At 46.3% G+C, this 64,415-nt stretch overlaps 2 protein-coding genes across 3 annotated transcripts; one reads left to right on the forward strand and one right to left on the reverse strand.

Annotated features, from left to right (window-relative positions):
- Window positions 1-11,330: 11,330 nt before the first annotated feature.
- Window positions 11,331-27,027, reverse strand: STRA8 (stimulated by retinoic acid 8). The gene is made up of 9 exons (XM_066589187.1): window positions 26,947-27,027; window positions 23,596-23,794; window positions 22,042-22,117; window positions 21,868-21,952; window positions 18,363-18,521; window positions 14,372-14,660; window positions 13,594-13,670; window positions 11,650-11,755; window positions 11,331-11,393 (listed from the first exon to the last, which is right to left on the reverse strand). The coding sequence occupies exons 2-9, from the start codon at window positions 23,764-23,766 to the stop codon at window positions 11,331-11,333; spliced, it is 1,026 nt and encodes a 341-aa protein (XP_066445284.1). The 5' UTR covers window positions 23,767-23,794; window positions 26,947-27,027.
- A 7,315-nt stretch (window positions 27,028-34,342) lies between these two features.
- On the forward strand, window positions 34,343-53,037 carry WDR91 (WD repeat domain 91). Of its 2 annotated transcripts, none has more exons than XM_066590355.1 (16): window positions 34,343-34,409; window positions 36,085-36,217; window positions 38,150-38,329; window positions 38,520-38,726; window positions 40,686-40,769; window positions 41,591-41,709; window positions 44,392-44,572; window positions 45,247-45,402; window positions 47,448-47,644; window positions 47,722-47,872; window positions 48,013-48,107; window positions 48,186-48,348; window positions 48,951-49,059; window positions 49,380-49,492; window positions 50,169-50,366; window positions 50,980-53,037. In XM_066590355.1, exons 2-16 carry the CDS (start codon window positions 36,095-36,097, stop codon window positions 51,139-51,141), a joined length of 2,238 nt encoding a protein of 745 aa, XP_066446452.1. In that variant the 5' UTR covers window positions 34,343-34,409; window positions 36,085-36,094; the 3' UTR covers window positions 51,142-53,037. The 2 variants fall into 2 exon arrangements, with proteins under 2 accessions (XP_066446452.1, XP_066446453.1); XM_066590356.1 differs by having other exon boundaries at window positions 47,451-47,644.
- Window positions 53,038-64,415: the final 11,378 nt, after the last annotated feature.

Below are 64,415 nucleotides of genomic sequence, written 5' to 3' on the forward strand. Positions count from 1 at the left end.
CTGGCTAAATTTGATGATCGGACTCCCTACCAATCATCTGCAACCCACACCTCAGATTTCCCTTCAACCATCCGTGTCCTACAAGCTAGACTTGTATCCAACCATCTATACCCCAGTCTTTCCTCCAACCCTCCATGTCCCACACCACAGTCTTCCCGCCAACCCTCCATGTCCCACACCGCAGTCTTCCCGCCAACCCTCCATGTCCCACACCGCAGTCTTCCCGCCAACCCTCCATGTCCCACACCGCAGTCTTCCCGCCAACCCTCCATGTCCCACACCGCAGGCTTCCCGCCAACCCTCCATGTCCCACACCGCAGGCTTCCCGCCAACCCTCCATGTCCCACACCGCAGGCTTCCCGCCAACCCTCCATGTCCCACACTGCAGGCTTCCCGCCAACCCTCCATGTCCCACACCGCAGTCTTCCCGCCAACCCTCCCTGCCCCACACCTGCAGTCTTCCCGCCAACCCTCCCTGCCCCACACCTCCATTCTTCCCGCCAACCCTCCCTGCCCCACACCTCCATTCTTCCCTCAACCATCCATGTCCCACACGCCCAGTCTTCCCTCAACCATCCATGTCCCACACGCCCAGTCTTCCCTCAACCATCCATGTCCCACACGCCCAGTCTTCCCTCAACCATCCATGTCCCACACGCCCAGTCTTCCCTCAACCATCCATGTCCCACACCCCCAGTCTTCCCTCAACCATCCATGTCCCACACCTCCAGTCTTCCCTCAACCATCTATGTCCCACACCTCCAGTCTTCCCTCAACCATCTATGTCCCACACCTCCAGTCTTCCCTCAACCATCTATGTCCCACACCAGTCTTCCCTCTAACCATCCATGTCCCACACCTCAGTCTTCCCTAAAATCATCCATACCCCTCATCTAAAACTCCCCTCTAACCATCTGTATTCCACCTAATCGGTCTCCACACTTCAGACCCCACTCTGACCATCCATACCCCTACCCCAAACTCTGCTAACCATCTGTACCCCTGAGTCCTCTCTGACCTTCTGTACCTCATACTGCACTTCAATCTATGGATCTACGCTGAATTTTCACTTATTAGAGGCAGTAGCACATTGCCCTCCTTTTCTTGGCTTCCAGAAGCGCAGCAGCTTGTTTTGACATAGATTCCATTAGGTGATAAAATGGTTCTGCAGGAATATCGGCCCCTGAAGACAGGAAGCTTCTTGTATGTTCTGAGCAGCTGACAGGAAGGGGTCATCAATTCATGCTGCTTGCACCAAATACTGACCTTCCATCAGCAATAGAAATCTAGACTCCTCAGATGAGACAATGCATTTCCATTGCACAGTGATATACTTTTGCCCACTGGAGTTTCACCATTGTTTCTCTTTAGCAATGGCTCTGGAACTTGTCTTTGGCTCTTATAGCCAATCCGTGTTAAGAAACGATGAGCTGTGCATTTAGATACGTTACTTGGAGCACTAGCGTTGTATTTGGCTGCTCCTGACTGTGCAGCACTTGATCGTTTAATCAATTCTTTTACATCCTCCTCTGTCCCCTTTCACAGCTTTCCCATCATCCCAATAATGAAGTTTGGAGGAGGTGCTGTTATGGTGTGGGCGTGTTTGTGCTGGGACGGACTAGGGCCATTGGTTATGGTGAAGTCCACTCTCCACCAATGGGTACAGAGTCATTCCGGATAATGTGGCATTCTGTGGCAATACTTTGGTACAGCTCCTTGTCTCTACCAATATGACCGAGCGCCATGTCAAACAGCAAGCAATGTTGAGGCTTGGTTTGAGAAGAACATCTGCAAACTTCATTGGCCAGTCCAAAGTCCAGATCTCAATCCCATCAAAGTATCTTTGGGAGAACCTAAAACGCCGTATCCGTGCACGCCGAATACACTCATCTTCTTTCGCATCACTATCTAATGCTCTCATCGAGGAATGGAGGCAAATCCTTCCACATATCTATGGGAAATTGGTGTAAGGCAACCTAGGGGGGTTACTAGAGTCAATGGGGCCAAAGGTGGCCCAACGCCCTATTGAAAAGTGTGAATAAAATTAAATTTCATCAACTTCTATTTTTGTCAACAAAGTGTACTAGTGCTATACAAAGACGAGGGATCCATCTAAATTGTTTTATATACATTATTGAATATTGCTTAAGACTTGTAGAAGGACGGCCCCTCCACAGAACTATAATTGACCTATCTGAAAGTCTAAACAATCTCCAGGGTTAGGGCATCACTACATATGGTTACAGATATTGGCTTGCCCACAAGATTATTAACTTCATGCATCATATATTATCCTTTTCAATGAGTCGCTGACAAAAATGTTACACGTTGTCAATCAGTGATATGATAGTTATCGAGTGTTTTCAGACACTGATTGGTTATGGTTATTCCTTATTAGTCTATAAATAATAAAAAAGGAAAGACCTTAAAGGGGTTGTCCGGCCATAAACATTAGGTCTCATTACTTCTGTTTGCCCAATACAATGCACTTTGTAATATACATTGTGCATTGTAAATTAGGCAAACAGAAGTTATTCACTTACCTTTTGGAATGCCCCCCCTGTGTTGCTCCTCGGTTGCCATGGGTTCCGACAAGTCTCTTGTCCTCTTCTTGTCGGGACGACGGGGACGCGCTTCTCCAGCACAGCTCTGCGCATGTGCAGAAGAACTTCAGCCGCTGGGAAGCTCAGTTCTGCCTGCAGGGGAGGCGTGGCTGCTGGCTCTTCATCTCCAAGGTAAGAATGAGTGGAGGGGCGGGCTCTCGGGGGTGGGGGGGGGGGGTGGAGAGGGAGAGATGGATGGATGGATGTGTGCAAGGGGGGGGGGTGCAGTGATGTGTGTGTGTGTTCCTGGTGTCTGGAGACCCGGCTGTCAGAAGTCCCGGGGGAAGGGGGGTGGGGGGGTGGAGAGGGAGAGATGGATGGATGTGTGCAGTGATGTGTGTGTGTGCAGGGACCCGGCTGACAGAAGTCGGGGGGGGGTCGCTGTGGGAGGGGCACTATGAGGGCACGTGTGTGGGGAAATGTTTTGTTTTACTTTACTTTAGCAGGGTGGGGGGGGGGGGGGGCAGTAGGTAGCCTTGCAGTGGGGGGCTGCAGGAGAGCGCTCTCTCGGCTCTCCCCAGCCCCTCTCCATTCACTATACACTCATGCCAGGATTTTATCCTGAACCATGAGTGTATAAGTGTCCCCTGGCTACAACCCCTCTGAGTATAGTATGCAGCAGGGGGCGGGGCCTGGGCGGGGAGAGACTGTAGAGCAGTTCAATAGAGGTGGGCGTGTCGTGGGCGGGGCTAGGACGTGAGCTGAGGGAGGCCATGAAATCCTGCTTTTTCATGCCTCTTACTGCCATCGGGAGCGCGCACACAGAAGAGGGAGAGCGCAGAGCATTGTGGGAAGGCAGCACAGAGGCGCCATCTTTGAAAGCTGCAGTGAACATCAGATTCTAAGGTAATAAACTGACATTGCAGCTGATCTGCCTGCCGGTTTGAGCCCCTGTATGCTGGGTGTTACTATCCTTACTGAAAGGGAAGCAGCAGCATTATAAAAATTTTTACCCTGTGTGGCCGGACAACCCCTTTAACCCCTTAATGACGCGGCCCTTCTTTTCCATTTTCGTTTTTTCTTCCCCCCCCCCCCCCCCCCCTTTAAAAAAAATCGTAACTCCTTTATTTATCCATCAATGTAGCTGTATGAGGGCTTGTTTTTTGCAGGACAAGTTGTACTTTTCAATGGTGCTATGTAAGGTACCATATAATGTACTGAAAAACGTAACAAAAATTCTAAGTGGAGTAAATGGAGAAAAAAAAACCAAAAACGCCTTTTCACCATCTTTCAGTGCGTCTTGTTTCTAACGGAGCACAAACTGCAACAAAAAAAATGACATGATAACTTTATCCTACGGGTCAGTACGATTACTGCGATACGAAAAACGTATATGGTTCTTTTTTTGCTGTACTGCTTTTATTTCTTTTCAAAGATATTTAAATTTTTTTACATTTTCTACCGCCATCTTCTAACGCGCAATAACTTTTTTATTTTTCCTTTCACAGAAGACTCTCTAAAATTGATTTTTTTATTGAAAAAACTCTTAAAAACTTAAACACTACGGGCACAAAGCAATACTCTGGGATTGAATATTGATGTAATATCAATCCATGTTCAACAAACAACGAACAATTTTTAATAAAAAGAGAACCGTAATTAGATCCTTCCCTGGTTCAGATAACACCCTAATTCTTAGTTTTGCCACAATGATTCCCTTATAATGAATATTTATGAGGTGGGGAGAAAATGTGGTGTATAAATACAAAAGTAAAAGGTCAGGGATCTGGGTTAAGAAACGTACCAGAACCCGAACCCTAAAATATAAGCTCTGAATTGGACTGTTTTCTATCTCTACGCGTTTCACCACAAATTTTGTGGATCCTTAGGAGATGAAGAAGAAGAGCTATATATTGATCACTTTCCATTGCATTTTCTCTTGGAGATTAGATGATCAAAAAAAATGCTTTCTGCCGTTCTTTATTTTTTGTCCTGGACGACGTTCACAGTGCGGGGTAAATAATGCGCTACTTTGATAGATTGGACTTTTACGGACACAGCGATACCGAATATATATATATATGTATTTTTGTTTTATTATTTAGATTCTTTTATTGTAAGTATGGCAAAAAGTTTTTTTAACTTTTTATTATTTTAATATTTAGTCAAAACTTTATTGTTCTGATTTTTAATTCCTTTTTTCAGTCCCCACAGGGGACAACAACGGCATGGAGATGGCTTAATAGGCAGTATACTAAGACAGCCCTGGGGCTTTCAAAAGGCCCCTAGCTCCCAGCTATCTCATCATGAGGGAGGCCATACAGGACCCCCGGGGATTTAAATGCCGCTGTCAGAATTGACAGTGGCATTTAAAAAGTTAATGGCGCTGATCAGTCGTGCAGCTGATTGCAGCTGCCTCTACATACATACCCCGACCCGGCAGGGCGTAACTGTACATCCTAGAGCAGGAAGGGGGTTAAAAGAACTTTGTACTGCGATTCAACAGACTTTTGCGTGGTGTCCAAGTTCTTCTCTGGTGCACTGTAGATAATTAGGCATACCTGATTGATAGCACTACCATTCCCATTGAGTGTTATCCAAATTGAACCAAATACGCTAACATTTATTGGTGGAGAATGCGGGCAAACGGAATGTTGTAAGGACTGTCGGAATCTCTGGACGGCAGACACTGGACAGCGAAAAACCACGATAAGACTTTTCTTACAAGTGTTTTCTCCTGTCTGCTGTCTTGAGAGAGGTACAATCCTTTGTTTCTATTCCACTTGCAAAATTATCCATCAGGGTATTCTGTGTTAATGAATAGACCATGGGCGTAACTATAGAGGGTGCAGGGGATGCGGTTGCACTCGGGCCCAGGAGCCTTAGGGGGGCCCATAAGGCCTCTCTTCTCCATACAGGGAGCCCAGTACTATGAATAAAGCATTATAGTTGGGGGCCCTGTTACAGGTTTTGCATTGAGGCCCAGAAGCTATGTCTCTGTCGGGCATGGTTTAGGTATGGGTACAGATAGAGGGGGGGCCCCAGCTCAGGTTTTGTATCAGGGCCCCTGAGCCTTTAGTTACGCCCCTGGAATAGACTGTGTGTTCGTTTATTACACAGGCTTGATCTAATGATTTAGAAAAAAAATTGTTTTTCGTTGATTCTCTGCCAGCTTAATATTGAATTTTCCTTAACTTATTAAAGTCAAATGGATTTTTCCCAGCGGACACAGTGCTGTTCACTTAGTCTCGATATCCATGGGTGGATTTGATTTGCGGTACACGTGCAGCAGATTTCGCAGATCAAGCTGGCCCTAAGGAGACATGGGCGCCCGCAGAGCAGCTAAAAGCATCCGTATGCGGGTTTTTTTTTTCCCCCAGCATGCAGATCGCACACGCGGAAAGAAATTGCAACATGCTCCATCTTCCTGGAGATCCCGCAGGGACGGCTTCCATTGAACTCAATGGAAGCTGTCCGATCTGCGGCACAGACACAGCTGTCATTGTGGATGTGCTGCGGATCCGCGGCAAAGCAGGGGATTCAAAAACAAAAAGACCCCACTGCACATGCACTGCCCGGAACTCCCAGATGCATCCACCGTTCTGAAGAAAGAAGATCCAGCCAGCACGGAGGGGACCCGCACTGGATCCAGAAACTGTTTTTTAATGTCCATAGCCGCAGAAACACAGATTCTGCTGCGGGATTCAGCCGTGGAATCCGTGCATGCATATGGACATGAGGCCTTTGGGGTTTTTGGAGAGTGGACAATTGTTAAAAAAGAAAGGCATACAATTTGTATTCAGATATTTATTGAAAAGACACAAAATGCAAGTAAATATTAGAGATTACTTGTAGAACCTAGTAAACTTCTTACATAAAATTACTCCACAAATAATGCGCTTAGTGGGCGGGACGAGCCGGACGCTCTGATAGCAGTTGTTCAATATTTGGCTTCAGATTAGTGAGGTTTAGTCTCAAATCTCCAAGTCCAGTGATTTGCTATCGATTTCTTTCTTTCGTAAGAAGATTGGTGACCACGCTAAAACCCCTTTCCATAAGGTATGAAGATGGAAAAGCTATCAAGAACTTTCTTGAGTAGTCCCATAATGCAGGATAAGCAGCATGCACGGCGCGATGCATCGCTGCTGGTATGAGAACTTGTAAGAACTTGCACATGAACATAGCGCAGCACAAAGCAGATGGGTATAGTTTGGGCAAACCTTCTTGGGCTTCAGCGGATCACGTGAAAACGATGCGCAGCAAAAACATTATGGGTAAATCAGCTCCTGCGCAGGTCTGTTTGTCTATCGCCAGAGCCAAGAAGTTTTGAGCAAACTCTACATAAACAATTTTATGAAATATCAAAGAGGTAAGTAACTTCTAAGTCTATTATAAGTACTATGTACACAATTAGTGCAAGGTGTATTATGTCATTTACAGAACACCTAAATTTTTATGATGACCTGCCTGAATGACAACGATGAGCCTTATCAGAAATTCACAGCGGGATACAGCTGATACTATTGACCGACTGGGTATAAAGAACTGAGCTGTCTAGCTCTGTTCTCCATACCCCGCACGGAGCGCTCAGCTGTATAACAGCCGGGTGCTCCGTGCAGAGAACAGCTGGATGCATAAGACAAACCGAAACACCCCGCTTGTCTTCTGCATCCTCCACTCGGAGCGCTTGGCTGCATGACAGCCGGGCGCTTCCAGTGGGGAACAGCTGGATGCAGAGAACAAGCGGCTCCCCGCTTGCCTTCTTCAGCCTCCGGAGCGCAAGGTGATGGCTCAATGTTTGAGCGATCATCTTGCGATGTAAATGACGCAACAATTATCGCTCAAAAGACATGTTTTTTAAACAATAATCGTTGTGTCTATAGGGGCCTTAACTTTTGGACGAGCTAACTTCATATATTGGTGAAACGTGTACCAAAATGGCCTGTATCTATGTGATTTCAATGTATTGTTTGCAGCAATGTCTTACGATCTGGGGATGATCCCAAGAAGAAAAACAATATCTTAAAAACAGATGTACGTAGGACCAAATACCAAGAAAATAATCGAAAATGGGTCAACGAAATGAAAGCCCTGAGAAATGCAATAGCCGAACACAGGCCAATTCAGGACCAAAGAGATTTAGCTTTTCCTCACCAGCATCCTTTATGACCAGGCGAAAACTGTGATCAGACATCCCGTTACATAAGTAATCAAACTGTAATCAGAATACTGTGATACTTCTGGTAGGACCTTTATCTTCCATGCTGATAAATGTAACAGATTTGTATCAGGTTCTTCCAGCAGAGGTGCTTTAATAAAGGCGTCATGGCCACACTCACTGGTTACATCCAAAAGTATGTCATTTCCATGTGAACTCGTCTTTGATCCACCAGCTCCCCTTATGCTACCTACACACGGGCGACTGCGATATTGTTCTAATATACTCGGCCCAATATCGCTCTCAGCAACCTGCGATTTACCCGCGAATGCAAAGGAATTTTCAGTGAAAAACTGTGTAATTCCCGTTCCTCTCACTGGTGTTTCACGCACGATAAAAAACTGGAAGTGTTTCTCGTTCATTTAAATGGCTAACCTCACATCGCTAAGGTCCTATCGAAATCAATGGGCAATACATTCAGAGGAACGCAAAAAAAGAAATAGGACATGCAGCGATTATTTTCCCGCACGCATCCTCGCACAATATTTGTGCATCTCGCAAGGCGGCCTTAGAGCATCTTCACATGGAATGACTGGCATCCCGTCGATTATAGCTATTGCGCTTTTACACGGGAGCGATAATTGCTCATTGAACGGAGGAGCAGAGCAGCAGATGTTTTTACATCAGCTGAAGACCAAATGACTAATAGCCCTGTTGGGTGCCGCGTTTACACAGGGCGAAAGTCGCCCATGATCGCTCTTATACTGATGACTGTCAGCCTGTGTAAAAGTACCCTTCGTGCCCCCTGAAGTCTGCCAGTAAGCGCACCAAACAGGTCATGGTAAAGAAGGGATCCAAGATGACCCCAATTCTTGCTTTCTTTAGTATGCAGAATCTGCCTTTGTGGACAACTGGGTCAGAGCGTCTCCAGAATGGCCGGTCTTGTGGGATGTTCCGGCATATAGTGGTTAAAACTTATCAAAACTGGTCCAAGGAAGAACAACCGGAGAAGCGGAGAAAGGGTCATGGGCGTGCGAGGATCACTGCTGCTCTGGGAGAGTGATGATGGCCAAGCAGGTCGGATCCCATAGAAATTTCTGATAGCAATGAAAGAACGGAGTCGGATCACACCAGGCATTATGGATTGCTGTGTCTGGAGCGGTGCAGCTCAGATCTGTCAGAGTGCCCATGTGACCCCTTTTCACCACCAAAAGACTTTGAAATTGGCATGAGAGAATCAAAACTGGACCATGGATCAATGGAAGAAGGGGGCCTGGTTTAAAGAATCATGTTTTACATCATGCGAACGTCCCTTTGCATTTATCCCAAGACGACATGGCACCTGGATGCACTATGGGAAGAAGACAAGCCGAAGGAGGCTGTGGACAATAGTCTGCTTGGATATCTTGGGTCCTGGCAGTGATGAGGATGTTACTTTGACACGCAGGACTGATCGGTGTATGTCCAAGTCTGGTCCTCCCACATGACCCATTAACGCTGCAGCATAAGGTCTGCCTCCAATCCATCTAAGGGATTTCCAATATTCTGGCACCTTCATTGATAATTAGAATGCTACTATTTTTCCTGCCTTGTTTTTGGGGCAAATGCGCAAATTTACCAAATCTACCGAAGTTTTCATTCCATTCATCCTCGATCGCATGCAATACTGAAAAATACCAAATCTCACCACATTTCATAAATAAATAAATTTTAATTTATTCAATGTTTAACAAACAGATCTGCTCAACAGTGCGAACAATCCAACATCCGATATTACAAATCTTAAAGATCGTCACCCTCAGACATCAAGGATAAAAAACCCAATAGACAGAAGACTCGACGTCTACCCACTGCTTTCTTAGTTATGGTTTTTTGGAAAAGTGAGGTGACTGAGGGCCCTTTTACATGGGACGACTTGTTGGGTGCAGATGCGAAACAAGTCGTCCCAGCGATAAGTGTTCCTTCTCGTACACAGGAACGATCATGGCTGGTGAATGGAGGTGGAACGGGCTGGGGATCCTCCCGGACCGCCTGCCTCCATTCACTGTAAGCAGGCAATGCTTTATAAGTGATACTGGCTGTTAATAAATCGTTCTGCTTTCTGCATGCAGAAACCAAATGACGAACTATAAGCATATGAGTTCTCGTTCGTCGTTTAGTCGTGGCATGCATTTACACCACTGGATGCGGGAATCTGAACAACTTATCGCCCCGTGTAAACGGTCCTAATACTACTTCTTACCAGCATTCCCAGAAGCCTGAAAAGGAAATCTTTTTAGCTGTGCACTGAAAAAGGAATGCAGTATGTGTCACAACATAGTAATTTGGAAAAGTCGAGTATCAACTCTTGTAGGTCTTGAAAAAATGACGGCCATATTGGCTGCCACTAGAGATGAGCGAACGTACTCGGTTCGGGCGTTTTTGCACTCAAGCACCGCATTTTCCGAGTAACTGACTACTCGGGCAAAAAGATTCAGGGGGCGGGGGAGAGAGATTGAGCTCCCCCCTGTTCCCCACTGCTACCCCCCGCTCCACCACGCTGCCCCCCGAATCTTTTCGTCCGAGTAGTCAGTAGTCAGTTACTCGGAAAATGCGGTGCACGAGTGCAAAAACACCCGAACCGAGTACGCTCGCTCATCTCTAGCTGCCACCCAACTTTCTCAGAAACTGATAGAACCAAGGAAGGAGTGAATAAAATTTGTGGGGTTTTTTTGGATGGTGGTGGTGGTGGAGGAGTGGGTAGGAAATACAACAATCAGTGAACACATAAAACGTATCAAAGTATCAAACAAATATAAACTTTTAGATATTTCTCTGCTTTATAAATATTTTCTTAAAACTTTTAGAACTTTTGCACATAAATATGAAAATTTAAATTTTCAATAAATAAAACTCTGCTTTATATAAATAGGTATAAATTAGAAAACACGCGATCTCGGGGACAAACGTAATATCCTAATCCAAGACACTTTAATATACAATATTGTAGACATTACCTTTTCGTTCCACTGCCCAAAATAAGCATAAAAGTGCTGTTTTGCGAACACACAGCGGTGGCCAAAAACTTTAATGGAGGGGGAAATTTGTTCAATGTCAAAACGGCCGCCTCTTGTGTACCACGTCTATATAGAGTGAACAGAGCCAACAGGGAAGGGGCAGTGACCATGACCTATAGCTGCCCACCCTATGAAAAATCTGCAGATGCAACGATACCCAAGGGACAAATCAGATGGATGATTGTCTGCGGTCATGTGACCAAAATACGCCCTATTTTGTGACACAGATGGTAATGTGACCTCCTGCGGTCTTACGTTTCAGTTAGCAATCCATCTTTTCCAAAATCCTGAGCATCAAAACTGCCTTGTAATTCAGCAATATGGAAACAAGGAGGATGTGTCACTCAGCAGTGTCCATTCAGGGCTCTGGAAAAGCTGGGCGAGAACCCCATGCGTGCTGTATTGGCGGCCATATTGGTTGTAACCCAGCTTTCCCAGATATAGCTGTAATCTTGTAGAAGGGAGGACACTTAATACGGGTCCATTAGAGAAACTCTTGAGGCGCCTACCACTGATGATTCAGAAAACCTGGTGATTGCGGCCATAATACATCTTGTGTCAGAGCTCCACTCCTCAGAGGTCGTCTTCATCGTCGAAGGTTTCTGTACATCTCAGAAACGCTGCATCATAGTCGCACTGCGGGACAGACGCCTTAATAATAAATGTATAATAAATTCCTGCAATATTTGTATTTTGTGTATATTTGTACAAGTGTTTGATGCAAAGACACAACTTGATTCACTTGTGGTCTCTGGTGCCGCCGTATTATCATGTACTTTTTAATGCACCAGTGAACCAATGCAAACTCCTGTGAGCCCGCTGCCGTCTTTACCCTCCGCTATGCCTGAGCTAAACCGGACTTACAAGTGATTCTATGATTTGCCTTACTTACTTGTGTGCAGGACAAGAATTTGGCTCTCAAGAAATCAGAGATGTTTTGGTGAAGCCGTTGCTCTCTTTCAGGACTCTCCCATGGGGAACTTTTGTGTGTGGGACTTCTGCAAAGCAAGATATTAAAGTACAGTGAGATACAACATGTATTAAGACTCCAGAGCTGCACTCACTATTCTACTGGTAGACAAGAAGAATGACGTTGTACCAGCAGCACCAGCAATATTCCTCACTGGGTCAGGCCCTCAGATACAACAGCCATACAAGGAGTTCAAACCAAAAGACTCCTATAGAAAGTCCATACAGAAGGAATAGGACTGGCAGCATACGGGGGTGCAATAGAAAATATGATTTATTGCCCCATGACAAACATGAATAACAACGTTTCAGCCTTGTGGCCTTTTCCAAGTTTGTGATGGGGCAAAAAATCATATTTTCTATTGCACCCTCGTATGCTGCCAGTCCTATTTCTTCTATTCTGCTGGTAGTGTCCCTGTTTACATACATTACTTGGGTGCCCCCCCCCCCCATGGGGGGCACCCTCGCAGACAAGCTGCAACTCAAGCCACCCATAAAGAAACATGGGCGTCCGCAGCTGAATTAAGGAATGCAACTTTTTTTTGCGGACCCTTTGATCCGAAAAAAAAATTAAAAATTGCAGCATGCTCCATTTATACTCTACAGCTGCACTCACTATTCTGCTGGTGGAGTCACGGTGTATATACATTACTTATCCTGTACTGACCCCGAGTTACATCCTGTATTATACTCCAGAGCTGCACTCACTATTCTTCTGGTGGAGTCACTGTGTACTTACATTACTTATCCTGTATGATCCAGAGTTACATCCAGTATTATACTCCAGAGCTGCACTCACTATTCTGCTGGTGGAGTCACTGTGTACATACATTATTTATCCTGTACTGATCCTGAGTTACATCCTGTATTATACTCCAGAGCTGCACTCACTATTCTGCTGGTGGAGTCACGGTGTATATACATTACTTATCCTGTACTGACCCTGAGTTACATCCTGTATTATACTCCAGAGCTGCACTCACTATTCTGCTGATGGAGTCACTGTATACATACATTACTTATCCTGTACTGACCCTGAGTTACATCCTGTATTATACTCCAGAGCTGCACTCACTATTCTGCTGGTGGAGTCACTGTGTATATACATTACTTATCGTGTACTGATCCTGAGTTATATCCTGTATTATACTCCAGAGCTGCACTCACTATTCTGCTGATGGAGTCACTGTATACATACATTACTTATCCTGTACTGACCCTGAGTTACATCCTGTATTATACTCCAGAGCTGCACTCACTATTCTGCTGGTGGAGTCACTGTGTACATACATTACTTATCCTGTACTGCTACTGAGTTACATCTTGTATTATACTCCAGAGCTGCACTCACTATTCTGCTGGTGGAGTCACTGTGTATATACATTACTTATCCTGTACTGCTCCTGAGTTACATCCTGTATTATACTGCAGAGCTGTACTCACTATTCTGCTGGTGAAGTCCCTGTGTACATACATTACTTATCCTGTACTGCTCCTGAGTTACATCCTGTATTATACCCCAGAGCTGCACTCACTATTCTGCTGGTGGAGTCATTACTTATCCTGTACTGATCCTGCAATACATCCTGTATTATACTCCAGAGCTGCACTCACTATTATCTCTATACATCGAGACAAGACAGGGGATGTCCATAGTGAAGACCCACATAAGTGAAACAGAACAGCTCATACACTTATAAGGAAGCAGCCCTCTTGCAGCTTCGGTTGTGACTGGAGTTTAAGGTAAAGCTCCAGACCCTCACAAAATAGTCACTTAACATTCTATGTGGATACAAACTAGTTTACGCTTCATGCACCAATCTGCAAACTAATCTGCCCCCATATCTACAGAGATGTGGCGTCTTACCCTGGATTAGATAACTTCTGGTTTGAGTTGCAATCTAGAAATCCAGCAGCCAATTCAAACGCATCATCTATGAGAACCTGAAGACACAAAAACAAAGCGTCACAAGATAGTACGGTCTGGTAAGATACGGCTGCTCCTTATTATAGGTCTTCCTAAATAATTATGTTGGTCTCCATATGTCATGCAACGCTTCCTGGAAGATATATAAATATGAGGTGTAACATATTTGGGGATCCAGGTGACAACCAATAAAGTTGTATTACGGACCTTTCCCACGGGACAGAATTGTCCTCAGAACGCCGTGAAGATCGTCAGTTAGTGGCGGATTTTATGGCGTTCTATGGAACGTCTTGCAGTTTTTTCAGTCTTTGGTTTTTTTAATCATCAGGGAATGTGGGTGATGGAAGTTTCAGGATACATGCCCCCTGTGCCCTCCTTATAGAGCTGACTAACAATGCCTCTAGATGCTGGAACAGCAGCCATGTTGGTCGCTACTCAGAGGATCAATCAGAGGATGGTTACAGTATATTCCATCTGTGTTCCAGAACATTCCATCTGTGTTCCAGAACATTCCATCTCTCTTATAATATCAGGATGGGTTTTCAACCTCTGGATGTAAGCAAAGAAAGTTCCCAATCTCTGACAGCAAGCAGAGATATCGCTAAGGAGAAACTGGAACATGACATTTATTAAAAAGTTGCAGAACTTAGAAACAATGTATAAAAAAAAACAACAACTTTCCAACAAAGTTGCTACTACTTATGGCTTCACCACTTACATCCTCAGGAGTAGACAGAAAAGAGCTGGAAGCCTCCTGGCTCTCCGCCTCACTACCTCTTCTGCCTCCATCGGTATAGCCTGCGTCTGAGTGGTAGGTTAAGGGGCAGGCAGCAGTGTTTCTGGCTTCAGACAAGCGCCTCTGATAAATGTTGGTTTTGCCATCCCGGAGAAGCTCTTCCCACAGGTTGGAGATGGCTTTGGACACCACGGGATGAGTGACCTGCCCGGGTGGCACCACTTTGTTCTCGAGTAACATATCCACCGTCTCCTTATAGAAGTGCATGTACCTGGATGGGAATATGAGCAAGCAATTATCCTTAATCCCTTAGTAATCGAACCGGCCTATATTGTGCCTTAAATCTACCCTCCGTGCCTAAAAAGAAACAAAGATGGCCGAACCGCTTCTCAGACTACATGATGCTCGCTGTGCCTAGTATGCTTCCATGGTCTAAGACACTACATGCCGCTCTGACTGCTCAGTGGGCAGCACTTGTCAATCAAGACAGGTGTAATGTCTTAGACCAAGGCCTCATGTCCACGGAGAAAATCAGGCCCGCCGCGGATTCTCCATGCAGAATCCGCAGCAGGTCCCCCCTTCCCGGGGACATGAGGCCTGAAAATAAGAATAAACTCACCTGTCCTTGATGCTGCGTGTCTCCCCTCCGTCGCGGGCGGATCTTTCTTCGGTCCGGCGGATGTGCTCAGCACGCCGGCAGCATGCCCCGCACGTGCGCGGGGCACATCCGCCAGGCCGAAGAAAGAAGATCCGGCCATGACGGAAGGGAGCGTCCAGGACAGGTGAGTTTTGATTATGGTACGTGTGTTCCGCTGATCCGGACGGCTTCCATAGGCTTCAATAGAAGCCTGCGGGAGACCCACACTAAAATGGAGCATGTCCATTTTTTTTCCTGCACGCGGATCCGCATCTGAAGGGAAAAATGACATCCGCAGGTACTTAACTACCTGCGGGTGTCCAATGCATCCCAATGGGCGCGCGGATCCGCATGCGGGAAAAACGCTGCGGATTTTAACCCCGTGGACATGAGGCCTAATGATGCATGCTAATGTACAGTGTGCATCTGGTAGTCAGAGAAGCTGATGTGGCCATCTTTGTTTCTCCAGACCTGGAGGTTCGCTTAAGGCCTGTTTCACACGCATGACGCGATATCGCCATGAAAAAAAACAAAATCGCAGCTATATATCGCATCAGTGGTCTGTGCGATATCGCTACATTTTCTAGCGGCGATACTGCAATTTTGTGGCGCTACAAAGTCGTGTGACTTTTGTAGGACCACGTGCAAGGATTTTCAATGAATGGCTGTGATTGGTTCATCAAGCGCCGGCTCTGACTGGTTCACGAGCGCTGTGGCTCAGCCAATCACAGCCAACCATTCCTGGAGGTGGGGATTTTGATCCTCCAATCCAGGAAGGGCTGGCAGAAGACTTTAAGCAAATGCCGAGGAGCTTCAGGGAAGAAGACGCACCGGGGAGGACAACGCCTCTTAGGTGATGTACTAGTAATTATTAGGAAATTATAGTAGCATTGCTTCTGGTGCTCTGCTACTTGCACATCACACACACAGCTCTGATACATGCACGTCACACACACACACAGCTCTGCTACATGCATGTCAAACACATAGCTCTGCTATGTTGCTTTCACATATGAGCTGCTTGAGATTTACGAACTTCAGCTGGTGGCTGAGGTGACATCATGGCTTGTCGCTGTGTCATGTAAGCTGCATTAGCTTCACGGCGAAGTTGATCCCTCTGTGGTGACATGTTTGTTCCAACACTGGAGGGCGGTTGACGATTAGATGAAGGCTGGACTGGTGTTGGTGGCATTAGCACTGGAGATGACATGATATCACGTTCAGGAGATGTGAAGATAGCATTAAGGACAATGCTTCAATGTTGTTGGTCAATATGCACTGCCAGCTATGTATGTATAAAGGACCTGGGGTGACATCACTGTCATGTGATCAGGGAGCGAAGCTAAGAGCCGATATGTGTAAATTTGTGAGGTGCTATTTATTGGAGGTGTGCAGCATTCTGACAACCAGGTACAAACTGGCAGACTGAGTACTGCTGTATCTATAGCAACTGAGGCTGCAGGTGTTCGTGGGGGATGTAGTTTGCCCATAATTCCTCACTGCAGAAAGAAGATAAAGGACACGTGATGACGTCACCGTCATGTGATCAGGGGCGGAGAAGAGACATAATAACTGACATAATCACAGGTGCTGCCAGGCTCTGCATGTAACTCACACGTCACACACACACAAATTGGACGGACAACTGGTCGTTAGTAGTTTTGATCATTTATTTATTTTTTCTGTAGCTAAGGCTAAGTTTTGGCTTTGACAGTAGGATTTTCTACTGTCAACATTGCATCGCACCACACAAAAAAAAGCCATTTTGTGCAATGCAACAGAGAGGTAGGCTCCAGAGGGAAACATGGGCTACAAAACCTTGTGGGACGCGGGCATATCGCAAAACCCACACGGTTTTTGACTTGCAATGTCGCAGGCTGCAAAACATCGCAAATGTGAAGGAACCCATAGTAAGGCATTGGCTTCACATACACGCCACTTGTAGCATTGTCGCAATGTGAGAAAATTGCACGACTGTGTGAAACAAGCCTTAAGGACCAAGCGTTTTTCATAGTCGTATTGCAAGAGCCATAACTCCTTAACATTGCTGCATGAGAGTTCGTTTTTGCACAGGTTGTACACCTCCGTGAAGTCAGCACCCCATCTTTCAAAAAAAAGTTACTTTTTTCATAAGTTCTGGATGCACCCCAAAGAGTTCTAGAGTTCCCAATTAATTTTAAAAATAGTTTTAGCGAATTAAGCAAAAAAAAAAAAAAATCAACAAATGTATCTCTGCAGTGCTAACTTCCAAAAATGATATTACTAAATCAGGGAGAACGTTGTAAATATGGGTTCTAGAGCTTCGAGCATTAAGAGTTTTCTTCAGAACTCTTGAAGTGCTACCCAGAACTCTTATAAAATCGCAGGATTTCCTAAAAAATTATTTACACATAACTAATTTTATTATAAATGCGCCGATAAATGCGCAGACCTCACCAGGCCATCTCCCATTTCCCCTCCCTCCCCATCGCAGGCTTACCCTTTCTTCCTCCCCACTCAGTCTGTGCAATGGGAGGGGGCAGGATTGGGGGCAGAGCTAAGTGCTGGTTTGCCCCCCCCCCTCCTATTGATGGCTATGGACATGGGGCGGGGAGAGGGCGGGCGCTTAGCTCTGCCCACACCCCGCCCCTTCTCCATAGCCATCAATGGGAGGTGGTGAGGCGCATTGGCGCTTAGCTCTGCCACGCCCCCTCCCATTGCAGAGACCGAGCAGGGAGGAGAGGTAAGCCTGCACGGGGAAGGGGAGGAGAACAGAGGGAGGTAATTTAGCAGCCACGCTGCTAAACTCCCTCCCACTTACGGCCGCTGCCATGGGCTCCCATAGGAGCCCATGCAGCGGCCCGACGTATTCCGGATCAAACATCGTTCCAGAACTATGTTTTGGGCTCGACGTATAAACGCCCGGCGCTATATTGGCTGGCCAGGTGCTTTTACCTCTGGCAAATACGCCCATGTGATCTGATGCATTGGAATCCAATGCATCAGATCACAGCACATATCATATATGCGCTCATGGGAAAGAAGCCTTAAAAAGATGCATGTGCAGGTTAACTCCCAATCGTGACCGCAGAAAAAAGGCGTATTGTTGGTCACTAAGGGGTTCAATGTACTATTGTTGTCATTGGAAACAGCAGCGCACTTGGTGCACACATGACACATGCAATTTGTCAGACAAGCTATAGTCAAAGACTGAACAAGCAGGGAATGCTGGGAGATTTAAACTCAGAAGCCTTTAAAATTATGACTGCAGTTCTGAGACAGAAGACAGGTTCTGTACAATATCCGGCTGCTGACATGCGGACGTCCATCATTCAGGTGACAAAATATTATATTTACCGTTCAAACTCTATAAGATCCGGAGAGTATGACGCTTTGTTAGCTTGTTCTATCCTTAATTCTTCCACCGACTCTTCGAGGTCTTTCTGTATCACCGGATGCAGGTACAAGAGCACAGGGTCTATCAGCTCCTGACCCGCAGGGCCTGCAGGCGGGCCGCTGACATGGAAAAAACAAGCAAAAAAATAAAGCTGTACATTGTATGGTCCAACCTGCGCACCTCCTTCCCGCCGCAGTCTTTTTTCGTTTTTTCATTTTCCTCACCACTTTCAAAAACTTACACATTTTTATTCTTCCAGTTACATTGCTGCAGGAGGGCTTGTTTTTTTGTAGACAATTTGAATTTTTCAATGACACCACATAATGTACTAGAAAACTTTAAAACATTTCCAAGTGAGGAAAGATGGGGAAAAAAATGGAACTGTATAATTTCTGATGGACGTTTGCTGTTACAACGTTCAAGACGTAGAAAAGATGACGTGTTCTCTTTATTCTACTGATTAGTACGATTATGGCTATACCAAATTTAGGGCTTATTCACACAACCGTATATTGGCTCGGTTTTCACGCTGAGCCGATACACGGTGTCCTCATCTGCAGGGGGGGGAAGAGGATGGAAGAGCCAGGAGCAGGAACTGAGCTCCCGCCCCCTCGCCACAGGAGGGGGCGAGATGGGGGCGGAGCTAAGTACTGACGCTTCGCTCCACCCCCGTCCCGCTGCTCCCATTGCAAATAGTGGTGAGGGGCGGAGAGGGGGCGGGAGCTCAGTTCCTGCTCCTGGCTCTTTCATTCTCCTCCCCCTGCAGACAAGCACACCGTATATCGGCTCGGCGTGAAAACCGAGTCGATATACGGTTGTCTAAATAAGCCCTTATATAGTTTTTTTTTTAATGTAGAACGTAGAACTTAAAAAAAAAACAACAAAAAAAAAAACAAACAGACCAAAATCGTTCTGCTAGAAGTTGTTGGAATTTAAGAAAACTTTCTCTGTGTGATTGTAACGTTGATGTAAGTAAGTGATTACAATATCAGAGCAAACGGAGTACCTGATGTCACTTAGGATGTTCCGTAAATTGAGGAGGCCGGAAGAGTGCCTGAGCTGTTCACTACTACATTTATAGTTTTGGGTTTTTTTCTTTGTATTTTTGTTGGATGTTTTTGTAGAAAAAAAAAAAATTATTTTTCTGCCATGACATTCCAAAACCCGGAAAAATGTTTACTTTCCCATTGGTGTAGCGGATTGTTTTTTATTTTTTGCGGTTATATTTTTCTCTCTGCTGCCCTTTTAAGGTACCAATTTTTTTTATTCAACTACATTAATTTCTGTTTATGTGATGGGGATAATAAAAAAACCCCAAAACATTAAAGGAGATGTCCCGAGGCAGCAAGTGGGTCTATACACTTCTGTATGGCCATAATAATGCACTTTGTAATGTACATTGTGCATTAATTATGAGCCATACAGAAGTTATAAAAAGTTTTATACTTACCTGCTCCGTTGCTAGCGTCCTCGTCTCCATGGAGCCGACTAATTTTTGGCCTCCGATGGCCAAATTAGCCGCGCTTGCGCAGTCCGGGTCTTCTGCAGTCTTCTATGGGGCTCCGTGTAGCTCCGTGTAGCTCCGCCCCGTCACGTGCCGATTCCAGCCAATCAGGAGGCTGGAATCGGCAGTGGACCGCACAGAAGAGCTGCGGTCCACGGAGGAAGAGGCCATCTTCAGCGGTGAGTAGAGAAGTCACCGGAGCGCGGGGATTAAGGTAAGCGCTCCGGTGAGCTTTCTTTACCTCCCTGCATCGGGGTTGTCTCGCGCCGAACGGGGGGGGGGTTGAAAAAAAAAAAAACCCGTTTCGGCGCGGGACAACCCCTTTAATTACGCCATTGATTTTGCATTTTCTTCTTTTTTTTTTTTACTTACCATATTTTTTGTCTCCCCAAGAAACTAGAAGCGGTGATCATGTGATCACTTACATAATGCTTTGGAAATGAAGGAAGAGATCTGGAAAAAGACCAGGGTCTGGCACTCGAGGTCAACAGTAGTAACAAGGCTTCTCTTTATTAAAACCAGCAACTTAATGTGTTTTGAGGCAATACTCCTCTTCATCAGACACTGGGACAGTATACTGTAATGGTAAGACCATATCTTGTTCTGCCGCCTGTGTAGTCGTCCATTCCACTTCTCTCAGGACTCAGCATTCTGATGAAGAGGCATATAGCTTTGAAACACGTTAGGTTGCTGGTCTTAATAAGGTGAGGTTTTGTTGCTACTCTTGGCCTCGAGCCCCATCTATACCCATATAGGTTACTTCGGTGTTAGGTGCCGAATCTTCTGCTTCTGTGTCTGCCAAACATAGGTGTCGTCCCATTCTCTCTGTTCCCTGAGCCTATATTCACTCTCTTCCAGCACTCCTAGGGTTAATATGGACAATGTCTTCATTCGGCCTTACATACTATGTAATAGCTTCTGGTCTCTTGTTCAGCTGATGCTCCTTTTCTAATCACCGTCCTATATAGCTGCCCTGGGCCTTTGAGACCTTGCTGCAGTGTTGTTGAGAGTTTGTTCCTATCGCTTCATGTCCAACCACTGCTTCAGCAGTTACCTTGCTGTCTACTTGTGTTCTGTGTTCTTTGTTCATATGCTCTGTGGTCTGTTATTCCCTTCTCTGTTTATCCTTGTCAGTTTGTTACTCTTTTGTTTCTGTATTCCCTGGTGTTCTTCTATCTTCGTCCTATAGATGTTCTGGCCCGCCAGGGTAAGTCAGTGCCTAGAGGAAGACCGTGGGGTCGTCCTTATCAGGACGTGTGCTCCACTTGTAGGCAGGGGTCTCCCTTTCCTGGTTATCAGTTGAGGGCAAGATACCTTCCTTTGTTTCCACCCATATACAGGGCTGTTCATCTGGTATCTAACCTCCCATGCAGGGGTTGGCTGACAGCCGTGCTGGATCAGATTTTCACCTACCCGGTAGGTTGACAAAGTGGTTCCACATCCACAGTCCTTACATTCAGATTCTAGTCTCTTTTCCAAAGCTGTACTGCATTTCCATAATGCCAATGGAACCCCTTGTTATCGTATCTATTTGTTAGTAGAGGAAGCCTCCTTCCCAGTGTCAGACTCCAATAGTGACTGCAACATCTAAGGGGTTAAGCGACCAAGATTGGTGATAACTCGGATTCGTGGCAGCGTGATCTTGGCTGTGTATTACAGCTGCCCCCTGTTGATGGCACAGGCACAGCTATCCTCTGTGCTAGGAACTCTGTAATTTGGATGTAATGGTACATCCATCTGCAGGAAGGAGTTACACCCTATGAACCCACACCCCATGCATCTGTCCTACTAGGGGTTATGAACCAATGGCTGTCCTCACATACTCAGAAAGACAGAAGGTCATTGCAAATAAACAGCACCACGTCCGTGTATGGCAATGGCTGCTCTTTGAGCTCAATGTAAAGCATCAAGGAAAACATGGAGAACCCCTTTAGAGACGCATTCGCATCCGTGTCACCTACCCCTGACTGCTACGGAAGAGCTGTAAATATTCATCCTTGATGTCCTCCAGGCTACAGGGACTGCTGTCATCCATGAGAATGTGACCTTAGGGACAGAGATTCACAGTACGGTGTATGGTTACATATATACAGTATATACATACTATGCTCCCTTCAGTATACAGATGCACTCACCTTTCATTTTTAGTAGAGAGCTCAAAGTATTCTCCAGCTGCAAAGTGTACTGTTTAGTCTGCTGCAGAACCTCTTTCTAGGATATGAGAGACATCGGTAAAGCAACACTATGAACAACTGAAGCCGATCTTACTATCTCTGCACCATTCTGTACATTAGACTTATACCTATATGGGCCAAGAGCCCCCCCCCCCCCCCCCCACACTCAGCCACAGAGGCTCCCAAAAAAAATTAGACTGGCCATATTTGATGACTGGACTCCCCTCTATTCATCTGAACCCCCAACCCAGACTCTTCTTTGACCATCCATACCCCCACCATAAACTCCACTCCATCTGTACCCCCACTCCAGACTCCCCTCGGACCAGTCGTATCGCACACTCCAGACTCCCCTCGGACCAGTCGTATCGCACACTCCAGACTCCCCTCGGACCAGTCGTATCCCATACTGCAGACTTTCTTGGTACCAACCAGACAACCCCTCCCCAGACTCCACTTTACCATTTATATCCTTCTTAACTCCTGACTTCCATCCAACCATCAATACCCTACAACCCAGACTCCATTTCAACCATTCATACCCCGAACTCCCCTCCGACCACACACTTCCCACAGTCCAGCCTCCCCTCCGACCACACACTTCCCACAGTCCAGCCTCCCCTCCGACCACACACTTCCCACAGTCCAGCCTCCCCTCCGACCACACACTTCCCACAGTCCAGCCTCCCCTCCGACCACACACTTCCCACAGTCCAGCCTCCCCTCCGACCACACACTTCCCACAGTCCAGCCTCCCCTCCGACCACACACTTCCCACAGTCCAGCCTCCCCTCCGACCACACACTTCCCACAGTCCAGCCTCCCCTCCGACCACACACTTCCCACAGTCCAGCCTCCCCTCCGACCACACACTTCCCACAGTCCAGCCTCCCCTCCGACCACACACTTCCCACAGTCCAGCCTCCCCTCCGACCACACACTTCCCACAGTCCAGCCTCCCCTCCGACCACACACTTCCCACAGTCCAGCCTCCCCTCCGACCACACACTTCCCACAGTCCAGCCTCCCCTCCGACCACACACTTCCCACAGTCCAGCCTCCCCTCCGACCACACACTTCCCACAGTCCAGCCTCCCCTCCGACCACACACTTCCCACACTCCAGACTTCCCTCCAACTATTTATACCCCACACTTGTTTTCCCTCCAGCCATCCGTATCCCACACCCCAGACTTTCTTCCAACCAACCAGACACCCCTACCCCAGACTACACTCCGTCTGTACCTCCACTCTAGACTTTCCTGCAACCATCCGTATCCCACACACCGGACTCTACTTTACCATCTGTATTCCTAACTCCTGACTTCCATTCAACTATCAATACCCCACAACCCAGACTCAATTTCGACCATCCATACCCCACACTTCCCTCTAACCATTCATACCACACAACCCAGACTACCCTCCGACCATCTGTACTCCTCACCCTAAACCCCACTCTGACCATCCGAACCCCACAGTCCATCCATATGTCAAGATAAATCTACATCCCAACCTTTGTGACTTGTGTATCAGGATCAGGAAACATCATTTCTTGCAGTTGCTGGATAAGATGTGGGACTGCTGAGGTTTTTGGAGTTGTAGTTTTAGGCTTCCTTGATCGTTTTTTGCCTCTTTCCTGTCTGTTTCTTACTTTCTTGCTGCTGCCTTCACCAGCCGTGTCCATTCAGCCTGCAAACACGCTTCATATATGTCTGTATAAAGGTTAACATGTATCACAGGATTGTGCGTTATTTCTGCCTCAATAACTGTCTGTCACTTAGGCCTGGCTTCCGATTCTACATGAGAGGGCGAAGCATGGCAGGAAAGCTCTTTGATGTTTGGAGTCTGACTCCACCCCCCACCTTGCAGGCCAATACAGTTTATGAGGCTTGGAGTATCCCTTTAACACCTTCCTAATATTTTCTGTACATGTATAATAATGTCAGAAGGGGAGAATGGAGCCACGAAATGACCAAGAACCTGGCCGTTTAATCCCTTAGATGCCGTGATCAATGTTGACAGCAACATCTAAGTGCTTAGAGAGAGGGAGAGAGCTCCCTCTGTAATCTGATTATGGGTTGCCAGCCGGCAGATGGACGGCTAGTCAAGGGATCCATGTCTGCCAGCATACATAGTTCTTCCAATACGCCCTGACAGAGAGAGTGCTTAAGGGGATAATGCCAGGACTCAAACTTATCTCCCATCCACAGTGGAGGGGATAACTTTCATTGGTCTGGGTCCAACCATTGGGATATCTACTGATCCAAAGGTTCTCACATGAATGGAATAGTGGCAAGCATGTGCGCTGCAGGTCTGGTCATTTCAATAGGACTGCTGAACATATCTAGCACTTGAACTGCCACAACCTCTATAGGCTACATTTACATGGGCGAGTCTATCGGGGGAGTTCTGTGCGCTGCGAGATGCACAAGACTCTCATGGATTAGAACTAGAGATGGGCGAACGTACTCGTTTAGGGCGATTTCACAATCGAGCATCGCTTTTTTCGAGTAACTGACTACTCAGGCGAAAAGATTCGGGGGGCGCCGTGATGGAGCAGGGGGTAGCAGCTCTCTCTCGCTCCCCCCCCCCCCCCCCCCACTGCAACCCCGGCGCCCCCCGAATCTTTTCGCCCGAGTAGTCAGTTACTCGAAAGAAAGCAATGCTCGATTGCGAAATCGCCCTAAACGAGTACGTTCGCTCATCTCTTCTTAGAACCCATTATTTGCAATGGGTCTATTTGCATATGACATTTTTCAGTGCTGCCAGATGGAGAAATTGCAACATGCCCTATTTTGGGGCAATAACACCCATTATTTCCCATGGGAGACAAAAATGGCATGTGTGATTTTTCCCATTAAAAGTGCTGGACATGCAATTTTTTTTACTTTAGGTGTATGAAACTTGCATGATCTCAAACCAATATCGTGCTCGCCTTAGGGTGCATTCACACGACCGTCTATCGGCTGGGTTTTTACGCCAGCCGATACACGGCGTCTCTCTCTGCAGGGGGAGGAAGCTGGAAGAGCCGGGAGCACTGCTCTGAGCTCCTGTCCCCTCTCTGCGTTATCAGCACAGCGCCAAACACTGTCAAACTCTACCATTAATTTTATGGGGCTGCTCAGACAGGCGCTAAAACGCCACGTTTTTCAATACGCTCTACTTTCATGCGTTGCTGCATTTTAAAACGCGATGCTTTGCCCCGTTGAAATGAATTGGGCGCGTTTTCAGCGCTAGAACGTGGTTACTGCGTTTTCAGCTGCGGTTTTTTCAGTTCAGCCGTTAACAGCTTCCTTGGTTGCGTTTATAGTTGTGCTGAAAATGCAGTCAAACGCGGTCAAAAACGCCCGTCAACGCAGCTGAAAACGCAGTAAATGCGTTAACGCTGCGTTTTTACCGAACTCTGACTGATGTAAAGCCAAAACCCCCAAAACAATGGCGGAATTACGGTTTTTCCTTTAATATCACCCATTACATTCTTCACTATATTATTTGGTATGTTAAATAATACGATTAAAACATACAACTCCTTCCACGAAAAACGAGAACGCGTACTGCGACGGCAAAATAAAAAAAAAAGTATAATTCTTGGAAGTTGGAGAAAAACGTCCCGCACGAGGACGGCTTAGGGCTCCTTCACATGACCGTACGGGCGCGTGACACGCAGCGCGTGAAGTGGAAAAAAAAAAAATACTCTCATTGATCTGTTCCTGTTAGCGTGTAGAGAGGAGGACAGCAGCGTGATCTAGGTCTTCGCGTTCCGCGCAGCGACGGTCCTATACTTTGCGTGTTGGCGGCGATTCACAGGCGACCCCGTTGTCCCCAAGAGCGGGGAATTAAAAAAATAATAATACAGGGTCACACGGCGCATGTCCGTGGGAGTGAGATACGCGGTCAAGCGGCATACGTTCGCTACCAAACGCGGTCTCTCTCAGCTTACGAAGCCACTTTTCTGCCAAGGTATACGGATTTTTCTCACATGGCCGCCAATTGCAGACATCCGGACACGTGCGGCTGCGGGGTTTCCATACGCTTACGACAAAACGGGATTCAGAGTTTACAGCAATATCAAAAGCAGGTCAAGACGGATTACGTTTACAGCGCGTGCGATACTAATAACGTAAGCGTATGCCTGCCGGCGTTTTTACATGTACTTTTCTTGCATACGTGAAATGTGCAGCGGCCAATGTGGACCCTCTTCAGGCGCCATAACGCTTTATGGTGTCAACAACTGCGGTCCACGTCCCAACGGATGTGACTCGGGGCAAGTAGCGTGCGACGTATTGGGGCGTAATATGCGGGCTGTGGGGATTTACCAGACGCATGCTACATGCCTAATACGCCGTGAGCATACGCATTCATGTGGCGAAATAGGTTGATATCTTGCGTGTTTCTACCGGTCGGCAGTTTCTTTTACGTGAATGCGCAGCATATTTGCGTGTATGACAAAACACAGAAGGTCCCATTGAGCGTGTGCACAACTACGCAGCGAGTACGCGGGCCTCCTGCGCATTTACACGCGGTCATTGAATTCAATGGACTATTGTTAGAAAACCGCACCAAAAGAGGATAGGCTGTGCTTATTTCACACAACCAAAAGTGGCAGAAAATACACAGTTGTGAATGAACCCACTGAAGCGGGCTCCATACGTGTGTGAATGAGCCCCAACTCATGAAGAGCGAACTTCCCCTTTAAGGCTGCTGCACTGAGTCCTCCTTTATTATAATGAACTTATTAACACTACTGCGTGTCAATGTGGACATTAAGGACCTTACCAGACAAGCTAACATGTAAGGCAGGCCGCTGTACATACATGTAACATGACAGAAGCCCCGCCACACACACACTTACACTACAACTTACTGCCCTAGGACCGGCCCGCCACCGCAGGGTGCACTCCTCTATAGCACAGCTGCGGAGTTCCATCCTCAGCTGACGTCATCAACAGAGCCCCGGCAACTGGGAGCAGCGCGCTGACCAATCACAAACGAGGAGAACCAATCAGTGGATGGTTAGCAGCCAATCATGTGCGCGGAAGGTCTAAACACTATATCACGTACTGCGGAGGACAGAAGGGGAGGATTCGAGAACGCAAAAAGGCGGGAGAATGTTGGGGCGCGTAGAACGTGGACACGTGACCTGCCTGGAACGTTCTAGAGCTAAGAAATGACCAACTGTGGAAGTCTGAAGTAAAATAATAGCTTCCCCTCCCTGGAGACACATGGAAGCCCTGATATACCTTCTTCTGGATGTCCCCATGGGAAAGTCAGTCACAGTTTCACCTAATAGATTGGCATTGCCCTAGAAGTCAAAGTGTTCCCAAATGTGCCAACTGGGGCCTCAGGGTTTCCAGTCACGATTTATGAATAGGTTTCTGGCAGAGTAGAGTCTAGAACTGCGCTAGATTAAAGGCGTACGTGGGGGGTGGAGGAGGGGGTTTAGACAAATTTGCAAATAGTTTGGGCCTACAAACTCAACTGTCCAGCGTCTGCCTGACACATTTATGAAGCGCTAGTAAAAAATGGCGCTAATGAAGCCTAATGAGAGCTGGTGGCAATGAAGAGGCATTTGACACAAATCCAACTACACTGATCTTTTTTTCGGGTGGTTTTGCCACCATTTTCTGTTTTATCGTCATTATTCTGACTGTTGACTAATTATTTTACATTAGTAGATTATGCAAAATAACATTTTTGGAGCAAAACATAACCCCAAATGCGAATTTAGGCAATTTTGGTGCTTGTGGTAGTGTTATGCGCAAATTGGCGCAAAATAAACCACACAGATAGGCTGGGTTCACACGGGGTGGAATTTCCGGGCAGACTTCCTGCACGGAAATTCTGCCTGCGATTGTAATCCCGGGATTAAGCAGCAAAGTGGACGAGATTTGCAAAAACCTCATCCACACGCTGCGTCCGAGCCGTGCGGAAACTAGCATTCAAGGCCGCAGTCAATTGTAGCGCTGCTTCCGCTGCCGGCTCTCTCTTCTCTATGGGGAGAGATGGCCGCAGAGGAATACAAGCGGCGAAGCCGCTTCAAAATCCGCGCCGAAAGGCACTGGTTTTGAAGTTGTCTCCCTGCTGCAGAAATCTTGCGGAATTTCCGTGCGGTCTCGCTGCGGACACTCACGATTAATCATTTATATTGTCCATTTGATTGGAGCACTTCTCCGCTAAACCTCTATTGCCATCTTTGCAGAGGTCTTGTTTCTGCGGTGTAACCACTGCAATGAAATGATACCCTAAGGCCTCATGTTCACTTGAAAAATACAATCCGCGCAGAATCTGCTGCGCATTTCCGCGGCGGATTTGCTTTAAATGGTATTTTTTTGCATGCAGATATCCGCACACATTGCTATCAATCCGCGGCAGAATGGAGCATGCCGCGTTTTTTCTCATGCGTGTGAAAAACGCAATTTTTTTAAAATGCCATCCGTGGGTGCAAAAATCAATTTAATGGACCCGCGGATGGCCAATGATTCCCTATGGGCAAAATCTGCTGCGGATTCCGCGGCGGAATCCACAATTCCATTTAGCTAGTGGACATGAGGCCAAAGGAGGCCAAAGAAGACTTAAAAATCGGCAGCGTTTTTCCCGCACGCGCATCCGCGCCCCATAGGGATGCATTGGATACCTGCAGGTAGTTAAATACCTGCGAATGTCATTTTCCCCTTGAGGCGCGGATTGCGTGTGCGGGAAAAAAAACGCGGCATGCTTCATTTTAGTGCGGGTCTCCCGCGGGGGTGGCTCCCGCAGGCTTCTATTGAAGCCTATGGAAGCCGTCCGGATCCTCGGTGTACCCACGCCTGAATTTCTGCTCTCCGCACGCGGGAGAGCAGGAGTTAAAAAAACAAACTGAGCGCCCGGCGCATGTGCGCGGCACGCTGCCGGTGTGCCGAGCACATCCGCCGGGCCGAAGAAAGAAGATCCGGCCGCGACGGAGGGCAGGTCCGCAGCGTCCGGATAGGGGAGTAAATTCTTCTTTTTAGCCTCATGTCTGCGGGAAAGGAGAGACCTGTTGCGGGATTCTCCATGAAGAATCCGCGGCGGGCCTGATTTTCCCCGTGGACATGAGGCCTAATTATACGGGTCGGGACAATCACTACGATCAGTCGGCATAGTTGTGTGAGGGCTCGTTTTTTGTGGGACGTCCTGTAGATTCTATTGGTAAAATTTTCAAGTACTTACGACTATTTGGTCGCTTTTTATTAACCCTTTTCTTGATGACGGGGGAACCACAAAAAGCACAATTCTGGCACTGTGTATTTTTTTTCTGACATTCTTAACCAAACAGGAAGAATATTATGCTACTTTAACAGATCAGACTTTTCTAGAAGCAGCAATACCAAAAATATTATATATATATATTTTTTTTTTTTTTTTTTTTTTTTACTATAAATAAGGGAAAAGTTTTTTAGTTTTTTTTTTTAATAATGAATTACATTTTTTTTTTACTCGTTTGTACATTTTTTAAAAATTTCTACCTAGAAGTTTTCAGAAAGCCTCCAGCTTCCATGGCATTTGAACCATATTCCTCGATCTGATTGTGTGGGAGGCCGTTCGGGACCCCCAAATGCTGATCAGGACATTTAAATGCGCTGTCATAATTGACAGCGGCATTTAAAGGGTCAATAGCCATGATCAGCGTGAGCGGGCAGGTATCAACACCCTCATTATTTAGAGTGGGATTGACCCCCTATCCCACTCCATTAAGACAGTGAACCTCCATGATCCAATGGAGATCATTTTCTAGATAGAACATGCCAATGTGTTTCCCGCATAGCATCGAATCATGGTGCCATGCGGGGAAGCATCGCTCATGTATGTGACCCCATTTAAAAGAACGGGGTTCATATTTGTGCATCTAAAAAACACACAAATCTTGCGTGATTTTGTAGTTCGTGTGAAGCCGGCCCAAGGCCTCATGCCCACAGCCCCGTTGGATTTCGCCTGTGAAATCTCGCATCGGAATCAGACCCAGTGGTGACGCTATTGCCCGCGATTCTTCCACTGTGCTCACAGCACAGAGTATCGCGGGGCAGACAACTTCCATTGACTGCAGTGGAAGCCGTCCGCGCGATTTTCTGCAAAGAATAAAACATGCTGCGATTCTCCCCCACGAGCAGAGAATCACAGTTGATGTCCGCTCGTGGGCAGGGGAGAATCAATTAACAAAGCATGTCCATGGACGGCTATTGCTGCAGGATTTGCAGCGGGTGTCTGGCTGTGAATCCCGCAGTGATTATCCATCCGTGGGCATTCGGCTTAAGGCACAATGTCCATGGGCGAATTTTAATTATAAAATCTGCGCGTATCTTCCCCGTGGAAGATCGGCAGATCTGAAAGCCCATAGGGATGCACTTGCATCCGCAGGGCAATTTACTGCATGTGGATGTGATTTTTGTTTTCCCCGGCGTGCGGATCGCACATGCAGAAGAAATCGCAGCATGCTTCATTTTCCTGCGGATCCTGCAGGGACAGCTTCCATTGACTTCAATGGAAGCCATCATATCCGCGGCACAGCCACAGCTGTCATTATGGCTGTGCCGTGGGAGATTAAAAAATTTTAAAAAAAAGTGAGCATGGCGCATGCACAAACTTACGATGCATTTTCAATAGAGATGAGCGAGCATACTCGCTAAGGACAATTGCTCGATTGAGCATTGTCCTTAGCGAGTACCTGCCCGCTCGGAGGAAAAGGTTCGGCTGCCGGCGCAGGTGAGAGGTGAGTTGCGGCAGTGAGCAGGGGGGAGAGAGGGAGAGAGAGATCTCCCCTCCGTTCCTCCCCGCTCTCCCCTGCCGGCAGCCGAACCTTTTCTTCCGAGCGGGCAGGTACTCGCTAAGGGCAATGCTCGATTGAGTAATTGCCCTTAGCGAGTATGCTCGCTCATCTCTAGTTTTTAACATTAGAAAGTCCCTTTCACATTCATGTTAAAAAAACGCAAGTGAGTAGCAGGCCTCCTGCCCATGGACGAAGTGAGATACGCCCGCGGTTTTACGCCACGGGAATCCAGCAGGGATAAACAAAAAAGTCCCTGCTGGCGATCGCACAAAAACGCGCTTTTTAATGTAGACCTCCCGCCACGGAAAAAAACGTGGTAAAATAGAACATACCGCAATTTTTTTTTTCTGTGGTGTAAATCTGCGGCAGAATCCTGCATGTGAGGACTGAGCCATTGGGTTCAATAGAACCTGATAGCTGCGTTACTGCACGGCGGGGAACGCGGCATAAATCTGGCCGTGGGCATTAGCCCTAAGGGTTGGAGGCTCACAAGGCGGGGAAAACCAATGGTGAATTTTCATTAGATTTTAGGACTTTCCATGAAATGTATCTGAAAGGGACATTAGATTGTGAGCTCCAATGGGGAGTGATGACAACCACGGTGCAGCGCCACAGAACGAGTTGGTGCTATATAAGCAATACGAATATATAAATGAATATAGTAACATAGTATGATATAATGTATATACAGATCTACTAGTTCAAGGGTGTCAAACTCATTTTCACCGAGGGTCACATCAGCCTTATGGTGACCTTTAAAGGGCCGGTTGTAAGACAGTATAGGCCTGTTCACACAAGTGTATTTGCGTACATAATATGCAGTGAGTAGAAGCCATTGATTTCAATCAGTTTATTCACATGATGTAAATTTTCACACAGCATGACCTATTTTGTTGTGTACTACACAACCCAATAGGCCATTGAAGTGAATGGGCCGCGCAAATACGTGGTGAATGTGCAGGAAACCTACCGTATGTATTCACTGCATATTTGCGCACCATCTCAGTGGGCCCATCTGGGTTCTTTTTTGCGTGGCCAAATAGACAGGCATAAGTGATGTTCGATTGCACAAATATGCAGCGTATTTGTGCGACCGAAATACGATTACGCCCGTGTGAAGGAGCCCTAATAGTGACCCCCTATAGTGGTTGCAGTAGTAATAGTGACAGATAGTGGTCCCAGTAAAAATAACGACCCCCACAGTGGCCCAATTAGTAATATTAACCCCCTCAGTAGTAATACCCCCATAGTAACATTAACCCCCCTCAGTAATAATAAGCCCCCCTCCGTAATAAGCCCCCCTCCCTTGGTAATAATAAGCCCCCCTCAGTAACGATAATAAGCCCCCCTCAGTAATAATAATAAGCCCCCCCTCAGTAATAAGCCCTCCTCAGTAATAATAGTTCCCCCCAACCCATATACTTACCTCCTCCTTGCTGTCAGTGCTGCTCCCCCTCTGCTCGCACTGAGCCCGGGTGCACTCTGACGTCAGTGTGTGCGCTCGGCACGCTTCCTTCCCAAGTCCTCTCCTGCGGAACTGAAGAGCAGGGGACTCAGGGGAGGAGGATCCCAGCTGCACACTGACATCAGAGTGTGCGCCGGGATCAGCACTAACAGTGATTACCAGCGCGAAGCTGTGGCACCCCAGCTGGTAATTGCTGCAGTGGTGAGCTGCGGTGGCACGCTGTGGGCCACATAACATGAGACAGCGGGCCGGATTCGGCCTGCGGGCCTTGTGTTTGACACGTGTACTAGAACATTAATATAATCTGTAATAAACATTATAGCGTGGCTGTGATATAACAGCATGCAGTGTGATGGAACACAATACGGCATTACACTGCAGGGCTGTAATAAATGCTTCGTTTTTATTAGTGCTCATTATTATTGCTCCGTATGGATACTTTAGGGATCTTTCACACAGGCGGAATTGTGTGCAGGACGCTGCGCAGAGATGGATTTTGTCCGTTTGTGCAAATTTTGTTGCATTTTTAACTGCAGATTGTCTTGCTGAAATTGTTGCATTTTATTCCACAGACTTTGTGAAATTCCATCTCCTGTATGTAAGAAATCCGACAATTCCACACGACGTTCTTAAAGGGGTTGTCCCGTGCCGAAACGTTTTTTTTTTTTTCAATAGCCCCCCCCCCGTTCGGCGCGAGACAAACCCGATGCATGTGTTGAAAAAAAAACCAGATAGTGCTTACCTGAATCCCCGCGCTCCGGTGGCTTCTTACTTACCTTGCGAAGATGGCCGCCGGGATCTTCACCCTCGGTCTTCTGTGCGGTCCATTGCCGATTCCAGCCTCCTGATTGGCTGGAATCGGCACACGTGACGGGGCGGAGCTACGAGGACCAGCTCTCCAGCACGAGCAGCCCCATTCAACACGGAGAAGACCGGACTGCGCAAGCGCGTCTAATCGGGCGATTAGACGCTGAAAATTAGACGGCACCATGGCGACGGGGACGCCAGCAACGGAACAGGTAAGTGAATAACTTCTGTATGGCTCATATTTAATGCACGATGTACATTACAAAGTGCATTAATATGGCCATACAGAAGTGTATACCCCCACTTTGTTTCGCGGGACAACCCCTTTAATTCCGCAGCAGAAAGCTTTTCTAATTTAATTTTGTGGTTTTGAAGTAAAGACGCACAGATCTTAACAGGAGCAGAATTCAAGCCCCACAAGGCCTCATGTCCACGGGCGGATCTGATTTGCGGAATCCACAGGGGGTCACCCACAAATCAAGCCCCCATAGGGAAACATGGGCGTCCGCAGGTGAATTAAAGCATGTGGATTTGATTTGCGGATCTTTGGGTGCGGAGATCGAATCGCAGCATGCTCCATTTCACCGCGGTTTCCGTGCGGATGGACCCCATAGATGTCTACAGGTTAAAGACGATCCGCAAGACAATTTAAAAAGTTTTCACGGTCCATCCGCTGTGGGCTCCTGCATGCGGATCCTGATCCGCCCGTGGACATGAGGATAACATGGAGACGCAGAAATGTCCCTGCGGACTAATGCCGTTCTGTGTGAAACATCCCTGTGGGGCTTCAACTCTGCAAGATTAAATTCTGCAGGGGGAAAAGCTTTTTCTGCGGAATTAAGAATTTTTGCAGATTTCCAACATGCAGGAGAGGTAATTTTGCAATTAAAGTCTGTGTAAGAAAACACAAGAAATTCAGCAAAATGCATTCCGCAGTTAAAAAACGTAACAAAATCCACACTGCGCTGCGTCCTGCGGACAATTAGGTCTTGTGTGAAAGGTCCCCTAAAATCAGTTCCCAACGACGAGCGCCAGATAGCGTGTGACTGTAGAAGTAACAATCAGGCAGCAGGGCGGCAACAGCCTCGCTTTCATCCCAATATGGCGAATGTGAAAAGGCTGTATCTGCCGCAGGTTCTCGTGATCGTCGCGGCGGCGGCTCTGCCTTCATCTATAGGGGACTTTCATATCCCCACGTGACCGGCGCTTCCTGCCTGTCATGTGACCCGCCGCCTCGTTCTCTACAGAGACAGCGGCAGAGCGGGGCCCGGAGGTAAGAGGTGGGGGAAACGATCATGGTTGGGGTGCAGGCTCCATGTAGATGCCTCCAAAGTGAAAGTAGGGCACAGATACAATGTATACCATCATATAGGATAATGTAACTGCTTGTAGAACGTAATGTAACCTATGATAACACATACTGTATATATACTATGGCATGATGTATTCTGTTATATGACAGGTTAATAGGCTGTATCACACAATGTTATAAGACTTCATATCAATGATGTATTATATACTGTTGCTTTATGTCACTACACAGTATACCATATAACAATAGATCACGTATAATGGAGTGTTATAACATGTGACATATAGTGCACATACAGGGTGCAGCTGGATCATGATAATATGACGGACGGACCCTGGGGGCCCCGCAACATGGACTTCAGTTATGTGTTGTGGCCCCTGTAAGAAGGTAAAACTCACTTGCAGAGTTGAAGAGTAGCAGGTGAAAAACAGAAATCCGCTTTCCTCGTACCGCGGGACCGCTGCTATGACTGACGTAAGGAAAGCGTACTGGAAGTGTCATCCTCCTATCATACATGCATGGAGACGTTAGACTGGCAGCCCACGGTCAGCACCATCATCGCCGGATCGGGTTAGTGATCGGTGAAGCGCTGATTCGGTGCAGGTGCAGTGCAAAATTCTAATGAGAGCCAATCAGAAGACAATGCAGTTTTCAGTGTGACCATGTGGGTTGGATTTTGGTGCATTCACCTCGTTGGACCCATGTTCGTTCCAGGGACTCTCAACGCAGGTCGGTCCCTGAATCTCCTGTGGATGACCTCCTGGATGACCGGCCCCTATCATAGCTCATGGAGGCTGTAGGTCCAATGAGGTGATTGGACCAAATTTGCATTGTAAATTACTAGTGAGCATGACCCAATCAGTAGACCATGCAAATTTCCGTGAGTGGGTTGGAATTTTGGACCTGTGACCTCCTTCTGCTATAATAGGGGCAGATCACCCAGGAAGTCGTCCACCGCTGCCTGCAAGGGATTCAGGGACTGATCCGCATTGAGCGTCCCTGGAATGAGCACTCGTCCAACAAGCCGTTGCGCCAAATTCAAACTTCGACTACTCTTTCCTTACGTCAGCCATAGCAGCGGTCCCACGGGTCCGTAAAGAGGATTTCTGCTTCTTGCATGTTGTTCTTCAACTTTACAATTGGGTTTTACCCTTTATCTCTTACAGGGGCCACAACACAAAACTGAAATCTATGTTCTAGGGCTCCGTGTGCTTTACCATCCTGTAGCGGCTTTGTGCCTTCCTATTCAAGTAGACTTCACTATTTGACGCCAGTACTGAGTTATAGTGCCGATCTGACTTTCTGACAGCTCAGCATCCTGATTGTGACTCTGTACAAGCTCCTGGGCCCCGATATACAATCTGTACCAGGGGCCACACTACTATGTGCCATTTATAGTGCTGAGGTGTTTACATGGTGGAGGGGCTTGTAGTCCTCTTAGTCACCAGGCCCATATGTGACTGTCCCCTCCGCATCCCCTATGAGCGGGTACTCACCCTCGTTGGCCTCTCCAGCACAATGAGTAGGCATCTCTGTAGCTTTCATTGATTTCAGAGTCCAACATGGCGGCCCGCCCCTCCACTACTTGTCGTCAGGATCTGTTTATTTCTTATTAATGACTTCTCTCCTGTATTAGGACCTCCGGGATGACGTCGGCGGTGGAGCGCACCGATGACCTGGTGAAGGAGTACCTGACCTTCAGAGGGTTCACCAACACCTTGAAGCACTTTGAGGCGGATATTAAAGTGGATAAGGAGAAGGGCTTCCGTGTAAGTCTGTCCTCGTCTCATCGTCATCGCTGCTGCCGGTCAGGGAACGTGGTCGTGTATTTAGTTTCATTGCTACCAATGCTACACGTGACGTCTTGGTCTATTAAAAAAATTTTTTTTTTTTTTTTACAGCATGTAAGATAATGCGATATTTTTTAGTTTGGGAATTTTCGGACATGGTGATGTAAGGGAAGGCTCTGCCCGCCCTCCCCTTTATGGAAAAGTGCTGCCTGTGTCGCACCACCATTCCTGACTGGTTATAGTGGTATAGGCCTTGAATGTCACAGTTTGTCTATACTTTAAGGCCTGTTTCACACAGGCGAAAAAATCCCGCAATTTTCTCGCGATGCGACAAATAGGGAGCCCGTGCTTTCCTATGGATACCTTTCACATTAGTGATGTTTTGTAGCATGCGACATTGCAAGACAAAAAGCATTGGGTTGCCAGATATGTTTCTCTATGGACCTTCCCTTTCTGTTGCATCGCAGGAAAGCGCCCGATTTTTCTCGCGGTGATATCGCGTCGCTTGTGTGAAACGGGCCGAAAACTGCAAGATAAAATTCAGCAGCAGAAAAGCTTTTTGCCGCAAAAATTAAGGAAGCCGTGCGGAATTGTAGTTGTGGACTTCTAACATGCAGGAGATGTAATTCTGCAATTGAAGTCTGTGGAATAAAGCGCAATAAACCTTGCAGGATGTTTAACGCGTTCCATAGTGAAAAACGAAACCAAATCCACACTATTTGACAAAATCTGCACTGTGTTCTGCGGACAACTCTGTCTCGTCTGCCAGTTCCCAAGGAGGTGTGCCAAGATGCACAATACCTTCTAGACTATTGGGCCTGGATGACCAACTGATCTCCCTGGGTCGCATTGATCCCTATTACACCCCACCTCTACTCGAGCCAACCTAAACAACCAATCGCCATGAATCGGCCAACTCAAATAACCAATCACCATGAATGAGAAAAATCCAAACAACCAATCACCATGAATGAGAAAAATCCAAACAACCAATCACCGTGAATGAGTAAATCCAAACAACCAATCAGGTTGCAAATGGTGTGGAGGTGGGGTGTAAAAGGCTAATATGCCCCTGGGTCTTGCTTTTGGTGCCCCCGGCAATCAGCTGATTTTGCCAGGGGAAAAGCCGCAGCCCACTATGCATTTCCCCTGCAATAGACATGGCGGCCATTCATATGAATAGCACCAAGTCCACCAGCCGCGTTTCCTAAAAAGGGGGGACCCCTCTATATCAAAACCATATGCCTTCTTAGGACATAACAAGGTTTGCGCTCTTGGCACAATACCTTATAATGTGGGCGTCTATTTCTGTTCAGATATTCAGGCTCCTCCCTCCATATGTGGACTCCTCCCCTTGTCACCTGCTTATCATCTGTTCCCCACTGGCGATTGTAGTTTATATTCAGTCTGTTCTTGCTGTAAAGGAAAACTCTTTTTAGGCACTGACGTCGTGCCAAGCTTGAAGTTGAAAAAAGCAGAGCTGCAGTATAAAGTATGAGAGCGAGACAGAACGGCTCCTGATGAGACATGAGTTGGATTGGTGGCATTGGGCCTGAGAAGAAAACTAGTTCCCCCCCCCCCCCCAAGTTTTCATGAAAAGATGATCTTGTGAAGTGAGGTCTTGAGTTCTGCTTTTTCTTTCGTGAGTTTCTGGACTGTGTCTAACACAAACTTCCTCAAAGTGATCTCCAAAAAAAAGAAAGAAATGAAAACTCCCTTCCCCGCTAGAGAGAAGGCCTTGTGTCTTGCGGCACTACTATAACAGCTCTTGCCACCATTGCCACCCGGCCATAAGCAGTGAAACATCCCCTGCTCTTCATTGCATAACACTGGGGTTTGCCGTTCAGGATCCTGGTAAAGCTGAGTGGCACCTGACATTAAGTTGTTTTGTTTTTTTTTTGTTTTTTTTAGGTGGATCGGATAGTGGAGCAGTTACTGCAGTTTATTCAGAGTTATGACCTAAACGGGCTGCTGGATTACTGGGGTTATCTAGAGCGACGACTCTTCAGCAGGCTGGAAGACGTCTACCGCCCGACGGTCAACAAGCTGAAGACCAGCCTGTTCCGCTATTATCTGGTCTGCACTATACAAGTACGTTTGGAGGTGCTCAGGATTAGGTTTTTGTCCCGTTCTGTTACTTTGTCGTTAATATTCCTCCTAGTGAACGTTTGCTGTAGGCTGTAAAGCAAGATCACCTGTATGGCCACTAGAGGTCAGCATTACAATGCATTATATAGCCATTGCTTTCATTGTGATGCTGGCCTTGTTATATACATTACAGAGCAGCCGGACAGACAAAGCCCATGACTTCTTCCAGAAGCAGGCGCCGGAGCTGCAGAATCAGGCCGAATGGAAGGAATGGTTTGCTCTTCCTTTTCTTCCTGCGCCCGACGTCAACCCGACCTTCTCCACGTACTTCTCCCGGCAGTGGGCAGACACCTTCACAGTGTCCCTGCACAACTTCCTCAGTGTCCTCTTCCAGTGCATGCATATCCTTTCTGGGAACAGCAAACTATAAGGTGCTGCATCTACAATTCTGCAGGCATCAAAGATGAAATTCACCAACATTCCCTGTTTGTTTAGTGCCTCCACAGAGGTTCATGTGGGGTCAGTTCAGGATGAGTAATGTATGTACACAGTGACTCCACCAGCAGAACAGTGAGTGCAGCTCTGGAGGATAATACAGGATGTAACTCAGGATCAGTACAGGATGAGTAATGTATGTACACATGACTCCACCAGCAGAATAGTGAGTGCAGCTCTGGAGTATAATACAGGATGTAGCTCAGTATCAGTACAGGATAAGTAATGTATATACACAGTGACTCCACCAGCAGAACAGTGAGTGCAGCTCTGGAGGATAATACAGGATGTAACTCAGGATCAGTACAGGATAAGTAATGTATGTACACAGTGACTCCACCAGCAGAATAGTGAGTGCAGCTCTGGAGTATAATACAGGATGTAACTGAAGATCAGTACAGGATAAGTAATGTATATACACAGTGACTCCACCAGCAGAATAGTGAGTGCAGCTCTGGAGTATAAATACAGGATGTAACTCAGGATCAGTACAGGATAAGTAATGTATGTACACAGTGACTCCGCCAGCAGAATAGTGAGTGCAGCTCTGGGGTATAATAGAGGATGTAACTCAGGAGCAGTACAGGATACATAATGTATGTACACAGTGACTCCACCACCAGCAGAATAGTGAGTGCAGCTCTGGAATATAATACAGGGTGTAACTCAGGATCAGTACAGGATAAGTAATGTATGTACACAGTGACTTTACCAGCAGAACAGTGAGTGCAGCTCTGGAGTATAATACAAGATGTAACTCAGGATCAGTACAGGATGAGTAATGTATGTACACAGTGACTCCACCAGCAGAATAGTGAGTGCAGCTCTGGAGTATAATACAGAGTGTAACTCAGGATCAGTACAGGATAAGTAATGTATGTATACAGTGACTCCACCAGCAGAATAGTGAGTGTAGCTCTGGGGTATAATAGAGGATGTAACTCAGGAGCAGTACAGGATACATAATGTATGTACACAGTGACTCCACCAGCAGAATAGTGAGTGCAGCTCTGGGGTATAATACAGGATGTAACTCAGGATCAGTACAGGATAAGTAATGTATGGACACAGTGACTCCACCAGCAGAATAGTGAGTACAGCTCTAGGGTATAATACAAGATGTAACTCAGGATCAGTACAGGACAAGTAAAGTATTTCCAAAGTGACCCAACATCGATAGCTACTAGGGATGAGCGAGTATACTCGCTAAGGCACTACTCGCTCGAGTAATGTGCCTTAGCCGAGTATCTCCCCGCTCGTCCCTAAAGATTCGGGGGCCGCCGCAGCTGACAGGTGAGTCGCGGCGGGGGAGAGCGGGCGGGAGAGAAGGAGAGAGAGCTCTCCCAGCTCTCCCCCGCAGCTCCCCGCCCTGCGCCGGCTCCCGAATCTTTAGGGACGAGCGGGGAGATACTTGGCTATGGCACATTACTTGAGCGAGTAGTGCCTTAGGGAGTATACTCGCTCATCTCTAATAGCTACCTCTCTCTCTTTAGTGCTTACTATTTTAAATTGGTTTTCTACAAATTTTGGGTTATTTTGTGTTCTCTCCATTCACAACCAGAGCTGCTTTCAACATTTTGCTAGTTGCCCTTGGAAATGGACAACAGTTTAGCTCCACCTCCCTGAAATTTAACTTTCCATCAGTCTTCTGAACTCCCCAGATACATTGCACTGCTGCTTGGTAACGGGGACTTAAATGTAGCTTTGGTTGTGGCTGGAGAAGAAAACTCAATGTAACTCAAAATCTGTACCAGACAAGTAAAGAAAAGTATTTACAAAGTATGTAGTATTTTTATGAAGATTCTATATGTGAAATGATCTCTATCGTCCAGAGGCGGAGTTTTCTTTAACTTTACCTATTGCACCTATTCCAACCGTCCTTAACTTCGATGCTGAATGTCAGAGAATTTTGCACATCCAGGAAGAGAATGAGGCGCTCAGACAGAAGGTTGGTGCCAAGATGTGTAATTAGTGCTATTAGTTACCTCTGTAACTACAGAGGGGTCTATCTCAATCGCTCTAGTCTCTCCTTATACCTAGGAGTCCAGGTATCCAGCTCTGTTTTGGATTAAGTATTGACCCTCCTTTATAATTTTTCTGTACTTGTACTAATAAACTCGCACTACTTGCTGCTGCCGGGATTAGTCTAGTTATAAGGACACTTCTCCCATTTCTCCTTTCATATCCAAGATGCACAACCTTTTTGGTTGCGAGGGTCACAATGCCATATTGTTCATCTTTTAGAGGCTGCAGTGTAATTTAAAGTGGAATTCCCACCATGGCCATAATGTGACTACGACTCTCTAATCTGTGGTTGTGCTGCTCTTCGCTGTTCTGTAGCTCCAATAGAAATCAGTTGAAGGTACAGAAACAGTGTATGGCAGCCCGCAGTGCTACATTGTTACTATAACTCTCATTCACTTCTACATGAGTTATGGAAATAGTGTAACAGCTCAGTTATTTCCGTAATGTCTTATTACCCCTGCCCATCACGTTCAGCTGGAACGGGCATAGTCGGGCTCTGTTCTGGAGATGGGTACCCACACAGAACCATGTCTATCACCCAGAACCCTTTCAACCTTGGTGCACAATGCCCTCCACAGAACCATGTCTCCTCTCGGTGCACAAAGGTATTTTTATTCATTTTTTAAAAATACCTATGTAATTATTCTGACCAACAGAATAGAGTTAATGTGTTCTTATTCATAACTTTATTAGTACATTATTTTTGTGTGGTTTTTGTAACGTTTGCAACTGTTGGCTCCTCAGCTCTTTGCTCTGCAAGCAGAGACTCACCGGTTCAAAAAAGAGGGTGACGATGCCCCTATGGTTCACCATAAGCTGCCTCACTACATCTCCAACATGGATCGGCTGGGAGACTCTGAGCTGTGAGTGAAATCTGACACAGACTGTTAGTACTATAATACAAGAATAGAACTGCTATGATACCGCCTCCCATATACAAGAATATAACTACAATAATGCTGCCCCCTATGTACAAGAATATAACTACTATAATACTGCTTCCTATGTACAAGAATATCACTACTATAATACTGCCCCCTATGTACAAGAATATAACTACTATAATACTGCTCCCTATGTACAAGAATATAACTACTATAATACTGCCCCCTATGTACAAGAATATCACTACTATAATACTGGCTCCCTATGTACAAGTATATAACTACTATAATACTGCTCCTATGTACAAGAATATAACTACTATAATACTGCCCCCCCCCCCCTCCAAGAACAAGCATATAACTGCTATAGTACTGCTCCTATATACAAGTATATAACCGCTATAATACTGCCCCTATGTACAAGAATATAACTGCTATAATAATGCTCCTATGTACCAGAATATAACTGCTATAATGCTGCCCCCTATGTACAAGAATATAACTACTATAATGCTGCCCCCTGTGTACAAGAATATAACTACTATAATGCTGCCCCCTGTGTACAAGAATATAACTACTATAATACTGCCCCCTGTGTACAAGAATATAACTACTATAATACTGCCCCCTGTGTACAAGAATATAACTACTATAATACTGCCCCCTGTGTACAAGAATATAACTACTATAATACTGCCCCCTGTGTACAAGAATATAACTACTATAATACTGCCCCCTGTGTACAAGAATATAACTACTATAATACTGCCCCCCTGTGTACAAGAATATAACTACTATAATACTGCCCCCTGTGTACAAGAATATAACTACTATAATACTGCCCCCTGTGTACAAGAATATAACTACTATAATACTGCCCCCCCTGTGTACAAGAATATAACTACTATAATACTGCCCCCCCTGTGTACAAGAATATAACTACTATAATACTGCCCCCCCCCTGTGTACAAGAATATAACTACTATAATACTGCCCCCCCTGTGTACAAGAATATAACTACTATAATACTGCCCCACCTGTGTACAAGAATATAACTACTATAATACTGCCCCCCCTGTGTACAAGAATATAACTACTATAATACTGCCCCCCCTGTGTACAAGAATATAACTACTATAATACTGCCCCTCCCTGTGTACAAGAATATAACTACTATAATACTGCCCCCCCCTGTGTACAAGAATATAACTACTATAATACTGCCCCCCCTGTGTACAAGAATATAACTACTATAATACTGCCCCCCCTGTGTACAAGAATATAACTACTATAATACTGCTCCCCCTGTGTACAAGAATATAACTACTATAATACTGCCCCCCCTGTGTGCAAGAATATAACTACTATAATACTGCCGCCCCCTTCCGTACAAGAATATAACTACTATAATACTGCCCCCCCTGTGTACAAGAATATAACTACTATAATACTGCCGCCCCCTTCCGTACAAGAATATAACTACTATAATACTGCCCCCCCTGTGTACAAGAATATAACTACTATAATACTGCCCCACCTGTGTACAAGAATATAACTACTATAATACTGCCCCCCCTGTGTACAAGAATATAACTACTATAATACTGCCCCCCCTGTGTACAAGAATATAACTACTATAATACTGCCCCCCCTGTGTACAAGAATATAACTACTATAATACTGCCCCCCTGTGTACAAGAATATAACTACTATAATACTGCCCCCCCTGTGTACAAGAATATAACTACTATAATACTGCCCCCCCCTGTGTACAAGAATATAACTACTATAATACTGCCCCCCCTGTGTACAAGAATATAACTACTATAATACTGCCCCCCCTGTGTACAAGAATATAACTACTATAATACTGCCCCCCCTGTGTACAAGAATATAACTACTATAATACTGCCCCCCCTGTGTACAAGAATATAACTACTATAATACTGCCCCCCCTGTGTACAAGAATATAACTACTATAATACTGCCCCCCCTGTGTACAAGAATATAACTACTATAATACTGCCCCCCCTGTGTACAAGAATATAACTACTATAATACTGCCCCCCCTGTGTACAAGAATATAACTACTATAATACTGCCCCCCCTGTGTACAAGAATATAACTACTATAATACTGCCCCCCCTGTGTACAAGAATATAACTACTATAATACTGCCCCCCCTGTGTACAAGAATATAACTACTATAATACTGCCCCCCCTGTGTACAAGAATATAACTACTATAATACTGCCCCCCCTGTGTACAAGAATATAACTACTATAATACTGCCCCCCCTGTGTACAAGAATATAACTACTATAATACTGCCCCCCTGTGTACAAGAATATAACTACTATAATACTGCCGCCCCCTACAAGAACAAGAATATAACCGCTCTAGTACCGCCCCCTTATGTCCAAGAATATAGCCGCTCTAGTACCGCCCCCTTATGTCCAAGAATATAGCCGCTCTAGTACCGCCCCCTTATGTCCAAGAATATAGCCGCTCTAGTACCGCCCCCTATGTCCAAGAATATAGCCGCTCTAGTACCGCCCCCTATGTCCAAGGTTTATACCGCCCCCTATGTCAGAGGATGTAACTACTAGAATACTGCTTCTTGTTGACAGAAGGTCAGTGATCACTTTCTTTACATTCACAGTACAATGATCTCCAGTCAGAGAACCTCTGGATCGGCTGTCCAGTCTCAGAAGACCACCGGGTTCCTCTCTTCTTTGCTTCCACAGAGCAAAAAAGTAGCAACAAAACCTCCACAGGCCACCATGTCTCCAACACAAAGCGCTGCTGGTCTCCCAATAAAGAAAGAATCGGGAAACAGCCAGGTAAAGTTACTGTGTCTTCCTGACAATGCAGCTTAAGGCTCATTTACATGCAACGATTATCGCTCAAAGTTCATTTAAACTAGCAAAAGTGAGCGATAATCGTTCCGTATAAACATGCGGCCGTTGTGCTTTATTTGTTCACTTGTCGTTTATCACTGAGTTTCAGATGGCGTAAAAGGGGTCCTTCGTTAGGTCACTATTCGTTCCATTTGAATGGCATTCCCTAGAAGGACTTACAAAACACAATGACTACTTGTTTACTCCTGCCAGCAGAAGACAATGGCCTTTCTTCACACTAAATTAAAACCTCCTGGCTAGAGATTGCTCACATAAACGCCCGCCCATCTGGGCAAACCACATATATAGAGTTTACTTTAGCTAATGTACAGCATTTTATGCAAAAAAAAGTCGTTTGACCGTTCAAACGATCTTTGCATGTAAAAGGGTCTTCACATAAAATATGTAAATCAGTCTAGATTATTAGCCTCCTTAGGAATAGAACCCAACTATTGTTTTGGAATATATTGTAGGCTATCTGTGTGATCTGATATGGCTGATAACAGGAAACAATAGATTGCATTCAACTTGACAGTAGATGAAGTCATAAGACATACTTTTGGCTTAGCATCCCTTAATTCAATATCAGACTCAGAAATGCTCATTTTTGTTTCCAGGCCCAGAAAACAAAAGAGATCCTAAGCGTGAGTAAGGAGGTGAAGAGTATATCCAATGTACTTGGCGTCCCTGCACCGACTGACGCCGGTATGGCACAGCAGAGACAGCGTCGCCTGCAGGAAAGGAAGGAACTATTCTCAAAGACTCAGTCACAGGTGAGCAGACCTAGATCCTTAGGTTATGAAGAGCCCTGCCCCATATAAGCATGCAATCTAATTGGGTTAGGGATGGAAGAATAGTCCTTGAAGGGTGTGGTAGTTATTCAGCCAGAGGTGAGCAGACTGTCAAGACCCAGGGAATGATGATTTTGAAGGCCTGTTTTGACTTTTATGAGCATAAGCAAGACTGAGAGGAGGAAGAGCATTCCAGAGAATGGGGGCAGCACGAGAGAAGTGCTGAAATGTGAGTCAAAGGAGGTGAGGACAGAATAAGAAAGGAAAAAATTAATAAAGGGGCCAGAGAGGACAGTTGTGAGGATATCTGTAGATGAGAAGACAAGGCTGAGTCAAAAGTGACCGGAATGCAGCAAGTGTACAAGGCGCGATCGGTGACTTAATTATGAATGATGGGGAGGTGTCAGGGAGCAATGAAAGAGGATCAGCTTAAGGGCCTGGCCCCTTTTTTATAATTTCTGATTAATCCTCCTCAACATTCAAAAAAATAACATTTCTTGTCTGTATCATTGGGGGGACACCGCTTTGACTAGCACTAGGAGGCGGACACCAAGCAGAAAAAAGTGCTAGCTCCTTCCATTAGTTATATTTCCCCTGCAGCCACCAAGCTAACCAGGTTCAGCTTAGTGTCCATAGGAGGCTGACCTCATTCTTGCCGGTCTTCAAGTACCGTTTGGATTCGGGCAACACAGCGAGGCAAGACTCTCGCTCTTACCATGCCGAAGAGGGCGAACAGAACGGAGTTGACCGTCCTGTTGTCTGCCCCGACCTCAGAGGAAAACGGAGGCACTTCCGAGTATTAACTTGAACATGGCAGCCAGCCATAGTGTCCCCCTTCTATCTGCTCACCGGAGCACTCCCTTTCTCGCTAAAGGCGTACAAACACTGGCGGGACCCCGCTGGAATCGTGAAGCTCACAGTCAGTCGACACTTGTGTTTGTGGCGATATCCGTGAGAAGTACTGACCTGATTACAGTAAGTATCCCGGATCCGATGCGAGTCCTTGTCTCCTTGTCCCTACTCCTTTCAGACCTGTTAGTGGACGTAGGCAGACTGAATGGAGAGCTGCGAGGAGTGTACAGGGACACCTTGTTCTTGCCTCTCTCAGGGTGTGTTACTAGCTGCCTCATGGTACGCTTCACTTGGTTATGCCCGCACCACTTCCTTCCGGCACGACCACAGTCTCCCGCACTGCACTGCAGGCATGTTCGGGACGCTGGCCAGGCCTAATTGAGTCCCTGACTTCAGGCCTGTTAAGTCCATTCTGGTGGTGGGGCGGTGCTAGCTTGGGCATGACGTGGGTGGGCTTTTACCTCTCATCCCTAAGCCCACCTGTGTTAGGCAAACGGGTGTGCTCGCTCAGTTCTTAGAAGCTGCGGCTTTGAGTTTTTGAAGTCACAGGTTCAAAACTTGCCAAAGCCAAACTCTGGAAGGTCGGGGCTCCTTTTGGTCTCTGCTTTACTGAAGGCCTGCCCCTCACTGCCGGTTTAATCAATGCCTCATCAAGGCATGCTGGGACTTCTGGTTCCATGCTACAAGTCTTGGTACAACTGGGATCCACTCAGTCCAACAACTTCTGTTGCTGTACAGAACAATTTAAGTAATCTTTGCCTGACGGCTAGCTCACCTGCTCGCCTCCCCTCCTGCGGTACCGTAACTGTTTATGGCATTTGTTTAGCTCCAACACCAGAGCAGAAGCCCCGATTCAGGGGTCCGCCAGAGCCTCTTACTATTCATGATCTTACTGCAGTGCAAAGTTTACATGCGAACAGTTAGAGGCATTTTGTCCTAACCATATACCATATCCCATCGCAGCAGGCGGGCATAGATCCAACTTCTGGCTCCCCTCCAATTCAGCCGTCTCGGATCGCCCAACTGAAATGGACACGCTCCTTGGGTGTACAATTGTACGTGTACACTTTGTAGGGTGAAGGGGTTAGGGAGACTGGCAGTGCCATGGATGCCGAGAGAGTGAAGAATTAGTAGGGTGTTCGACTGAGTTAAATGCAGTTTACCATTCATTACAGCAGAGTACGGAGAAGAAGACGGAGACGACAGAAGCCGAGCCTGAGCCCCGCCCCGAACCGCAACATGAGTCTGTGGAAGCTCTGATGAAGGGGGTTAAGGGAACCTCATCAGGTGCAGGGGAGAAACCGGAGCAGCCGTTCATTGTACTCAGCCAAGACGAGTATGGAGAGCACCACTCGTCTATCATGCACTGCAGGTAATGCACAGATCAGCGCCACCCTGCCTGGTGTAGAACCTCTATACACTTTTACAGTAGGCTTTCTTGGCTTCCAGGGTGGACTGCTCGGGCCGGCGTGTTGCCAGTTTGGATGTGGATGGTGTTATCAAAGTGTGGTCCATCGACGGTATTATGCAGACTAAAGCCTCGGCCATCTCCAAATCTGCCCTTCTGTCACTGGAGTGGGCGACTAAAAGGGACAGACTGGTGAGCGCGGGCACTTTCCATTTTTCGGGCTTACTGGCACACTGCTGTGTACATGGATGCGTCTTTGGTGTGAAGGATCAATCCTATATGACCATTTTTAAGTGTTTTTTTTTTTTCTTTCCCGGGTCCTGTGGTTGTAGCTCTTACTGGGCAGTGAGGTTGGCACCGTTCGGCTTTATGACACAGAAGCAAAGAAAAACTTATGCGAAATTGCAATCTGTGACGATATGCCGAGGTGAGTGCTGACTGTCCCAGGGGGCGTAGATTGATCACTCTGTAATCTGTGTGGTACTGAAGAGGTCTCTGCTTCCAGGATTCTCTCTTTGGCGTGTAACCCCAGCGGGACGTCTTTTGTCTGCTCAGCAGCGGCTCCATCCATGGTCGTGGATTCAGTCATCCCTGGCATAGGGGAGAATGGCAGCAACCAAGTTCCAGGACGCTTATTACTGTGGGACACTAAGACCATGAAACAACAGGTAAGGAGATCCTGTATACCCTTCAAATACAGTCACATAACATTACATATCCTGTACTGCTCCTGAGTTACATCCTGTATTATACCCCAGAGCTACACTCACTATTCTGCTTGTGGAGTCACTATGTACGTACATTACTTATCCTGTACTGCTCCTGAGTTACATCCTGTATTATACTCCAGAGCTGCACTCACTATTCTGCTGGTGGAGTCACTGCGTACATACATTACTTATCCTGTACTGCTCCTGGTTACATCCTGTATTATACTCCAGAGCTGCACTCACTATTCTGCTGGTGGAGTCACTGTGTACATACATTACTTATCCTGTACTGATCCTGAGTTACATCCTGTATTATACTCCAGAGCTGCACTCACTATTCTGCTGGTGGAGTCACTGTGTACATACATTACTTATCCTGTACTGATCCTGAGTTACATCCTGTATTATACTCCAGAGCTGCACTCATTATTCTGCTGCTGGAGTCACTGTGTACATACATTACTTATCCTGTACTAACCCTGAGTTACATCCTGTATTATACTCCAGAGCTGCACTCACTATTCTGCTGGTGTATGTTTTTTTTTTTTTCTCCCCACTAGCTGCAATTCTCTCTAGAGCCCATGCCCATTGCTGTGAACTGCACATCTTTCAATCACAATGGCAATCTGCTGGTAACCGGAGCTGCGGACGGCGTCATCAGGCTTTTTGGTAAATGGTGTAATGAAGCCTTCCTCTAATATCCTGAAGAACATTTGTTTAGTCTTCTCTCTTTCTTGTAGATCTCCATCTAACCCCGCCCCTTTACCCAAGCCCTTCCCTTTTAGTCATTGTGCAGCCGAATTGAATGGATGAACTACAGATGAAGTCCTGTTTTCTCTGCTGTGTTTCAGCCACCTTATATTTGCTTTCTGTGCTGTTTATTTCATCCTTTTATTTGCGGGTGTAATGCCCCTTTAAGGCGTGTTCCTTAAAGGGGCATTACACCTTGTGCATGCTGGACTTATGATAACAGTCTCTTTATTTCCCAGATATGCAGCAGCACCAGTGTGCTATGAGCTGGGAGGCGCACAGGGGCGAGGTGTATTCTGTAGACTTCAGCTATGATGAGAACGCTGTTTACAGTATCGGAGAAGACGGGAAGGTGAGCAGCGGCCGTAAGAGAGGCTCTAGTCTCATCCTGTGGCCATCCATACGTCCCCTATGTGACTGAGAAGTAAGAGGTGGATAAAAGGGGGTATGGCAGCAGGATTAGACTAAACAGTGTTTCTCATCTGTTAGCACGGAGACACATAGTCTCGCATAGGAGCTGTAAACACAAAACGGTTGGAAACTTAATCACTACTACAGCAAAGTTGCTTCAAGAAAACTGTTCAGAATGTGAAAATTCCCCTTGATGAACCCCAAACTTTGGGGGAGTTAAGTGCTGCTGTCAGAATAGGTGGTATTTAAAGGGTTAACAGCCACAATCGGTATGAGCGATGATTGCAGCTGTTGAGGAAGGGTGCCGACTGTCGGAGACAGCCAACACCTGCATTGCACGGAGCGGGATTGACTCCTGATCCACCATACAAACCCCGAACCTCCATTATGTAACTGTACGTCCTGGAGCGTTAATGTCTGAACATCCTAATAGTCCGATTAGAGGTTAATTTACTAACGAGTATTTATGTGCTAGTGACCCAGGCTGCAGCGGGTACTAAAGTGTTAAGGAGTTTCTGTCCCGCAGCCCATTTACATCATGCACCATGATCTGTCAGCAGCAACTTGCTGATGGTTTCCAGTTGCTAATATAATTTTTTTTTTTTTTCCCCCCTCAGTTCATTCAGTGGAACATTCACAAGAGCGGTCAGAAAGTCTCCGAGTATTCCCTGCCGCCTGATGCCACCGGTCCATTCATGCTGTCAGGGTACAGCGGGTACAAGCAGGTGCAGTTCCCTCGAGGACGACTTTTCGCTTTTGACTCAGAAGGCAACTACATGCTGACGTGCTCCAGCAATGGCGGAGTCATTTATAAGGTATCGCTCACAATATAAAATTAACCGCATACAGCAGAATAGATTTTATTAAATCTCCCTAAAGGAAACCTAAGAGACCTTTCACGCGGGACGGAATTCCGTCGCCGGACGCAGCCAAATCCGCAGCTGTGCAATTCTGCACCAAAATCCGCAGGTAGCCTGAGCGTTTTGGTGCGTTGAGGCCTATTCCGTCCCTTTTGGAATCCGATGACGCACAGATGTAGCAGAGCTGAATTTGTCATTTAGCTTTACTAGATCATCATCAGTTGTGCCAAGTAACAAACCGCTTAGCTAAAACTGAGACCCTGTGTTAGCAGAGCTGGGTTTGTTCTGTGGCCGTTTCCTCTGCACGCTCGCTGTATGGTGATCTTGTGATCTGTGTTTTACCTCAATCACCAATGACAAATTCAGCTCTACTCGATCAGCGAAATTAAACTCGTACTGCGCTGGATTTGTCACTTGTTCTTTGACACCTATGATATTTCCGTAAGGTGCATTGGGTTCCTATGGAAAAAAAATCAGCTAGAATATGTTGTGATGTAGCAGAGCTGACTTTGTCATTGGTGCATTCTAATGACTGTTTTTTTTATTCTCTTTGTTTCCTCGTTTGCAGCTGAACAGTGACGGCAGCACTTTGGAGAACTGTCTTCCCCTCGGTGGGCACCGCGCCCCTGTGGTCACTGTGGACTGGAGCACAGCAGTGGAATGTGGCACCTGCCTGACGGCCTCAATGGACGGCAAAATCCGACTGACTACCCTGCTGGCCCAGAAGTAGTAACCCGGTGTCTCGGATGTTGAGGGGGGGGTTCTGGCTTCACGTAAAATCACTTTACGGCCACTTTCACACAAGCATATTACTGGTGCTTTATGGGTAATACAGACATAAGTCCCTGCCCGACTGCGGGTCTGCGGACCCAAATTTGGATCATCGCAGGTCCCTATGATGCCCAGTTTGGGTCTGTAGACCCGCGGCTGGCGGCCCAGTCGCCTGTACTGCAGGTGCATGAATGACTTAATGTGAAATCTGCCTAATGAGAAGCTCTGCAGCTCTTTAATATCATCTGGGCTACAACTTCTCACTGTATTTAAAATCCCTGCTTGCTGTCAGTGAATAGGAACATTCATGTTTGGATCCAGAGGCTGAAAACGTGACACTTAGTACACCGCTGGGGGTTTGTTACAACTTGGTCCATCTTGGACAATCCCTTGTGAGCGAAGCAGGGTGATCGGACAGTGGAAATGTATTACTTCCCGCGTTTTAAATGCTGGCCTTATAATGATTTGCCCCGGCGGTCGCCTCTTCATGGAGCTCTATGCGCTGCACAGAAATCTACGTCAGATCCGACCTTTCACACATTTATGGTATAATTTATGGCTGCATCTGTTGTATATTATACATCTGTTGGACCAAGATGGCCCCTCCCCTCCACCAAGCCACACCCCCTAAATATTTCAGAAAAATGCCAGGGGTGCCATAAAAGTCACACATTTTTTACAAGTCGGCCCTGAGATGAAACTTGTAACATTTTGATGCTCGAATTCTAGGACAAAATGCTTCCTCAATTCCCCCCGATGTATTTATCAGTGCAGATAGAATGGAACAACCGATCAGCACAAGGAGATTGGTGCCGACCCTATTTAGATTAGATACAAATGTAACAACTCCTCAGTATTAGATCTGTACAACGGTTTCCTGAGGTTTCCATTCACTGACTGCAAGCAGAGATCTGGAAATTGGCAATAAATTGATGTACAAAGTTGCAGAACTTCTTGTTACATAGAATTAAAAGGCTTGTGCTATGATTGAGAGTTATTCCCAACCCACAGGATAGGGTGGGGTAGCGTTCAGATCGGAGGGGTCCAACCGCCTGGACTCACAATCGATCCCCAAAACGGGACTCCATCGCTCATGTGCAGTGCAGCTCCATTCATCTCAGTGAGACCAATGGATAGTGAGTGCTTGAACTCTATCTCCACTAATCCCATTGACATGAATGGAGCGGCGCTGACCTCGCTTAAAGGGGTTTTCCCACAACTTAAAGTTGCCTCCTGATCATTCTATCCTTCCTGTCCCCTGCTGACCAGGACATGTGCCCCCAGCAGTGGTCTTTTATAGGCACTTTTAAGTTGTGGGGAAACCCCTTTAAGGAGCCCTGTTCTTGGGATTGGTGGGGGTTCCAGCAGTTGGACCCCACCAATCTGAATGTCCTCCCCTATCCTCTGCATAACTTTCACTTATAGTACAAGCCCTTTAAGCTTTAGTTGTAGAAAATCCAGAACCCCTTTTTAAGGGGCGTTTTCCCCTGAAATCTCAAAATCCTTGGTAGGGAAAGCTGCAGCCCGGGACATATTGGTTGTCACCCAGCTTTCGCAGGAACAGCTAGAACAAGCAAAAATGGCTGGATAGACTTCTCGAATACTTGACAGATGCAGATGGCTCGAGGCCTTTTTGCTGGGACCAAATCTTGAAGCCAGAAGCCTGGATTCTGGTGCAGCGACCAATCTATAGCCACAAGCATAAGATGCTTCAGTGACTCATCTCAGGATTGGAGCAGATGCCATAATGGCCACCGCCGAACATTCCAGCACTTACCGTGAATTATCAGTATTATGCCAATAAAACTCTATATAGTGTTCCCTTCCCCCGCTGCGGGGATAAGAGATAGTCCTGGAGTTGGTGTCTTATTTATAAGCGTCTTTTATGCGGGGCTTGTAGCCAAGTGTCAGATCCTGCAAGATCAGAATTCTGCCTCCCTGGACCACTTGCTGGGTGGAAGGAGGGGCAGGGGACTAGGGCAGGGGATTTGGTATGCCTCCCTGAAGAGGTGGGTTTTTAAGGCATGTCTGAAGTTCGGTGCATCAGGGATTGTCTGGATGCCTTGGGGTAGAGCGTTCCAGAGGATGGGTGCTGCTCTGGTGAAGTCCTGTAGGCGAGCGTGAGAGGTTCGTATTACAGGGGCGTTTAGTCTTAGTGTGTTAGCAGATTGGAGTGAGTGGGCTGGGTAATGTATGGTGGCACAGCGCCATGGAGGGCTCTGTGGGTGAGGGTGAGGAGTGTGGATTTAGTTCTGCAGTGGATGGGCAGCCAATGCAGTGACTGGCATAGTGCATGGGTGAGTAATGGCTGGATAGGAAGATGAGCCTAGCTGCTGCGTTTAGTATGGATTGGAGCGAATATGATGCGGGGGAGACCGATGAATAGCAGTAGTCAAGTTGGGAGTGGATGAGGGCGACCACAAGTGTCTTTAGTGTGTCTATGATGAGGAATGGCCGTATTTTAGCTACATTTGTGAGGTGAATGAGGCATGCTTGGGCCAGAGATTAGATGTGGGGGATGAAGGAGAGGTCAAATTTCAGTGTGACCCTAAGGCAGCGGGCATGCTGTCTGGGGGTTATGATGGTGCCAGGCACTGGAATGGAGATGTTGAGGGGAGGTCGGTTGGAAGGCAGAAAGACAAGGGGGTGAGTTCTAGAGGCGTTAAGTTTGAGAAACAGGGAGGACATAGTATTAGAGACAGCAGACAGACAGTCGGTGATATTATGGTGGATCGGTTTAGAGATCTCATGGGAAGAGGTGGATAGTTGGGTGTCGTCAGCGTAGAGATGGTATTGGAGGCCGAATCTGTGGATGGTTCATTCGCTTGGGGCTGTGTAGATAGCGAAGAGAAGGAGACCAAGGGCTGAACCCTGGGGGACCCCAACAGCAAGAAGGAGCCGCTGAAGGTGCGGACAGAGAGGTTGGAGGAGAACCAGGAGAGAGCAGTGTGCTTTAGGCTGGTAGAGCGGAGCATAGTGAGAAGCAGGCTATGGTTGACAGTGTCAAATGCTGCGGAGAGGTCAAGGAGTATTAGTAGGGAGAAGTTGCCCCTCGACTTCGCCATCATCAGGTCATTTGACAGCTGACACCCACCTCAACAGCTGTGAGCTGCTAACCTTTTAAATGCTGATGTCCATTCCTTCAATGGCATTTAAATGTCCTGATCAGAGATTGGAGGTCTTGAATGCCTCCCTTTCCCTTCGATGAGATTGTGAGCTGCTGTTTGGTTGTCATGGTAAGGGTTGGCTATCAAAGCTTGAATGCAATACATTTTATTATATTCTGATATGGTATTGTATTGTACTCTGAGTGCTCAAACGATCGCAAGCTTAAGTCCTCCTATGAGAAATAAAAAAAAAAAAAGATAGGTGTTTTAAAAAAGTTTTATCGAGAGAGAGAGAGAAGTGGCAACAGACAGAGAATCATCGAGAGAAATGAGGAAAAAGAGAGAGAAGCGATGAGACAGAGGGAAAGGCGTAGAGAGATAGAGAGAAACAGCGAAAAAGAGAGAAGTATTGAGAGAGAGAGAGAGAGAGACAGAAACCTTGAGATAGAGAAAAGCATATAGAGAGAGAGAAGCGACAAGAGAAAGGAAGAAACGGACAGAGAGAAGCAGCGAGAAAGAAGCGGACAGAGATATTTACTTCATGGAGGGGGGTGGGGTGATTCGTGTGGGATCCAACCACTTTCCAGGTTTGCCCCAAAAAATCAACCCCCAATGGTACCGCAGGGTAAGGACCAATGATCTGCAGGGGGTAAAGGTATCATCCAGATTTATTGTAGTGCAGACAGTCCTACAAATTTCTACTTCTCTAGATGGAACTGATTCTTTTAGGCCGCCTGTCCACGGCCCTGATGGAATATCGCTAGTGATATTCCGCCATGGAGGAGGAGGAGGGGGGAGCACTGAAAGGTCTCCATGATTAGCCTATCTAATAGATAGGCTCACCGCAGATAATCGCAGCATGCTGCGATTTTAATCCAGTAAGCGGAGAACCTCTATGATTCCCTGCTCGTGGACGTTGGGCTGCTCTTTCCATAGTTATTCTATGGAAAGCTTTTCATTGCGTGATCCGCGGGCGATTTATCCCTGCGGATGATGCTATGACTATCACCCGTGGACAGGCAGCCTTACAAACGTCTGTAGCAGATCTGCGATGTGCGGATATAAGGCCTCCTTCCCACGAACGGATTTCCGCCGCGTAATTCGCGGCGAAAATCCGCTGCGTTGCCCGCAGCTATTAGGTTCTATTGAACCTAATAGCACAATGCTCACGATGCGTAATTCCACCGCGGAATTACGCACCGCGATTTCTCCCGTCCTCACCCGCAGCATGCTCTATTTTCTGCGGGTGAGGACGGGCTGTACGCACTGACGGCTTCCATTGCAGTCAATGGAAGCCGTCCGTTCACGCTATCTCCCGCTGTAACCAGCGGAAGATAGCGTGAAAAAACGCTTTCCCGCCCACTGCCGCGCGTCATATGACGCCATATGACGCGGCCGGCCGCGGCACGTGACGCGGCCGGCGACGCGGCGGTGGTGGGCGGTGACGCGGCGGCGGTGGGCGGGGAAGCGATTTCATGCTATCTCCCGCAGGTAAGTATAGGGGCTCTGGGGGGCGCCGTGACGGGCTTCACTGCGTAATATTACGCGGCGGACCCCGTCACGCTCGTGGGAAGGAGGCCTAACCGTGCTTAGATTCCCCAGACACTATTTGTAGTGATAATCAGCCTGCTTTAGTAAATACTTGTGTTCCCCATAAAGTAATAATCCTGCAGCGTCTGTTCCTAGAACTCCGCCCACTTGGTGGCTGCAAGCTGTAACATTGTAGCAATAATCTGCAGTCACAACACAGACCTGCTATGGAGCTGAGGATTCCAGCAAGCCAGAAGTCACAAACCTCATCACAGTATTGTACTGCCAAACTGCCCAAGTGGGCGCAGCCTATAAGGGCGCCTAAAGACAAGCGTAAGTGCAGAAACACTTGTGATAGCATAACTTTTTGCGCTGTGAAGGTCCTGCTGAATTCCTTAGTTCATTGCCCAATTTTGCAGGAATCAGATGCCCAATATGGTGCCTTTGGTGCGCAGATGTGTACCAAAATAGAGCATGTCACACAAAATGCACGCGTGAAAGTGAGAATGAACCCATTGAAAACAATGCGTCGTATTCTCTGCAATGCGCATGCAAACAGTCATGTGAGTAAGCCCTTATAGCTCAGCAGAGCGGCTTCACACGGGCGCTTGTGCTTTTGTGCATACTTCAGTGTAACCTTTTCTGCCATAAAGTTGGCATTTTTGCCCGCGTGTCTGGGCATTTTACTTTTTCCATGCGCAAGGCATATTTTTTGGCACTTGGGATACAACCACGCACGGATTTAAATGGCTATTTAGCCTAATGAGTTCCAGATGTGTTATTTTTCCAGCGGAATTGCGCACGCATTTGCGAACTCTCCATATACCCTTATAGGGATCCCTGGTGTGCAAATGCACATAAAAATAGAGCATGCTGCGCAAAATATGCAACTGTGTATGAACCCATTGTCATCAATAGGTTGGGTTGTAACGCCCCTATGAACGTACTGTATGTATGGCTGCAGGCCTAGACTTTGTCACAGTGATGCCACACTCTAATTGGACACTCTGGATGATATGTCGCATAAATAACAGAGATGAGTTCAGTTTAGTTTAATAATCTGAGTGAGCAATATTACTAACTTATGCAACAAAGGGTTAACTTTACAATTCTTTGAAAAACATGTTTATAGCAGGTATTCAAGAATGTAGTGATAAACAAGCACGATACAGAAAGGCCGCCTGCAGACCGCCAGGTCAGATCTTGCTGCGAGAATTCTCGCAGCGGGACGTGACCCGAGCCCCTGCAGGGACCAGTGTGGCAGTCACCTTTCCCGTGGCTCAGGCTCTTTTATGTGCCGGCGGCCGGGGAGTGGTACACCTCAATTTGTTTCCGGAGCATAATTTCGCACAGAGAAATCGCGTTCGTCTGCCTAGGATTGCGTTTTCTAATGCAATCCTATGGCAGCTCCCATGGGCGGAAATTCCGCCCGTGTGCAGGGGGCTTAATACTTCATCTATTAGATGAACCTCTGCAAGGATCTTCTGTTTTCTCTGCTGCGGGATGCCAAGGGAGTGAGTTGATCACCATACTCTACCTTGAGATGCGATAACTCACTGAACTACTCCTCCTCTCCGACCACAGAACTGCACCCTCTGCTTACTCACATCTGGCTGAGTCTGATTAACTGCTCCGCATCACTTCCTTTTATAACGTCTCTCTCCCACACTTTTGCATAGGGACTTGTATCTTTGCTTCCCACCGTTGGGCTCTGCACCAGTAAGATTAAACCTGATTGTCAGCCAATGAGAGACCAGCTGACATCAGGGTTAAGCTCTATGCTTAGAGCAGAAGGCAAGACACCGGGTCTCTCCCACAGACGGCACCTTCAAGATCCAGGGATGGGGGTGCCATGGCCTGGCTGAGCACCGGAATGGCCGCCTAGTCTGGAACACAAGCCATTAAAAGCTACCACACAGCAATTTCAGTGTCAGTTACCTGCACCGTGAACAGCCTGAAGAACAGTCGAGCAGCTGATGAGTCACCGCAATTCTTCTTGCGCTGCCAGGGCACCTGGAGGCTTTTTGTCCGCTCGTAGCAGCACACGCGGCGCTGCTCCTGAGGTCCTGGCTCCATCGGGTTCCCATTTAGATGAGTAGAGGGAATCCCCGGCAGCTATCGCACCCGCATTATCAGCTCTGAGTTCCTGCAGAGAGGAAGACACTGAGGTGAGCTCAGTTGGGGAGGCCTCTGATAGTCCCCTCTTGCAAACAGGGGAAACTGTAATGGCTCCCAGGGGAAAAAGCTCTCATAAAGGAGCACAACAAGGGTCCAAGATGGCGCCGGCTCCTCACTCACAAAGACAACGGCATGTCTCCCCTTCTGTTAGTCCACTTAAACAGCGGCACAAGATGTCAAATGAACCCAAAGAGGTCCCTGCAGCTTCTAACATGGAGGACGTTATTGCTGATATGCCCACATCTGAAAGGGCAGCGACTGAGACCTTTATGAAAGAAATGGTGATGAAACTGTGGGGGGTCTGGAACGCAGACCCAAATGCGAATGTTGCCTGTATCCAAATTAAGAGGAAATATTATATAGAGTACTCATAGAGAACCATAATAAATCACTACACAGACCGTCTAGTGATCAGAATGAATTATGTTTATTGTTGACCATTGCTAGTTTATATGCAAGTTGGAAAGAAGGCGTTTCCAAATGTTAACTGATACCTAGTTTCTTATTTAGTTTCAATGTACTTTTGGTGACCAACCCCTCATTCCAACAGATTACAACATGACTGTAAATCAAAAGCCTTCTAACAAAAGGTATCAACAAAGCTGTTTGAAGTAGACATAAAAACAGTTACATGTGATAATAAAGGTCGACTTCTGGCTGTCTAAGTACCTTGTCTCTTGACTACTGGCTGAGTACTTTTGTTAATTACATTTCTTGTTTGACAAGAAATGTAATCTTCAAAGTCCATCAACAATTTGCACATCAAAAGAGAGGGCATTGTTTTTAGTTTACACATAAACAAAACTGGTTCAGCCACCTACTTGGGGTCAGTACATTGTTAGTAAGTTGGGATTCAGTAAAATAGCTGATAATCTAATTAATCATACATTTAGTATTCTAAAATCAATATTCAAATAAACGCTTGAATATACCTTTTTACATATGATTCTATACCCAAATTCTACTAGCAACTTCCGGAATGTTTTACATATAATACATAACATTATATAACCAAATAAATAATGTCACATTTATTACACTGTTTCCTTATCTTTCTTATGTTGGGTTATTAAAAATATTGATTGACCCCTATCATTCCCCCATTTGGACATCAGAGCCACCATTATCTCCTGGTTCTGTCACCCGTAGGTGCCGGGTCCCCAGGTAGGAATGGTGCACTCTATGTCCATCAAGATATTTAAACAAATGACATAATATCAGATATTGCAAGTCAATCAAGTTTACAATACAGTAATCTTAGATTTATCAACATCAATATCATCATAGTCATATTAGACATTTAAATGGGTGTAGAAAATCGGCATTCATTACATTTAGCTACACATGAAATTATCACCTTTATTGCAATATATACACATAAGATTATACTAGTCGGATGATTGCAGAGTATTTGAGAATCTTTAGTAGCTGTTACTTCTGTTGCCTTAATTTGTTGACATTTCCTGTTTTCTTTAGAGTCACAAGTAAGATTATAGCATTCTTCAGCCAACGGAACATTTCTCACCTAAAACCGAGTTATATTCGTCCAATGTGTATATTCAACGGTATCGCAATGGGGACAATATTCAAAAATATTAAGGACGGTGTTTTCCTGAACAACATTGTCATCTACTACATCACTATCATTGTGTACTTTTGAGTATATGTCTCGAAGAGTCTCTACAGGAGTGGGGACGGATAATAGACAAGTCCGCAAAATGTCCTCTCCACTCCTGAGGTTGGGCATACACGTGTGGGAAATATTTGCCCATCCAGTCCATCGCTTCTCAATGTGGATCATTTGTAGTGGTGTTTCCCAAAAAGAAGACAGTCCAATAAGACAAATGCAAAAGTCAAAATCAAAATGTCCATTACCTCCCCCACCCAAACAACGCCGGGATCCCACCCATCACTTTTCCTCTGGCTCGGGAACTTTCTTGCAGTGGGAGGCATGTATCCACTTTTTACAGAAGTAGGTGTTGACAACAGAACTTGGTATGGTCGTCAAACCTTGGGTCCAGGGCCTTTCTTACGTGTCTTTTTACAACCACCCAGTCTCCAGGCTGCAAGAAATGAGTCCCCTCTAGGTTGTCAGGGTCTGGAGTTGGGGAAAACACTAGATCGGGTGTTATTTTCAATTTACGACATAGTTCTTGTACATATTCAATAACCTTGTCACACCCCTGCTGCAGGGCCTGTGGATGGTACAGGCCTAATCTTGGCATAGAGCCAAACAACACTTCTTTTAACTTAAGTATATCATTTCAGTTCTTACAACTTTGTCTAAACTCTGCGGTTGGTATAGAGTGTGAAACGCTTGTTCCACTCCCAGGCTGACATCACCTCTCGCATCACTTAACCTGTAAATTGTGTACCTCTGTCACTCTCAATTGTCTCTAGTACCCCAAATCTACATACAAGTTCTGACACAAGTTTAGTCACTGTACATTGTGCGGTGACTTTGAACAGGTCCACGCACACAAGGACGTACTCATACCTGCCTGATTTGGGATGCCGGATGTAATCGATTTGTAATCTCTGAATAGGATACAGTGGTCTGGGGGTGCACTTCACATGCCTTCACATATGCCTTCGCCAACCTGTCGAACCCTGGAGCATACCATACCTTGTCCACAACAGAAACCATGGCATTCCGAGAGGCATGCACTTTCCCGTGAGCTAGGACGGCGAGGTGGGGGTAGGCAGCCGCTGGTACATCATCTACGTCCCGTAGGACGCCACATCCCAAATCAACAAGAGTGGTGGGACCAAGATCCAACTTACAGCACAAGGGGTCTTGCGTACTGTCCAGGAGGGCTGCAGCCTTGGCTGCCCTATCCCCTTGCTCTCTGGTGACTGCCCCTGCGTGTGTGCTTTAACCTTTATTATGGCCACCTGTCCTGGCAACATGATAGCTTAATGGGCTTGCCTTGTGCCGTGAGAAAGCTCCTGGACCGCCAGATGGGTCCATAATCGTGTGCAGTACCAAAGATGTACCTGGAATCAGTGTAGATGTTAGCAGTGGTAGCTTTTTCAATCGTACAGGCCTCAGTTCCTGCGCTGACATGTATCTCATTCAGTGTGACTACTTCAAAACCTGTTACAAACCTTCCTTCGTCATTCAGGTATCTAGATCCATCCACAAACATTTCAAGGTGGGGGTTTAGGAGGGGTTTGTCAGTGACATGTGCGAACCCAGCTGTCTCCTGCTCCATGAGCGCTGCACAATCATGCTGGTGTTCTGCGTCAAAGGCCTCCTCTTCATCAGTCAGAGAATTTGCAAAAAGCTGGTCCCCTGTACTTACTCCCCCATTTGACTCAGTGTCACCTAATGGTAATAAGGTGGCCGGATTCAAAGTGGTGCAACGTTGAAATGAGACATTGGATGAAGAGTGTACTGGAAGTTCCATTTTGATCTGTCTAGCACGGGACAGATGTCTACGGCTTACCTGTGTCAGAATTCCATGTATGTCATGTGGGGTGTAGATCACCATGGTGTGATCTAAGAAGTTTCTCTTTGCTGGCTTTGCAGCCATTCTACTCTGATGGAGGAAACACAAAAGGCTTAGTGATGCATTGAGGTAACTATTTGTGTCAGCAGTACATAAAAGTAAATTAAAAACAAATCATCAACATATTACAAGAGGGCGGTGCCCTCGGGAATTGGTCAGGTGTCTAATACCAGCTTCATGCATCTGGTGAACTGGTATTGGGCTATTCTGTGCCCCTTGTGGCAGCACTATCCAACAGTACTGCTTTCCTCTGAAATTAAATACAAACAAATACAGACAGTCTGCCGAGGTCCGTCTGACTGGTAGCCCAAAGGCTCAAAGGAACGACACTAAGAACTTGTTTCTCTGCGTGCGTAAGAGTGAAGACAGGTAGAGGTGTCGCTAGGTCTGCTGCCATCCGACCGAAGGTCGGGTGACTTTCAGACCCGGGGTGTATACGAGTCTCACCGGACGGGTGAAGTTCGATACAACATCCCAAGGGTCCCATCACGTCAGTTCCCAATATGCTTTCAGGACTTTCCAGCACAAGGAAGCGCATGAGGCATCGTGACCCTTTAAACATTACCTCTAGCGGTTCAGTTTCTGTCAGCTGAATCGGCACTCCTGAAACCCTTTGCACCAATTAAGGCCATCACAGATATAGAATTTAAAATTTCACTTTTATTTGGAATTAATATATAAAAAGGGTCAGGGCCTACTAACAAAACAAAACAAAAAACATATAACACAGGACAGACAGATCCACGCCAGTGGGGTCCCGGGAAATATAGGGGAAGGAGAGAGGATATCAACAACTCCCGTATATTATTTCCCAGAGAAGCACCAAGAGTCTTTATTTAAAAGACTATTATGTGTAAGAAGTTTTGATGAATGTCTTATGATGTATTACACTTTATTGAATGGTGCGTTACTTGTACTTTTTTTCACCATTTCTCTCATGAAAACTCTCCAAAACAATAAAATGAGAGTTTTATTGGTATAACTCGTGTACAAGAAATTTCTGTTATTACATAAATATAGTTGTTGCTCGAAGGATGAGAGCTTTTATTTTATTGCTCATATATAGAACTTCTGCTTTTGCTCAACAATAAGAGCTTTTTTTAAAAAATTTGTTTTTGCTCGTATGGAGAACTTCTGCTTTTGCTCGACGCGTTTCTGTATCGGAATGACCGATAGTTCATCAGGAGCTGGGCGAAAAATATGCCCTTGAGTGAGCAGAGAGGAGTACACTAACAAAAGAGGTATAACAGAAGAGTAACTTAGATGTGTCTGTCAATGTTTCATCAAAGAAGATACTCCCAGTTGCCTTATTATAATATGTTGCTTGACCCTAACAATATTCGGGTTCACCAGCATACTCTACCCATCTATAGATCAAAACACCTGGATCTAAGTTAGCTCACAATTAGAAGCTGAAGGTAGACATGGGGGGTGCCTAAAGCTCACAATTAGAAGCTGAAGGTAGACATGGGGGATGCCTAAAGCTCACCATCAGAGCCGCAGGCGCTGCTGGAGATTACTCCCAACATCTCTCTTTGCCTTACTCTACTCTATCTCTCTCGCTCTGCTGACTGGTATAGCTAGCCTAAAATTGCTTTGTGCCATTGTGGCAGTTACTATTAGTAGTTAGGCTATTCTTGGGCATTATCCCAGACTGAATTGACGAATTTACAATCTGGCAGCTGATTCATGTGAAGCTACTAGTCCTGGCAGACGACTCACTGGTCTAGATTGACCTCTCAGAGACCTTGGGGGCTATCTAAGATAGATTCTACTCTGATAGTACCTGCATAGGTTGTGCGCACATCCCTCTAACCGACTGGGCTAATAGGTATTTAACCTGGTGGCTGTTCATTTAGTAGCCACCAGCCCTAGCGTACGGTTCATGGTTTTATGCCAAATACCAAAGTAAAACCTGGTTATTCCGCACGGTATGCAGGTAGCACTTATACGGATCGTGTGCATTATCCTCACACGATGCACATAGTGCACATTTAAGATACTTCACTCCAGAGTGACACATCCCCCATGTCTACCTTCAGCTTCTAATTGTGAGCTAACTTAGATCCAGGTGTTTTGATCTATAGATGGGTAGAGTACGCTGGTGAACCCGAATATTGTTAGGGTCAAGCAACATATTATAATAAGGCAACTGGGAGTATCTTCTTTGATGAAATATTGACAGACACATCTAAGTTACTCTTCTGTTATACCTCTTTTGTTAGTGAACTCCTCTCTGCTCACTCAAGGGCATATTTTTCGCCCAGCTCCTGATGAACTATCGGTCATTCCGATACAGAAACGCGTCGAGCAAAAGCAGAAGTTCTCCATACGAGCAAAAACAAATTTTTTAAAAAAAGCTCTTATTGTTGAGCAAAAGCAGAAGTTCTATATATGAGCAATAAAATAAAAGCTCTCATCCTTCGAGCAACAACTATATTTATGTAATAACAGAAATTTCTTGTACACGAGTTATACCAATAAAACTCTCATTTTATTGTTTTGGAGAGTTTTCATGAGAGAAATGGTGAAAAAAAGTACAAGTAACGCACCATTCAATAAAGTGTAATACATCATAAGACATTCATCTAAACTTCTTACACATAATAGTCTTTTAAATAAAGACTCTTGGTGCTTCTCTGGGAAATAATATACGGGAGTTGTTGATATCCTCTCTCCTTCCCCTATATTTCCCGGGACCCCACTGGCATGGATCTGTCTGTCCTGTGTTATATGTTTTTTGATTTGTTTTGTTAGTAGGCCCTGACCCTTTTTATATATTAATTCCAAATAAAAGTGAAATTTTAAATTCTATATCTGTGATGGCCTTAGCTTTGGACTAATGTAGATATTACATACCACTGTGACTTTCTTTGCACCAATTACTGCTAGACAATCAGGCTGGT

This window comes from Eleutherodactylus coqui, chromosome 2, assembly GCF_035609145.1.
Source record: "Eleutherodactylus coqui strain aEleCoq1 chromosome 2, aEleCoq1.hap1, whole genome shotgun sequence".
NCBI classification, from domain to species: Eukaryota; Metazoa; Chordata; class Amphibia; order Anura; family Eleutherodactylidae; genus Eleutherodactylus; species Eleutherodactylus coqui.

Coding starts and splice junctions, on each gene's coding strand:
- STRA8 (XM_066589187.1), bottom strand. CDS start 23,766: ATGGACACGGCTGGTGAAGGCAGCAGCAAGAAAGTAAGAAACAGACAG. Junction 13,671..14,371: donor TTCTGTCTACTCCTGAGGAT/GTAAGTGGTGAA, acceptor TTGTGTCTTCAG/GTTCTCATAGATGATGCGTT. Junction 11,394..11,649: donor AATTCTTGTCCTGCACACAA/GTAAGTAAGGCA, acceptor TCTGTCCCGCAG/TGCGACTATGATGCAGCGTT.
- WDR91 (XM_066590355.1), top strand. CDS start 36,095: ATGACGTCGGCGGTGGAGCGCACCGATGACCTGGTGAAGGAGTACCTG. Junction 41,710..44,391: donor CGGCTGGGAGACTCTGAGCT/GTGAGTGAAATC, acceptor TTACATTCACAG/TACAATGATCTCCAGTCAGA. Junction 47,873..48,012: donor CGACTAAAAGGGACAGACTG/GTGAGCGCGGGC, acceptor CTGTGGTTGTAG/CTCTTACTGGGCAGTGAGGT.